Source organism: Diceros bicornis, chromosome 35 (genome assembly GCF_020826845.1).
Source record: "Diceros bicornis minor isolate mBicDic1 chromosome 35, mDicBic1.mat.cur, whole genome shotgun sequence".
Taxonomy (NCBI): Eukaryota; Metazoa; Chordata; class Mammalia; order Perissodactyla; family Rhinocerotidae; genus Diceros; species Diceros bicornis.
In genome coordinates, this window is record NC_080774.1 from 12,245,526 (window position 1) to 12,317,614 (window position 72,089).

Sequence of the window (72,089 nt, forward strand, 5' to 3'; positions counted from 1 at the left end):
AGGAGCAGAGAAATGGTGAGTGCATTGTGAGTTACATTTAATAAGTGCTTATTTCGTGTCTGTCATCCTGAGACAGCAGTGAAAAACAGCTCAGTCGCAGACAGCAAGGTGCCCTCAGTCTGGCTGGGAGGAAATTTTACATCTATGGAAAAAAAAAAAATTAGAGACCAATATAAGGCAAGTGAATGCACCATGTACACTCTACGTGTTATAATGCTGTATAGAACAAAATTAAATGCGAGAAACTTTGAGTCAGGCTGATGTGGATGTATGGCTGTAAGGACAAGTGAGTTTGAATCTCTGCAGCTCAGTTTCCCACTCTCTAAATGGGAGTAATATTAATACCTGCTACTGTAAAAATTAAGTAAGAAAATGTACATTGAATGCTCAAACATGTTAATAGAATACTAATTATGATTATTAATGAATATCTTTGAGCCTGGCCATCCACAGAGCCCAAGTGGAAATGTTCAGTCTTTGCATCAGGTTAGGAGTGTGGGTGCTGAGTTTAGGAAATGGTTTCTCAAGCTGAGAAATAACCAAGATGTCTGAGAAATCATTTCCACATCCTTTGTCAGTTTCTCTCAGTAGATGGCGCCCTTGAGACCTCTGCCCACAGGGATTTTCTTTTTTTTTTTTCTTTTTTTCCTCCCAGGGGAAAAGAACCCGTTTTTGTGCCAAGTACAAGCTTAGAGGACAAGATATCCAATTTAGCCGATTCCTAAAGATCTTAATTTCCAAACACTGTCACTACAGAACGTATTGCTTAAGAAGTGCGGCCATAAATAAATGAACGGGAGGCAGAAAGCCCTGTTCTGCCTTGTCAAATGAGTTGGGCCATTTGGGGGTCTAAGTCAGGAGCTGCTTTCTGTACTCCTTCCCTTTGCAGGATCGTGCAGCCTTGAGGAAGACACACAGGCCCCGGTGCCCGAAGATCTAGCTTTGAATCCTGGCTCTGACGCCAGCTTGCTGTGTGCTGCAAGCTTCCATTTGCCCACCATGTCTATCTCCCGCTCCATATAAAAGAGAGAGAGAACACCAGTGAGGCTCAAACCCTTTGATGGCAAAAATAAAAGCTAATATTTGTTAAGTACTTAGGCTGTTCTCAGCACTTTATCTGTGTTATCACTTTTAATCTTACACAACTCTATGGTATTATTAGTATTATTAGTGCTCCCAGTTCATAGATGAGGAAATGAGGCATGGTGCAATTAAGTTATTTGCCCTGGGGCTACACTTCTAAATAAATGACAGAGCCAGTTTTTGACCCAGGCGGTGTGGCTCTGCAGCCCACGCCCCCGGCTACTGTACTGTCCCACCTCCCCATCTGTGAGACTGGATTGCTCATGACTCTATCCCAAGCCTGGACCTAGGGCCTGGCACATAGTAGGTCAGCAAGAAAAATACATAAACTTGAACATCCATCACTTGAGACTGTGAGAAAATTAGGTTTTCATCTAGATAGCAGGATCTTTTTTTTTTTTTTTTTGTGAGGAAGATCAGCCCTGAGCTAACATCCATGCTAATCCTCCTCTTTTTGCTGAGGAAGACCGGCTCTGAGCTAACATCTATTGCCAATCCTCCCCCTTTTTTTGCCCCCCCAAAGCCCCAGTAGATAGTTGTATGTCATAGTTGCACACCCTTCTAGTTGCCGTATGTGGGACGCGGCCTCAGCATGGCGGGAGAAGCGGTGCATCGGTATGCACCCGGGATCCGGACCCGGGCCGCCAGTAGCGGAGCGCGTACACTTAACCGCTAAGTCATGGGGCCGGCCTTAGATAGCAGGATCTTAAAGAATATTGAGGCTGGTTGAATCTTTAGGAATCAGTTAGTTTATCTAGATCCCTAGTTTTCAAATGAGGAAGTTGACACCTTGCAGGGGTTTTAAAAAATAGCTATAAATTGTTTGATATTTGTCTTATAGAGAAATGAGGTCTATGTTCCCTCCCCCTTGAATCTGGCCTGACTTTAGTGACTTGTTTAAAACCCATAGAATATGGTGGAAGTGAGACTGTGTGTTTTTTTGCGCTGGATCATAAAAGTCGAAGCAGCTCCCACATTGTTTCCTGGAAGATTCTTACTTGGACCCTGAGCCACCATATAAGAAGAACAGCTTCTGTGAGACTGCCCTGCTGCTCAGATCACATGGAGATGCTCTGGTTGCAACCACCTGTCAGCTGACAGTCGTGTGAGTGAGCCATTTTGGATGTCCAACCCAGTTGTACCATCACAGCTTCAATCAACGTCTGACAGCAACCACATGAGACCCCAAGTAAGAAAGAGCCCTTCTAGAATTCACAACCCACAAAAATGAGAGCAAAAGTAAATGGTTGCTTTAAGTCACTAAGTGTCTGGCTACTTCGTTACACACCAGTAGTAACTACAACGTACCCAGAGAGGGGAGGGGACTAGCCCAAGACCCAAGCAGTGGCAAGACCAGGGCTAGAATCCAGCTTTTCTGACCCTTAGCCAGAGTTCTGCCTGCTCGCGTGCCAAGCTGAGCCTGTTTCTCAAGCTCTCTGGACATGCTTCCCCTGGGGAACATTCCAATCAGGAGGGGAGGTGTCAAACTCTCCAACAGACTTATGTGCACAATGCCAAGGAACACAGAAGAAAAGTCACACACCAAGGAGGAGACAAATGGCCATGCAGAAGAGTTCCAAATAACTCATGTAGCTACTCTGCTGTAGAGGCAGTGGAGCATCACTCCCGTCCCACCCCACTACGCCCAGTGTGTGATCAAGTGTGATCTGGGCATGGTGACTTTTTCCCAAAGACTGCAGTGTGGACAGGGGAACAAAGAGTAACCTTATAGTGGAGAAAGTGACCAATAGTATCTCCGCCGGGCGATCTAGGTTGATTATCAACAATGGTAAGTCATGATGTACCTTTGATAGGATGTGATGAGAATGGTATTTCATCTCTGTGGCCTTCCTCCCAAAACCCATAACACCCATCTAGTCATGAGAAAAATATCAGGGAAACCCCAACTGAGGCACGTTCTACAAAATCCCTGACCAGAACTTCTCAAAGCTGTCAAGGTCATCAAAAACAAGGGAAGACGGAGAAGCTGGAACAGGCAAGAGGAGCTTAAGGAGATGTAACTACTGAATGTCGTGTGGTGCCCTGGATGGGAACTTGGGACAGAAAAAGGACATTATGTAAAAGTTAAAGAAATATGAATAAAGTATGGGCTTTAGTTAATAGTAGTGTATCAGTGTAGGTTCACTAGCTGTGGCAAATGTCCCAGAGTTGTGAAAGATGTTAACAACAGCAGAAATAGGGTGTGGGGTATATGGGAACTCTCTGAGCTCTTTGCAAATTTCTATACCTAAAAATGTTCTAAATAAAAAGTTTTTAAAAAGAAGTGCCGCATGTCAGGCTTTCTCCCAGTTGTGAGAGGGAACCTTGTTTACATCTCTAAAGGGTGACCTCCTTGTGTACATCTCTATAGGGTGACCTCCTTGTGTACATCTCTATAGGGTGACCTCCTTGTGTACATCTCTATAGGGTGACCTCCTTGTGTACATCTCTATAGGGTGACCTCCTTGTGTACATCTCTATAGGGTGACCTCCTTGTGTACATCTCTATAGGATGACCTCCTTGTGTACATCTCTATAGGGTGACCTCCTTGTGTACATCTCTATAGGGTGACCACCTGGTTTACATCTCTATAGGGTGACCTCCTTGTGTACATCTCTATAGGCTGATCTCCTTGTTTACATCTCTATAGGGTGACCTCCTTGTGTACATCTCTATAGGGTGACCTCCTTGTGTACATCTCTATAGGGTGACCTCCTTGTGTACATCTCTATAGGCTGATCTCCTTGTTTACATCTCTATAGGGGGACCACCTGGTTTACATCTCTATGGGGTGACCACCATGTTTACATCTCTATAGGGTGACCTCCTTGTGTATATCTCTATAGGGTGACCACCTTGTGTACATCTCTATAGGGTGACCACCTTGTTTACATCTCTATAGGGTGACCTCCTTGTGTACATCTCTATAGGGTGACCTCCTTGTGTACATCTCTATAGGGTGACCACCTTGTTTACATCTCTATAGGGTGACCTCCTTGTGTACGTCTCTATAGGGTGACCACCTTGTGTACATCTCTATAGGGTGACCTCCTTGTGTACATCTCTATAGGGGGCCCACCCGGTTTACATCTCTATAGGGGGCCCACCCGGTTTACATCTCTATAGGGTGACCTCCTTGTGTACATCTCTATAGGTTGACCACCTGGTTTACATCTCTATAGGGTGACCTCCTTGTTTATATCTCTATAGGGTGACCTTCTTGTGTATATCGCTACAGGGTGACCACCTGGTTTATATCTGTATAAGGTGAACACCTTGTTTATATCTATACAGGGGGACACCTTGCTTTTATCCCCGTGGCTTCCCCTTGCCCTCCCAAGCCCTCCACCATAGGGAGTGGCCCTTCTCTGGCAGGCATGGAAAGAGCAGAAGATCCACCACTGGGCATACAGAGGGCACCCTGCTCCTGCCACTTGCTGGCTCCAAGATCTTGAGTAAGTCACCCAGCCTCTCCTGCTCTGTAAAATGCAGAAACTTCTCTCCCACACTCGAGTCATAGGATTAAACAAACCAAAGTGGTAAAGCCCTTTGAAAAGCATGACAGCACTTTGCTTCTGTAATCTCCTTTATATCCAAAGACAAGGATGATTGATATAAAGCATTTTAGATATGTAATTTTCTAATGTGTGAACTTATTCACCTAATTTGGTATGGTGTGATCCTATACATGCTTTGCATGGGCGTGCATATTGTCTTTTCTTTTCCTTTTTTACTTGGAAATCTTTGTCAGAACCAACCTGTGCTCTATCCCATTACTATTGACCTTAAACAAGTTACTTAATCTCTCTGTGCTTATTTTCTCACCTGTGTAATGGAGATCAAAATGTCCACTTGAAAGAATTAATTCCATTCTACCTTGATAATTGCCTCACTGGTTAATAACATGATTAAATGAGGTGATCTATGCAATATGCTAAGCGCAGTGTCTGATGTATGGTAAGCGCTCAGTAAATGGTTCTTGTGGTAATGAAGACAATATTACTGATAATAAAAATAATTACCATGTTTGGGGCAGTTAATATGTATCAGGCATGTTGTAAATGCTTTACCTCTATTAACTCACTTAATCTTGCCAACAACTCTGAGGGATGAGTAGTATCATGACCCCCATTTAACAGGTAAGGAAACAGGTTTAGAGAGGGTAAGACATCTGCTTAAGGTCACACAGCCAAGAAGAGGCAGCAGTGACATAAAGTGCTAGCCCAGTGCCTAGTACCTAGATGCTCAGCCACAACCAGCCTCCTTCCCCTCTGACGGTTCTGTTCAAACTTCCGAAGCCCATGCGTGCCTGCAGGAAGTCTTGGAGTTTGCCTATGAATGTCAACTCCTAGCTGTGTGGCCTTAGGCTAGTTACTCAACCTCTCTATGTCTGGAAAATGGGCAGTATACTAGTAGCTACCTCAGACAGTGTTACCAGGTTTTCAAGAGTCACAGATGGAAATGGAAGTCACTCAGCACGGTGTCTGGCATCTAGTAAGTTCTCAAAAATGTAAATGATAATGACAACGATGATGATGTTTTTATGTCTCTCAGCTTCTAGGCATGTAGATATCCATCTAGTCCAGTCATCAGAGTGTTATAGTAGCTTGTTCCAGAAACTTCCTTCAAGTGAAACGATTCGTTTCAACTTTTGCCCACACAGTCTGAAAATACTACTGATCATCCTTTTCATGTCCTGTTTAGTCTGCTCTGGGAAGCTGGATGACCACTGGAATGGCTGGAATGGCTTAGCTGGGAAGCAAGAGATGGAGATTAGAGCTACGTGTATATAAACACACACATTTGTGTGGGCACACACAAACATGCATGCACACACACACACACACACACAGATGCTGCTGTCACCATTTGTCTAAAGTGTGAGTCTGCTTAAAAGATGTTTTACTTCCTAGCTCAATGGTTTATCCATTTAACATTCCTCATTAAAGGTTTAGATAGACCTCAAAATGGGAGTGTTCTTCTTTTCTTTTAAAAATAGATCCTCATTACGTGTATTTTCTGATTAAAAAATTGACATGTGCTCATTATAAAAAGTTAAAACATACAGAAATACATCATGTAGAGAAAAGCATGAATATCTTAAAATCCCCTATCTTCACCACCACCCCCCCTCAAAATAACCACAGGTGGCAATTTGTGGTATGTTCCAGAGGAGATGTGAAAATGATGGACAGAAGATGAGGGAGATTTACACAAGGTGGACATTGATGAGATAAAATGTTGAGACGGAGTCTCAGTTACTCTTCGGTCCAATCTAACTCACTGAATAAAGCTGGGATAAGAGGAATGTCACTGGGTACCTTGGAGAAAAAAACAAAACAAAACAAAACATGAGAGAAGTCTGTTTGAGGTTAAGTTCAGCAATAGCATATTGTTTACTGGTGCTCCTGTCACCAAACCCTTCAGAAAAAAATTGGTCCCTGCCAAAATGGAGCTTATGTTCTAGTAAGAGAGACAGGCATTAAATAAAGAATTCCGTAAATATATAAAAATAAATATAAAAATAATTATACATGTAATTATACATAATATATAACATACGTATAATACATGTATTATATATAATTGTATGTGTAACATGTACCACTATATATGTATTATATTTGACAATGCGTATACTACATAACCATGAAAATACATATACACACAGTAGGTCTCAATCCAAGGTGAGTTTGCCTCCCAGGGACATTCCACAGTGTCTGGAGACGTTTAGATTGTCGTAGCTGAAGGGAGAGGGAGGTGGTACTGGGATCTAGTGAGTAAAGGCGAAGGATGCTGCTCGACATCTTACAATGCTCAGGGTGGTCCTCACATCAAAGAATTATCCAGCCCAAAATGTCATAGTCCTGGCTGCACAGAGCGGTGGGACCATATCACCAAAAGCTGTGTTTGTTACGAGGACACTTTCAAAAATACGAAGCTACAAATCTCAGTGGCTCTCCTCAACAGAAACTGCTTCTTGCTTGTAGGAATTCCAATAATTAATTCATAAATCAGTTAATCCTCTGATGAATTATTAAGGGCAGATCTCAAAGGAGAGGAATCGGAACCACTTGGCGTCAGCCCCACCCCAAGATTACGCAGTGGTGTAAGCATCCAGTCATTTAGGTTTGAGGCCCTGGAGTGTGAGCAAATGCAGGCGGTTCAGATCACCTTCGCTCATGTCGCCAAACTGACATGGCTCTCCTTAATCAATGACGCACATCAAAGTCACCCAGGAAGCAACTTCATATACACAGATCTGGGTCCCACCCAAGATTCTCTGAGGGTGAAGCCTCTACAAACGCATTGCATTAGTCTGGGTTTCTTGGAAAGCAGAGGCCGAAACGAAGATGGAGCGGACCCCGAAGCAAAGGTAGGTTGGCAGGTTATATCAGCAAGCAAATGAGGGAGTAGGCGACCGACACAGGGAAGGGAGAAAAGTCAACAAAAAGTGTGTCAATATGCTACTTACCCCGGTGGGTACTGTTTGACTCAATCCCTCTGGGAGCCTTGGGGAAATTGCGGAGAATTTTCCTACTGGAGGACAGGAAACATGGGGTGTACGTACCTCCTCCTGTCCTCTGCTGGTTGAGGATTGCCCTCATGGTGTTCACTTCCCTGCAGCTCCTGGCTTCTTGGAGAAAGCAAAGCAGAAAACACAGTGGGGCACGCTTGATATGGGAAACTGACAAGAGCTGTTCCCACAGCCCCGCTGAAATCAGATGACTTAAGGGGACGTGACAGAGCGTCTCAATATCTTATCTTCTTCCCTTGCCTTTCAGAAGGACTATCTCACTGTAGAGTGTGGTGGTTAAGGACCCCTGGATTCAGAGACAATCAGACCTGGATTTGGCCAGGTCTCACACTCTAACTTTCTCACATAGAAGATAAGGACCCACTTTGCAGAGTTATCAGGAGAATCAAATGGGGTACTGCATACAAAGTGCCCAGTACTGTGCCTGGCACAGAGCAGGAACCCAATAAATGGTGGCCATTACCATTAACATTATACTATTTATTACAATTATTATAACAGAGTCCCAGGCCCAATGTTATATTAATGTGGACAAGCCTCCTAAAAGGAGCTGGACTAGTAGTCTCTGATGTCTCCTGATTTAAGCTTAAAGAATTTCAATTTTCAAAATAAAGGGTTGGATTATCATTTTGATACAGTTTTTATTTTGGAATAATTTCAGATGTAGGGAAAAGTTGCAAAGATAGTATAGAGTTCTGGTCTACCCTTCACCCAGCCTCTCCTAATGTTAGTGTCGTACATTACCACGGAATGTTTGGTGAAACTAAGAAGTGAACAGTGGTACAATATTGGTAATTAAAGTACAGACTTTATTCAGATTTCACCAGTTGTCGACCTAACACCCTTTTTCTGTTCCAAGATCCAAACCAGGATATCATGTTGCATTTAAGGATTCCATAAATATTTTGACCTCTCTTGGTAGAGCTTGCAAGTCGCAGTTATACCAAATATTTGACAAACCCTCTAATTCCTACTCCTCCACTGATGGAGAAACCAGAGGGCATTGTTTATAATACTGAAGAACTGGAAACAATATAGTTATTCAACAAGGAACAATTTGATTTATAAATACAGTCCCTCCACATTATGGCATATTATACAGTCATTTAAAATGATGTTGAGAGCATATTCATTGATATGGCAAGAATTAACATATTATTGTATGGATAAAAGAGATTACAAGGCAGTGTTACATCATGATTTCAGGTTTTTTTAAACAAATGTGAATAAAAAAGTGGGCAGGAAATTTAACAAAAATTTAACAGTGTTAAACTCAAGTTGATGGAATTACAAGCAATTTTATTTTTTACTTTTTCTTGACTTTTTTTTTAAATATATATATATATCCATGGTGTAAATATACTGTCTTCTGTTTTAAAACTTTGGAGAGAGAACTGAGATTGCACAGCAAATTGGAGATGGGACGAAGATGATCAAGGTTGCGGCCCAGATCTCTCTGTGTAAGATCAGCTCATTGTTCCTGAGCTGTTACATTACAAGCCACAAAAAGCTTCCATTAAAAGACATCCTTTAAAGAACATATAATAAACTGTTTAAAATGGAAGCAGGCATCTCTAAGCTCTTGACTATTCAGCAATTGCTTTCAAATCTGCTGTCCGGGACACTTGAAGGAAGAAAAAGGGGGACATTAGGGAGAAAGGGGATAGTCTAGACACGGAGCCGAGACAGGCTGAGGAAATCGGGTAGAATCTGAGAGACAGTAAAGGAGAAAATGATGAGCAGAATTCTTGGCTTGGGGAAAAATATCTGTCTCCTCCACAATGTTCCGTCTAAACAATAATTCAAGTCCCAAAGGGCAGTTCTAATGGTTCTAAGAAATGTGTAGGATCGAGGTGTTAAGAAGTGCATAACAGTTACGTTGGCCATTGGGACACCATCCCCTTTTCCTATGTAGTCTCTTAGGTCCCAACATTTGCACAACGAAATGCTGAATTTTCATCCAGAGAGTTTAACAAATGCTCGGGATGGTAACTTAAGAGAAGCCAAGATATAAATGCTTAATGAAGTTTTCTTTTTATTATTTATAACTTGCTCAGTAGTTCTCTCCAGTGATTAACAAGAAGCCCTGGTATTTATCTATGAAAAGAAAATGTCTTTATATTTCTCCATCCAAGTCAACAGCACTCTTTTCCCTCACTGAGAGGGCAAGAAACAGAAGACATTTCTGTCCCTAAAAAGTCAACTTTTCTTTCAGGAACAGGATATGGGAATTGAGGGAAAAGAGAATTGGGCAATAGAAAGAAGAAAAACTAAGGCTAAGTTATCCTTACAGAGACAACCAAAGACGTTTTCTTCATATTTCTAAAAGACCTGGAACTCCTGATTCTTCTCCAGGAATAAATTCTCTCTCTGTCTCTCTGTCTCTGTCTCTGTATCTCTCTGTTATTTCTCTCCAGAAGCAGATAAAATTATGCCTTCAAGGATCAAAGGATTTGCTTCACTATTAAATGGGAACAGCTGTATGAATTTCAATATATGAATTACATTTATCTACGTTCCAACCAGGGTCTTAGAATCTCCCAATCAAATTCTTATATTTTTGAATGGTTGTCAAACTGTTCTTTCAAAGCTGAAGAAATCTTCATTTAAACGAAATTTCTCAAACAACCAGTATGTGTAGTAGTTAAAACAAGAGCTGCTGGAATATTAGTCAGCAATGAAAAAGAACAAACCATCGCTGTACCCAACAACTTGGTTGGAGCTCAAGGTAATTATGCTGAGTGAAAAAAAGCTAATCTCCAAAGGTTACATACTGCATGATTCCGTTTCTGTAACATTCCTGAAATGACAAAATTATAGAGATGGAGAACAGATCAGTGGTTGCTGGGGATTAGGGAGGGAGGGTGGGAGGTGGTTGTAGCCATTAAAGAGTAGCCCGAGGGATCCTGGAGATGAATGTTCTGTCTCTTGACTGTGGTGGTCATATAAATCTGCATGTGATAAAATTGCATAGAACCAAATACACACAGTCATGCAAATGAGTGCACGTAAAGGTGGTGAAATCTGATTAGGGTCAGCGCATTGCATCCAAGTCACTCCCGTGGTTGTGATATTGTACCATAGTTGTGCAAGATGTTACCATTGGGGGAAACTGGGTGAAAGGTATATGGGATCTCTCTGTATTTTCTTGCAACTGCATGTGAATTACAATGACCTTAAAAAGTTTTTATAAGAATGGAACTGCTTTAGAATTTGGATGGAGATCCCTTCCTCACCACTCCGTTTCCTCCTGGAGTGGGCACCGCAGAGCAATGAGAAACCTCAGGTCAACTCCAACGCCTGCATTTGGCAATGGTGGGCTCACGCCCAGAGATGGTACATGACTTGCTCGCGGTCATACAGTGAGTGGGTAGCAGCCTCGTCTCACACCTCCAGATTTTTGGTCTCAGGCTCTTTCTCCTAAATCGCAGTGATTTGGTTCTCACTGAGTATTTGCCATGAAGGTCAACTTAGCTAAATGTACAGAGGCAATTCAAAATAATTGATGCTATTGGCTAATGAAGTCTTGTAAAACCCAGTGGGGACGATAATACCATTACCCCCATTCACTGGGATATGAGGAAACTAGGACACAGACAAGTTAAGTAATTTGCCCATGGGCATAACCGCTAAGCTTCTCTGCTGGGATTGGAAGCCACGTCAACTGGCCCAGGAGGGTTCCCAAGCATTGGCTGAGCCCATGGCATGCTCTCAAGTCTGCGTGCGTACATGTGTGTATGTGTGTATGTGTGTGTCTTTCAGAAGGCAAGCCCACATGTTTGCTAAAGCCATGGAAAAAAATGAGATTTGGGTTTAAAACTCAGCCACTATCTCAATCCTGTGTGTTTCTCCTTCTTCCTCCACTGGAGTAATTTAATTTGCTTAGGAATCTCCCCTTTTGCCACTGGGGAACCACAAAGTGACAGAACCTTGGCAGCTCTAACCGAAATCTCCAGTTACTGTGGCCCAGCTCAGCTTACACGACAAAGGGAGGGGAAGCCCCAAAAATCAGGTAGCTCAGACTTCCAATGCTAGCCTCATGCCGAAGCCACGGTGAGGGGGCTCCCAGCCCTGCCATTTATTCGTCATCCTGCTTATGCCTTTCAGAGATGCTTAATTCCACCTCCATTCAGCTGTCCATCAATGTTTCTGTCACTTTTACTGCCTCTCCTTGTCCTCAGAATTTTTACTTACCTGTCTATTCTGTATACACCCATGCCTCCCCATCAGAATCAATTACTTCATAATTACATAATCCATATTTTCAAAGGACTTCCTGCTGCTTTTAATGTGGTGCCTTTTTGAGGACTATAAGAAGACCCTGAATTTTCTCTTATCTCATGAAGGTCTTCCTCAGGTCAGGATTACAAGAATCAGAGGTCAGGAGAAAATAACATGCCACATACATATTCCCACGTGCAAGTTTTTCTTTTTACAAAAATAAAATCCTGTATTTTTATAGCCTGTACTTTTCACTTAATAAATTGTGGACATTTTTCAACATCATTTTGATGGCTACTGCACTGAGTTGAATGGTGTCGTCCAAAAATTCATGTCCACCTAGAACCTGACTGTGACTTTATTTGGAAATAAAGTCTTTGCAGCTGTAATCAAGTTACGAGGGGGTCTTATTGAATTAGGGTTGAGCCTAAATACAATGCCTGGCGTTCTTATAAGAAGGAACTTTGGACACAGAGACACAGAGATATTGAGGGAAGAAGGGCATATGAAGACAGAGGAAGATCTGAGTAACACACCTCCATAGCTGCCAAAGGGAGAGATTATTGAAAGTCAAGTGTGACTTCAGGTAAGTGAAGGTATTAACCTATTGTGATTGTATATAAGATTAGGCACACACTGTTCCTATACCAAATTTCTTAATGATTCTTGTAGGTTCCTGACCAGCCCAGAAATACATATTAAAAGAGTGATCTTGATGCAAGGATGGAAGTAGAGATTGCCACATCAAGTCATGTCCTTAGACGGGTGATGGGCAGAGGCAAATTCATACAGTCATGACTGCCTTGCAGTTGTCTGAACTGATTCAGACAAGTGTCAAACCGGCCACAGCATCCAATAAGCAAGTGAAAAGATGGTCAGCATCACTGGCCATCAGGGAAACGCAAATCAAAACCACAAAGAGGTATCATCTCACACCTGTTAGAACGGCTATCATCAAAAATATAAGAAACGGCAAGTGTTGGCAAGGATGTGGAGAAAAGGGGGTGACATCTATGTAAGGTAAAGAGGAGGCACAGTATTGGGTGGGAGAAGGCTTCAAAGCTGATCTGTGATGCAGATCTGACAGCTATGAAAGCAAAACTGAGAAGAAGCAAAAGTAAAGGAGAGCCTCAGACCCCAGCAATGCAGATCCAGTGAGGCCTTGGCCAACCCAATGGGGAGCTCCAGAACAAAGAATGCCCATTGCAGAAGTCCTGCATTGGCCAGAAATGACCGGGCCCTAGGAACCCCTGCCATGCTCCTTCATTGACGGGGCACTCTCCAGGAAGAGTGTGTCCTCAGCTCAAAAGCTCGGGCAGACTCCACACGTGCCGCAGGTGGAGAGGGTCAGCTAACTGCACTCCTTGCAGTTGAGCAGCTAGTTCTTTCTGGAAGGTCAAGAACCCCCGTGGTTGCCCCACGTTTGTTGGTTATTTGCCCTGTACCAGACACTGCTCTGAGCACTTTGGATCTCATCTAATTCTCAAGACAATCCTGCAAGGCAGGTTGAGAAACTGAGGCACAGTGAAATGAATTCGTTAATTATCCTGCTCAAGATGGGATAGCCAGGGGCAGAGCCAGAATTCAGGCCCAGCCAGGACATCTGACTCCCGTGTCTGAGCTCTTAATCTCCACATTACACTGTTTTATGGTCTTTGGATTTTTATACATATAGACGATCTGGAGACACAGCCACCAAACTCTGATGGTGGTATAGCTCAGGGTAGAGGTGAGGATCAGTTCCATGTGACAGATTTTATCTAATTTATACATTGTACAACAAGAATTACTAATTTCGTAATAATAAAACAAATGATAAAGTGGTTTTCGAAAAGACTGACAAGTCCCCAGCTTGGAAATCTGCCTGTGTGGGCTGCAGGTGCTGTCGGGTGGAACCGGAAGAGGAAATGTCATTTGTTGGGAGCACTGTGGGTTATTGGGGACCAAGGTTGATGGAAGGTGAACAGGCGAGACAGTTGTCGTCCACTTTCCATCCCATTCCTACCACTAAGTGCTTTGAGCAACATGGGTATATGGGCTGAATTGTGTCCCCGCCAAATTCCTATGTTCAATTCCTAACCCCCAGTAACTCAGAATGTGACTGTATTTGGAGATAAAATCTTTAAAGAGGCAATTAGGTTAAAATGAGGTCACTAGGGTGGGCCCTATCTGAGTGGTATCCTTATAAACAGAAGAGATAAAGACACAAACACACAGAGGGAAGATGCTACGTATGGGAAACACACACTGTTTTCCATTACCCTCACTCTATTACTGCACTCACAACACTTCTGACACCAGATGTGTGGGGTTTTTCCCCACACTAAGCAATTCTCTGAAACACCACCTGGGTGTCTTGCAACTCAACTCAATTCTGACACTAACTAGACTTAGTGCAGACCCCACAGGTTAAGGGCTCAGTCCCACGACACAGCCCCGCCACTTCAGATGCCAACTACAAGTAGTAGGTCCCCAGGTTATTCGCAACTTCTGTCCAACCTGGCTACAAATCAGAGGTTCCCATAAACCCCTGCTTGGATTCCATCATGTGCTAGAACAACTCACAGACTCAGGAAAACATTTACTTATGTATACCAGTTTATTATATAATAAAGGATGTGATAAAGGGTACAGAGGAACAGCCAGATGAAGAGATACACAGGATGAGGTCTGGAAAGGTCCTAAGCACAGAAATTTCTTTCGCTGTGGAGTTGGAGTGTGCCACCCTCACGAAACCTGAGCAGAACCACTCAAATGAGACTCAGTTGAATGATAGATCTACGAGAATAAATGATTGTTGTTTTACCTCTGAGGCGGAGGAGAGTACGCCACCACAGAGTGTTCCCCTTTGGCATATTGATTATTTTGAATTAAAGTTATGTGAGAAACAGCCAGCACAAGAAGGACACTCTGACACTCCTTTGTCCCCCTGAAAGCAGGAAATAAATCTCCCATATGAAAGATGCCCTCCCTGTACCAAGAGGGTAGAAGGCACCCTTAGCACCAGAAATAAAGAATTTAGGGTTGAGAAGTCTGTATAAATAAACCTTGTTACTTCTTCACTAATTTACTACTCCACACCCAAACTTCTTTGTCTTGTCAATTCTTCATAAACTTATTGTTTCTTTGTCTAAAATGTACCAAAGTTGCCTGCTTTGGTCACCTCTGATCTTGTATCTTTGGGGCACGCATACGTACAAAACTAAATATGCTTTTCTCCTGTTAATGTATCTTATGTCAGTTTAATTATTAGATCAGCCAAAGGACCTAGAAGGGAAGAAAGGAAAAGTTTTCCGCCCCCACACTTTTGGTGCCCAGTGTGGGACTCTTCACTGGCTGGACGTTGCTTCCTCCAGGGCTGCTGCAGCTGGGAAATCCTGGGACCTCTGATGGGAGCTGGCAGAAAGTGAGAGTTCTTACTACATCAGTCTCCCAGACCTCTGCCTGCAGGGTCTGGTGGAAACGAGAGTGGTGAAAGTGCTTTTCTTTTCCTTAATTCAGATTAGCAGGAGAAAGTACTCGTGTGAACTAGTCGTTTAGGTATGGTGACTCTAGTCAAGATTTGTTATTAGTACTCTTGTTTTTTGTTGATCCTTTCCTCCCAGAGTGGGTCATTGTTTTCTTTCTTTTTTTTTTTTTTTGCTGAGGAAGACCAGCTCTGAGCTAACTGCCACTGCCAATCCTTCTCCTTTTTCCCCCCAAATCCCCAGTAGATAGTTGTATGTCATAGTTGCACATCCTTCTAGTTGTTGTATGTGGGACGCGGCCTCAGCATGGCCGGAGATGCGGTGCATTGGTGCGTGCCTGGGATCCGAACCCGGGCCGCCAGTAGCGGAGCCTGCACGCTTAACCACTAAGCCATGGGGCCGGCCCATCATTGTTTTCTTTTATCTCTGTCTTTTGCGTCATTTGTCACCAGGAGGAAAACCATAGAGTAGAACTCCGTCATGGGTCCTAGGAGTCTGTTCAAGCCGGCCTCACAGATGGTTCTTACCAGACTGGTGTCTGTTTAGACAAACTTTGCTGCAGGTCCCCTATGTAAAAACTGGATGAGGTTGTCCTTTCATCTTGTTTTACGTCCTGAAAGCTTGGCTTTGTGATCATTAGAATATTCTCTTTGATCTCTACCATCTGGAAGGTACTTGTACCGGGGTGCACCTGGTGGCCAGCGGCACAGACTGGGATTCCAAGACATGGAGTCACAAGTGGCACTCTCATTGTCTGACCATGCCAGCTCTCAGGGGAGTTTGTCATGAGGGGTCCCAGTCCATAAGAGGCCTTTGTCATCTCAATGTTCATTGTCTTGCTAGCGCTGGAAAAGTCCCATTCCACTAGTGCCTGCCCAGTGCCACAGATTAGCGGGTCTGTGACTGGAGGCTTCTCGCATTCTTGTGGGAGACCGGAGACGCCGTTTCCACTACGCCATTCTTACCACCTGTGACAATGAAGGTCTTTGCTTTCTTAGGCTAACTCTGGGAGTGAACTTTCTGGATCTTGTGAAAGCTGCATCTTTTGCACCCTCTTTGGAATGCCTCTTGGATCCTGGGTTAAGCCGTAAAGAGGCTTGTTGGTTTGAGTCGCTATTGAGATTAACATAAGATTCTACGCCAGAGGATAGATCCTTTGCATTGGCTATATTTGGAAAAAAAAAAAAAAAAAAAAAACAACTTTTTTTTTTTGAGAGCTCTCATCCTAAGCAATTGTCTTATTGGTCCCTATGGAAAGACCAAATTAGAAGGGGAAAAAGAAGGTCCAATGGCAACATTTCACCTTCCCTTAACAAGATGAAAGAATAGAAATTAGACTTAAAAACTAAAGTCCACATGTAGCGTAAATTCCCCTTCTCCACCTTCTCATACACCCCTCTATCCCCAACTCCCTGTCTCTGACTCTCCGGAAGATCTTTTGGATCTCTGGACCCTGGGTCTAAATTCCTCTTTTCAAAATCCAGCCCTGACTCCTCAACAAATTCCCTTACCCCCACAAACTCCTCCAACTTTGCCAGAAAAATCCCTTAATCACGTGCCTACCTGTTTTAACTTCCCTTTCCCTACAAGATTTACAGAAAGCACTCAGGCCTGACCTCCCATCCTGGAGTAAACAGGTTACTTGTATAAATGCTGAGTGTCAGGAAGTGAATTTAGTGGAAGCATCTGGGACAGGGGGTAGTGTTCGCTTGGCTGTCCCTTACAGCTCCTGCTTTCCAGGGCTCTGTGATCGGGCCCTGTCAGCTTCAGGCCTTCCTATGCAATGCCCTTTGCAAATATATCCTGGACCCCCACTGCAATGAATTCACGTCCTCTGGACAGCAGCAGGTCTTTCAAATTATAAAGCCCTTCTACTTCCACTTTCAAAGGAGCCTATCAAATTTAAAGAGGAATTAAAAAGATTAATGGCCATTTACTACCCCCACTCACAGGGATCTGAATTGGCTGCTAAGGGGCATTCTTTCTACCTGTGATTATACTATACTTATCAGACAAGCCAGGCAGGCCCTGGAGAAAACCCCCCTCACAGAGGAAACAGACACCCAGAAATTCTCCCAGGTCCTCCTGCGAATGACCAGGAAATGGCTCAGCTGGAGGCCGATGTTCGGGGGCTGACAGGAGACAGAGTAGAGGCTTTCCCTCCTAAGATGAATTGGTCAAATGTTGAACTCTGCACCCAAAAGGAGAGCACCTGAAGGCCTTTGTTGAATGCTTTAAACCCTGAAGCCCTTGAACGTAGAAATCGTTTGATTTCTGCTTTAGTAGGAAATTTTCTCCCTGATACAGAAAGGCAAATTCAAAATAGCGTGGCTGTGTGAGCCCGCCAACCTGTAAGTGTTATCAAAGAAGCAGCTACCCAATTCTTTGACAATCGCTTGCAGGAATGCAGGAAAAAAAGAGCAAAATCCAACAATTCTTGCTCTACAACTTGAATCTTTAGAGAAACAAAAGCAACTCTCAGAGCCCTTCCTATTTGCTTCCAGGCATTTGCAGATGTTATAAAATAAAAACAACAGAAAGACCTCCAAAAAACAGGATATTGGAAGAATAATTGCCCTGTACACAGGAGAAAGGAGAGCTTAAAAAACAGTCCCCCTAGGTCCCAGCACCCCCAGAGGGTCCATTTTTCTCCTCCTGTGAGACAATTCTACATCAATTGATGGGGTCAGGCTATTCCCAGTTATACCCCAATGACCATCATTAAACTTAAAATAGAGGATCGGAAACTAGATTTTTTAATTCACATTGGTGCAACTTTCTCTACCATATATTCAGAGGATTTATCTCTACCTGTCACCTCTGATTCTACTCAAGCCTTCCGAGTCTCTGGGCAGCCCATTTCATGGCCCACATATCAGGCCACCCCAATCCTCAGGCCCTCTTAACACCCATCATGACATTCTAGTTTCCAACTGCTCACCAGCACACCTTTTGGGTAGAGATTTGTTATGTAAATTTAACGCCATCATAAATGTAATGAGAAAGACAATGGTTTTATTTCCCTGCCATCAGACCAAACCCCAAATTTCCTCCTCTCCTTACTGGAAACTCATCTTGACTTAAATTCCTCTGAAGAGGATGAATCTTTAAAAGATGTCCCAATGACTAATTGTTAATGCACTGGGCCACACATGCAAATGAAGTTGGATCATTTCTGAGTGCAGAGCTTGGAGAAAGTAATTTTCCAAGTTTCCATCAGCGGCCCAATCCTCTGTCTCCAGAGACGCAGAGCGAGGAATTGAACCTATAATGGACTCTCTCTTGCGGCAGGATGGACTCGTCTTTACTTCCTTAACACTTCCTGCAATGCTCCCATCTTGCCAGAAAAGAAAGAAGGTAGATTTGACTCAGATGGGAACCAAATCTGCCAATTTGTTCAAGACCTAAGAACCATACACTCTTGCAATTCCTTGCCACCCTGACGTCCCTAATCCACCTACTATTCTTACTTCAGCTTCTGCTGATGCAGCCTGGTTTACAGTAACTGACTCCTACTAAGCTTTCTGTACAATTCCATTGCATCCTGACTTGCAATTTTTTGCATTTATGTTTAGAAGGAGACAGCTAACATGGACTCGCATACCTCATGGATATTATGAGTCTCCCTCAATATTTTCCCAAGTCCTTAAGGCTGACTTAGATTCTGTAGCCTTTACTCAAAGCTTCACACTTGTTCAGTACATTGATGACCTTCTACTCTGTAATCAAACTAAGCAGCGTGTTCTTATAGACTCGCTCATACTCCTAGACGCACTAGCTGCACGAGGCCATAAATCTTCCCTATCTAAACTTCAATGGGTGCAAACAACTGTTACCTACTTAGGACATGAGATGTCTCAGGGCATTCAAAAGTTCACCCCACAGTATCTTGAGTCAATTTGTCCATCCTTCTTCCCAGCCCAGTTGGCACAATTGGAAATCCCGTGGATTCTGGACTTCTGTGGGTACTCCTATTGCTAACGGGTATACAATTGCTGCCCTATTACAAGTCATTCACCTCCCTTCTTAAATTGCCATTGTTCATTGTTCAGCCCATACTAAGGAGACTGATGCTATATCTTTAGGAAACAATAGAGCTGACCAGGCTGCTAAATATGCAACTCACAACAGGTCCCCCCATCCTTTCTCCACCCAATTTTTAAACCTGCCTTATCCCTGACTGATATTAACTATAAGTCAAATGCCCCATGATCTGAAAAAGACAACTAGATACAAAAGGTTCCAAACAATTATCAGATGGATTATACATCAGGCCAAATAGACTTCCTATAGCCCCCTTTTCTTTTGACTTTTTGACTGGCGCTTATCTCCCACCAAATGGGACCCATGTGCAGACAGGAGATAGTTAAGAGACCTTCGGCTGTGCCCTGGCATCCACAAAGTTTCTGACCAAGTTGTTTCCCAGTGCACTACTTGTAAATCTCACCAAATTTCTGGGAGAAATCAGTATATGTTAGGAAGTCCTCCCAGGCCCACCCTGCCATTGGCATTACACCAGATGGACTTTATAGACTTGCCCCCAGCTTCAGGCTACTCTCGCTATTAGGTTATTGTCTTCATGTTTAGTCGATGGACTGAATGCTATCCGACTAGACATGCCGATGCCACAACAGTGGTAAAAAAATTAATAACTGAGATTATTCCACATTTTGGCATTCCTTTATGGATTGAATGAGACCAAGGAACTCATTTTACTGCAGAGAGAAACCACTTGCTTGCAAAGACACTGGGGTACTCATGAAAATTTCATACCCCGTGTCATTCTCAATCATCAGGGCAAGTGGAACGTAAAAATTTAGACATAGGAAGGACTTTAGGAAAGATCTGTCCAGAAACTGGACTTCAGTGGCCAGAAGCATTACCCTGTTTTTATAAAGATCTGGAATATTCCATAGGAGACATGGACTGACCTCTTTTGAAATAGTGTTTGGACACCCAATGCCTACTGGCATCTCTAAACCTTCTGTTTCTGGATTAAATGAACATTGTGGGAACTTAAGTGAACACTTTGATGCTATGACAACTATATACAAGAACTAACTAGAATACTTGAAGCATATGGCCAACAGGTAAAGGGGGCATGGCCCCCACTGACTGACAAGCCTTGCCATCCCTTGCGACCAGGAGACTGGATGTACAGCAAGGTCTTTAGACGAAAACATGAGCTGACCACCTACAGTGATGCTAAAATAAAAGGAAAATCCTCCTGGATTCATGTGATCCACGCCAAAATAGACCCAGATCATCACTCCTTAGAGAACTGGGAGACCATCCCCACAGGTGACCTTAAAGCAAGGATTTCCAGGACCGACTCCCAGGCTCCAGAAGCAGATGGTATTTGAAGTAGACAACTTTTCCCAGATCTCAGATCAAGAAACTTCCTTTCACTTATTCCTCCCCACTTTTAAAACTGCCTCTACACACACACGCACACACCAAAAAAATAAAATAAAATAAACAAAACCTAAAAACCAATCACCTTTTCTTATTAATGAACATTTTCCCGACACATTTATTAATCATTTATTAGAAGATTGACTGGAGAGTGCTTGTTTCAATCTGTCCTATTTCCCCCTCTGAATTTTCACTCTGGGCTCTCTTTCCACCTGTGTCATGATCTTATTAACTCTTACTCTTTCAACAAGTCAGACCCAGACCAAACACCCCCTTATGCCAGTTTACCAAACCCTGGCCACGTTAACTAATCAGTCTGACTGCTGGTTATGTCAACATCTAGAGAGTACAAAAGAGTCTGAACTAGTATTTGTTTCTGACAGTGTGAACACCCGGTGGACTAAGTATGGAAGATGGACGAGCGATAGGGGATGGTGTCCACAACTAGAAAAACATTGCTCCTGGGGCTGGCCCCGTGGCCTAGTAGTTAATTTTGGCGCACTCTGCTTTAGTGGCCCAAGTTTGGTTCCTGGGTGTAGACCTACACCACTCATTGGCCGCCACACTGTGGCGGCGACCCACATACAAAATAGAGGAAGATTGGCACAGATGTTAGCTCAGGGTGAATCTTCTTCAGCAAAAACAAAACAAAACATCATTCTGCTTCTTCTTTTGCTTGAGTTATTTGGGCCCAGGAAATCCTCTGTAGAAGCTCAAGGACTGTCCCTTGCCCAGATAAAGACAATATGTGAGAATTTTTCCCTTTCTCTTGAAAATAGACATGCCACTGGACCCTTCCTGGGTGACATACCAGGACAATATCGTAATCAACCCCTGCGGTTTGATTCCATAGAAGGCTTCTTCAAACTTGTCAAGGAGCTTAAAAATGACTCTAGCACTACTTTCTACAGCACAAATGTTTGCCAAATCACCAAATGTTTTGGATAGTTCATAGGTCACCCTTGTATGACTTGGGATATCTCAGCTGCTGGCCTGATTAGGCTGCCCAATAGCCCAAACTACAGACGGGTGGACAAAAAATCTGGACTATGTGGGCCGGGTGACAAAACCAAGCTTTAGAGCTGCCCAAGCCAGCCAACAGGGCTCCTATATCAGATATTTCACAGCCTGTTCTGCTCTTACAAACTAACAGGAGTGCATGGAAAATGGAGATGTATGGGTACTAACATTACTAGTAGCAAAGGTCTTGGAATGTTCCAGATCTGGGAAATTACAGATGCCACTCTAACCTTATCTTTGAATCACACTGGTCTTTTTATCTTACGTGGCAGCAAGGTATACGAAGGGTCCAACCTAAATGGTCAGGACAATGTAGACTTGGATACATTGTCGCTCTTTCTGTCGTCAGATTCTCCACCTTAAATGCCAACCAAATTACAAACTTGGGGTCCTTCGTTCTTAAAGTTGTGCCACATAAACGTACTGATTGAGAAGTCATAGAAAAATCCACTTGTGTATCACCATTCCAAGTTCTTTTCAGTGTTGAGGACCTCATTCCCAAGCTTTGGAACTTATGAATTGGAAAAGGAAATCTTAAATCTTTCCATGGTAATAGACAGAGTTCCACACCTCTAGGCAAACTCTGGAACTACTCCGGCCAGAAATTAACAGCTCTGTGGTACTTCAAAATCATCATTCCCTAGATAGACTGACTGTGCAGCAAGGAGGAGCTTGTGCAATCATTGCACTGTTTCTGTGTAAATCAAACAGGATAAATCGTGTCTAGCTTACATCCATTAAAAGAGAAGATTAACACTTTCCATCAGGTACATGAAGCACACCGTTCTATTGGGCTGATCTAGCCCCAGGATGGGGAGACTGGTTGAATGGTTTGTGGGGAAATGTGCTTCCACTTGTTCTCTGTTCATTTGTGCTTGTTCTAATCTAAGTTCTTTTCTCCCTTTGCAGAATTCTTACCACTCAGCCACTAACCTGATTCTGCTCTCCACAACCACCAGTCCAGTTTTTAATATGTGAAACTTCCAGGGAAGTTTCAGAGTTGGGAACCGATGAGGTTCAGGGCAGGCTGCCTCCGAAAATACCATTTTGGCATATTGATTATTTTGAATTACAGTTATTCCTGAAACAGCCAGTGCAAGAAGGACACTCTGACACTCCTTTGTCCCCCTGAAAGCAGGAAATAAATCTCGCATGTGAATGGGAGTGTAGAAGGCACCCTTATCACCAGAAATAGAGAATTTGGGGCCCAGAGGCTGTATAAACTAACCTTGTTATTTCTTCACTAATTTACTACCCCAAGCCCAAACTTCTTTGTCTTGTCATTTTCTCACAAATTTATCGTTTCTTTGTCTAAAAACTGGCTGCTTTGGTCTTTGAGCCTTACATCTTTGGGGCTCCTGTACGTACAAAATTAAATATGTTTTTCTCCTGTTAATGTGTCTTATGTCAATTTAATTATTAGACCCAGCCAAAGAACCTAGAAGGGAAGAAGGGAAAGATTTTCTGCCCCTGTACATCACTGAGTTTTTTGCACAGCGTAAATATACAATTAACTGAAATAGGAATGCAAGTGACTGCTATGTACAAACTGAAGATTAGCATCAACAATGAAGAAATTTTAATTAGGATAGCAGTGAAATTTTTCCCACTTATATTAGTAAGGATAAAAAGAATGATAGTACCTGCTGTTGGCAAGGATGTGAGGAATAGCCATTCTCGTACACTGGTGGTATAAACACATCACTGAGTTTTGGCGTGGTTTGTTACACAGCATGATTTTAGCAATAGCTAATCCATATAATATCTGTCACAAGCTGAGCCAGTCATGGTGCCATATCTTCTAGTCCTGCAGCTATGGACACTAGACCCAAGCTTAGCAAACAACTAAAGCCCTATACTAGGATTTTTCAACTAGGAACCAGAAAGAGTGAGTCTTGGTCTCTCTCTGACAATGAGGTTATGGAGTGTGAGCATAGAGGCAGCTGGCAGACAAGTTGTGTGTTGAAATCCGGTCTGAACATACGAAACCAACGGGCAGAGAAAGATAGCAGTTATCAACTATCTGATTTTGATTGTCCCTGCGACTTACCTGCTCCCTGCCACCCCTCCTGCTCAGTTACATGAGCAAATGCCTCTTCTCTTCTTTTGTCTAATCAGCTTCAGAAAAGTCCTGACTCATGCACCCTGCCCACCTACCATGCAAATAGACTTCTTCCCAGGTCAGTCCCAACCAATTTCCAGGCATTGGCCAGCTGTGAACTTCTGGAGAGAACAAACACACTGCGTATAGAATAACAGGACATTAGTGATAATCTCATCTAAATCTCTCATTTTAGAGATGAGTCAATTAAGACCCCAAAAGAGGAAGGACTTTCTTGGGGCAACAAAAAATAAAACAGGCACAAAATCTGGCTCTCTTGAATTTAAAATATACCGCGAGAGTATTTGAGATGAACAGAACATATATATACCATTTGGCCACCTACAAAGTCTTTAGAGAATTCAGAAGTTAGAAACTTGTATTCCAAAAGAGGAACAACAAAGAGATTTAAGATGTTGCTTTTTAGAATGGCAAAGGTTAAGATGCTTTTTCGCAACCTAGTGATATGAAAAGTATGAAGAAATGAGCACATTCAAACATCAATAGTGTGTGTGCCAATTGAGACAAATCTTTCTTAGAAGACAATTGGGCAACCCAGTGATTTATCTTCTAGTAAGTTCTCCCAAGGACATAACTTCAGAAGTTAAGGGAAATTTTATATGCAAAAATGTTCACCATTGCATTCGTTTTGTAACAGAGGAATATTAGAAACAATCTAAAAATCCAACAAAGGGAATCAGTTAAATTAGTGATGACCTGTCTTCTCTTCAGTGAAATACTATGCTGTCTTTCAAATTTGTGTGTGTAGGGGAGAGAGAGACAAAGAAGGACAGAGAGAGGAGAGGGGGAGGGGGGCAGGGGAGAGAACAAAATTCTAGAAGAATATACACCAACATGTCAATAGAGGTTCTCTCTTTGGGGTGGGTTTTCTGTTGTTAAGATTTTTATTCATGTGTTTGGTCTGCCTTTCTCTTTTAGACTTTTTTTTTTTTTACCTCTGCCCCAAATCTGGGCTACAGAAGACTGTTCCAATATGAGCAGACACCTGGTCCTCCCTGCGTTTGCCAAGGATCGTAATCTCAGCTGAGAAGTCATAAATCGCCATCAGGACATATGGTAGTACCCGGCCAGCTTGGCTTTCCTGAGGACTTTGGCTCCAAGAACATCAAGGCCCTTCCCACACATGGGTTCACTCATCCTTACACCTTTTGGCTGAAACCTGGCTTGGCACTACAGAAGCAGCCAGGGCCACACTGTTCCTTGGGAAATTCTTTGTTCCCTTGTTATCCAGTACAATCTCCAATTCTCTGGCTAAGCCAAAATCAATAGTAGTTTTCCAGATATCAGCATCTCTAGACTACAGCAAGACACTGGGTTCTGGTCCTAGGTGTCAAGTCATACCTAGGTTTAAAATAGGGTGACCAACTCTCCCAGTTTGCCAGGGACTCTTCTGCTCTTAGCATTGAAAGTTCAGCATATGGGAAAACTCCGTCTCTTGCAAACCAGGAAGACTGGTCACCCCAGCTTTGAATCGGGTCTCTTCCTTTTGTGAACAAGTGTCACCTATGCAAGCCTGAGTTATCTCCATCTTGAAAAGGATGTACCTTTCCTGGGCCTTGAGGATACAACAGGACATAAACAGACTTGATCTCTTCCCTCCTAGGGTCTTCAGTTGAATCAAAAAACAGACATTAAACTAGTAACTACATAAGCAGGTTCTTGGTGGGGGATAGAATTGGGATTGGGGTGGGCAGAGAAGTCAGGAAAATGATATTTCAGCTGGCATTTGAAAGATACGAGTCACAGTTAATGTTTCCTGGGCACTCAACGTGTACCAATACCACGAGCATTTTATACACATTGTTTCATTTATGTATGACAATAAGCCTTTTCAGAGAGATACTTATTTATCCCCATTTTAAAGATTTAGAAAACTGAGTGTAAGGGAGGATTAAGTAAATTTCTCAAGATAACAGAACTAGAAAGTGACAGATTATAGATTTGAAAGCAGGCAACCTACTCCAGAGCCTGTAATTTTTTTTTAAGTTAGTAAAATAACATATCCATAAGGTTAGAAAACTAGAAACAATGCCATGAGCATCACGATGAAAAAGAGAAAAGAGGCAGCTGCCTCCCCCAGCTCTCCCATCCCTCTTCTGGTTTCCCAGGGCAACAACCTTCAAAACTCTTAGCTGCTCTTTCATTAGATTTCCAAAGTGCTTAGGAAGCACTATCTCAGGCTAAATAGGCAGAAACTTGAAGTACGTTTAGTGAGCCATAATTGTGAGTTTGAAATTTACCTAAATTTGGGTGGATTTGCCTGTTGACTCCATAAGGGGAAGGATATTTGCCTTTTTGTTTATTGCTACATTTTCAGTGTTTTTGTGCCTGACACATAGTAGGCACTCATTAAATATGTATTGCATGAGTGTGTGAAATAAATTTACCAAAAGTATGCATTTTTGAAAGAATAAATCTAACATGAAAGAATACTTTCTTACAGAAGCATCCAACCATTTCTGTAACGTTGGTGTTTAAGCACATATTACATACCAGGCACAATAAATAATATAGTGATAAATAGGCTCAGTCTGGTAAAATTGAGTCTGTGTTTGTTTAATGCTCTATTTTATATGTCAAGCTCATTTAGCTGAACAGCCCAGCTCCACAGGGACAGGATCTCCTGCACTCCGGTCTCTTCCAGATCTTGCCTTATGTCCCTCTTCATCTGGTGTTCGTCTGTAGCCTTTAGAATATCCTTCATAATAAACTAGGAACAGTAGAGTGTTTCCTTGAATTCTATGAGCCTTTATAGCAAATTATCCAACCTGAGGAGGTAGTCCTGGAAACTCCCAATTTGCAGCAAGGTCAGACAAGTGTGGTTAACCAGGGGACCCCCTCCTTGTGATTGATGTCTGAAGTGGGGGCAGTCTGGTGGGACTGAGCCCTTAATCTGTGGGGTCTGTGCTAACTCCAGGTTCTTAGTGTCAGAATTGAATTGAATGTAGGACACTCAGTTGGTGTCATCAGAGATTTGCTTGGTGTGGCAAACCCACACATTTGGTGCCAGAGGTGCTATGAGTAGAGAAACAGTTTTTCCCTTTAGTAAGTAATTTTGTATGGTTCAACCTAATGAGATTATTTAGAAATTGGGAGGAATTGATAGAAGAATCAATAAACAAGGAGGGAAGTCTCTTGAAACCCAGGAAAATCCAGGCGTCTAGATCGGCTGCTATTATTTTGCTAAATGTCCCCTGGGCTGGCCCTTCCCTCCCCCAGAAACCTCCCTCTGCGCAGTTGACAGGTGCCTGACAGTAAAACTTCAGGGAGGTAAACACCAGTAGCTGTAAGAATGTCACAATTTGGTTTTATGTAGCAGTAACTAACCACCGGACAATTGTGGGGTTTGGCTGTCAGCATACTTCATACCTGTTAAAAAAAAATCATACAGAGGGGCCGCCTGGCAGCACAGTGGTTAAGTTCACGCACTCCGCTTCAGTGGCCCAGGGTTCACGGGTTCAGATCCTGGGCGCGTACCGACGCACAGCTTATCAAGCCACGTGTGGTAGCGTCCCACGTACAATAGAGGAAGACGGGCATGGATGTTAGCTCAGGGCCAGTTTTCTTTGGCAAAGAGAGGAGGATTGGCAGTGGATGTTAGCTCAGGGCTGATCTTCCTCAAAAAGAAAATCATATAGAGACTTCTATGTGAGTTCATCGTATAACACTTGTAACTCGTGAGGGCTGTTGGTGACACAGCGAGGAGATTGAGTTTTTAAAAGTAAGTTTTAGTAAGAGATGGGTTTCTAACTGACCTGGTTAGGCTAAAGGGTAGCTGCAGGGGTACCCAGGGCAGAGAATATGAAAAGAAATCAGACACGATTTACTAAAACTTTTAGATGCACGAAGGTCTGTTGTCTCATCTTGGCTTTGCTCTGGCTCACTGTGCGATCTTGAACAAGTTATTCTCTTTGAGCCTTTGTTTTCTCTTCTACACAGTGGAGCTAAAAGTAAAATAGCTATACCACAAAGGGCTACTGTGAGGATTAATTGAGATAATGTGTGTAAATTACGTGGCAAATAAGAAGCGCTCAATCATTGGCAGTTAATATTATCACGTATCCACTAGCTGATGTGTGCCACGCACCGGGCCAGGAACTGTATGTGTATGTGTCAATTAATCCCTTCAGCAACTCTATGAAGTAAACATATTTATATCCACGCTACGTGAAGAAACTACATTCAGAAAGGTTAAGTCACCTGTCTGAAATCGCACCATGGGAAAGCACTGCAGCTAGAATTTGAATCAGAAAGGAGGGTGTGGATAATTTGGAGGGCTATTATCGACTGCTATTCAAATAGCTGTCTCTTTAAACCCTAGTGCCAATTCAGCAACACTTGACAAATATTTCTCATGCCCAAACTCACTACCAGATGTGTAGCTAGGTGAATGCAATATGATTTCATGTTCAGCCGTTAGACCATTGAGAGATTTGTGACTAAAATTTAAAAAAAGAAAAAGAAAGACAGCGTCTAAATGGGAAGAAGTGTGAGGGATGCCCCAACTTATTTCCGTAGCCTGAGCTGCATGAGAAGTCTTCCAGAATGTTCCGGGAAGGGAGAGTCTGGTATTCCCAGCCTCACACCTGCTCTCTATGGACAGACAAGAACAACTCTCCAGGCTGGTGGAGAGACTTGTGGTCTTATTAGTTCACGTTTATAGAGCGTGCTTCAGAGGAGTTTTCTTGACCCAGGTGGGGTTCTCCCCACGTGGGTGGTGGGGAGTGGGCAGTCATTAAGGGAGGCGGCTCTGCCCAGTGCAGGCACTAAACCAGACAGAGACACACAGGCTAATTCTCCTGCCTCACCCCCCACTTCTTGCACCTGCAAAATTATGCCCCAGAAACAACCGACTCTTTAGTTGGAAAGAACCACCCACTGGCTGAAACAGCTTCTCGCGCCTAGAGCTGACCAGGGGCCGCCTGCTGCACCCTCAGCCCCATGCAGAGAAACACACCAGCTGACTCTGAGCTTCCTCTTGGCCATCTGATCCTAAGATACTCTCCTTGTGGATGAGGAAGAAAGACCGTGTCCCTCACCACCCGGAGATATCAACCATTGGCGTGCTGCCACTTCCAGTATTTGGGGTTTTTGTCAATGCATATTTTAGTAAAGTAATTTTTTTTTCAAGATCGGACATTCTGATTTTTGCAGAGCTAGCATCTCCATTTCTGATTACTAGAGCATTACATTCATTCTCATAATGACTATAAAATGTAAATTAAATGATAAGACACTATTTGGGGCTCTCTGATATCAACAACAAGCACATTATTTACATTATAGTGCCAGGCATTGTTCTAAGTGCTCTACACTGAAAAATAGGACTTATTTAATCCGTACAATGCCTCTATGATTTCGGGTCTGATGAGCAATCTGAGGCCGAGGTGATGCATCGAATAAATGACAGGGCTGGGATTTGAACCTAAGAAATCTGCCCCCGGACATCACGCTCTTAACTAGGATTTCGACCACCTCTCAGATGAATGAACCAGTGTTGGGGAGGGTAGAGGGAGAAAGACCCTCATCAATGCTGATGAGAGTGCAAAGTGATATACATTTTTGGAGGGCAATTTGGCAGAATGTATAAAAATTTTAAGGAGTCATTTCTTTGACCTAGCAACTTTGCTTTTAATCTCCCATTTCCTTGACCTAGCAACTTTGCTTTTAATCTCCATCATCTAGAAACCTTCATACACATGCACCAAAAAATACACACACACAACCACACACACATACTGGTTCATCGCGGTATTATTTGTAATGGTGAATCAGTAGGGAAAACTTTTACTAATTAAATTAATAAATATATACCATGAAAAATTTACGACTAAATTCAGACAAATATAAACCAAAATGAAGAATTTGGGAATAGAGAAAAGGACTCACGGTGAGAGCTATATCCATTTGAATACAATTGGATATTGTAAGCTTACAATTTCATTGTAATTGGAATTATATTGATTAAATATAAGATTAAGGAATGTGAGAATTATGGTTACAAAATAGAATATTTGTGTTACAAATGTTGACAAATAAACTATATAACTAAGCAGTCAGGAGGGGAGGAGGAAAGCAGAGAATAGTAAATGAGTGCTCACTTCTTCATCTTTCATTTGAAAGATTCAAAATGTCAAAAATTGAAATTTACTTTAAAAATGACTTCCAGAGCTTAATGTTTTTCATGACCTTTTTGTCATCATGTGGATTTTTTTTAAGGAAAGGCTATCTTTTGTGGCGAAGGAAGTTGTACTAAATTTTTGTGTCTAGTGTAAGACAAGGTTTAATTTCATTCCTTTGCATATGAATATCCGATTTTCCCAACCCCATTTATTGAAGAGCCTGTCCTTTCCTCATTGTGTATTCTTGGCTCCCTTGTTAAAGATCAGTTGACCATCTATGCATTGGTTTAACTCTGGGCTCTCTATTCTGTTCCATCAGTCTATATGTCTGTCTTTATGCCAGTAACATACTGTTTTAATCATCATGGCTTTGCAATATATTTTGAAATCAGGAAGTGTGATGCCTTCAGCCTTGTCCTTTCTCAAGATCACTTTGGCTGTTCTTGATCTTTTGTGGTTCCATGTGTATTTTAGGATTGTTTTTTCTATTTCTGTGAAAAATGCCATTGGGATGTCAATGGGTATACCACTAAATTTATGGATGGCTTTGGGTAATATGGACATTTTAACAATATTAAGTCTTCCAATCCATGAAAGATCCATGATTTTCCATTTATTTGTGTCTTCTTTAATTTCTTTCATAAATATTTTGCAGTTTTCAGTGTACAAGTCTTTCACTCCCTTGGTTAAGTTTATTCCTAAGTATTTCATTATTTTTGATGCTATTGTACATGGGAGTGTTTTCTTGATTTCCTTTTTGGGTAGTTCATTGTTAGTGTATAGAAACACAACTGATTTTTGTATGTTGATTTTATATCCTGTTACTTTACTGAATTCGTTAATTAGTTCTAACTGTTTTTTTTGGTGGAATCTTTAGGGTTTCCTACACATAAGATCATGTCCTCTGCAAACAGAGATAATTTTACTTTTTTTCTCTCTGATTTGAATGCCTTTTATTTCTTTTTCTTGCCTAACTTAAAGCAAATAATTATATAACCCAATCAAAAAATGGGCAGAGGACTTGAACAGACAGTTTTCCAAAGAAGACATACAAAAGGCAAACATTTATATGAAAAAGTGTTCAACATTACTAATCATCATGGAAATGCAAATCAAAATGACAATGAGATACCACCTCACACCTTTTAGGATGGCTATTGTTTTGTTTTTTTTTTTTAAGATAGCACTTGTTGGTGAAGATGTAGAGAAAAAGGAACCCTGGTACATTGTTGGTAGAAATGTAAATTGGCTCAGCCATTATGGAAATTTATCGAAGTTTATCAAAAAATTAAAAATAGAAATACCATATGATCCTGCAATCCCACTTTTGGGTATTTACCCAAAGGAGTTGGAATCAGGATCTCAAAGAGATAATTGTGCTCCCGTGTTCATTACAGTGTTATTCACAATAGCCAAGATATGGAAACAACCTAAATGTCAATCAACAGATGAATGGATAAAATACATACAACGGAATATTATTCAGCCTTAAAAAAGAATGAAATCTCACCACTTGCAGCAACAGGGATGAACCTGGAGGGCATTATGCTAAGTGAAATAAACCAGAAACAGAAAGACAAATACTGTATGATCTCACTTATATGTGGAATCTAAAACAGTCAAACTCTCAGAAGCAGAGAGGAGAGTAGAATGGTGGTTGCCACTGGCTGGGGGGAGGGGCAAATGGGGAGGTGATGGTCAGAGGGTACAAAGTTTCAATTATGCAAGATAAATAAGTTCAGAGATATAATGTACAGCCTGGTGACTATAGCTAACAATACTGTATTGTATACTTAAAATTAGCTAAAAGGGTAGATCTTAATTTAAGTGTTCTTACCTCACATAATGATAATAATAATAATAATAAAGGGGGCAGGAGAATACTTTGGTAAGTGATGCATATGTCATATAGCCTTGATGGTGGTGATGGTTTCATTGGTGTATATTTATCCCCAAACTCATTGAGTTGTTGTCTTGACATGAGTACAGCCATGTTTGGCTGCTCCATTGACCTACAGCCACCAGCACAAAAAGAAATATAAAAGCTGCTTTCTGCGTGGTGGGAACTGGCCCTTCTCCCATGGAGATAGTCGCAATGTGTAAAAATTTCAAGGCCCTTTGGGCGCCGCAGCCTGGGACAGACTGGCCATCTGTGCCAGGCTGGGACGATAAGCAGGGTAAACAATGCACGTACACAACTACTGGGCTGGGACGATAGCCAGGAGGCTCAGTGCACGTACGCCACTGATAACCATTTGTGCGTGGGAACACTAGATGCTTGCTCTGAGAAAACCTCTGTAACTGCTTACTCTGGAAATTACTGATGGTATAAAAACTGCTGGAAACTGAGCCCGAGTGAGAGTTCCGCCTGTGGAAGGGACGCCTTGCCCAGGATGTGTGATCCTTGCCCAGCCATGTTGATTGACAGGACTCTCCCGGCAGTGGGGCGTGGATGATGTGAGTAATTGATTTATTGTGAAGTAATTGATCTGATGTGTTCTCTTTTCGGTCAACCTGGTGTTTCTCTTTCCGGTTGATTTGTGTCATTTCCCTTCAGTCGATCTGGTGTTTCCCTTTCCGATCGATCTGATGTTTTTCCCTCTTATTATATGACCTATTCGGATCTGCTGCTATCTCAGCCGATGTGGATGTTTTCCCTTTCCAGTCGAGCTGGTGTTTCTTCCCTCTTATTATTTGACCTATTCGGATCTGTTTGCGGACTATCGCCTTTACTATCCTCTATGTAATAAAATATACCTTTAGTCCATTTGTTTGGAGTGGAAAGTTTTTTTTACATTTCCGATCGAATCCCCGAACCTCTCATAACAGTTGTATACATTAAATATATACAGCTTTTTACATGTGAATCCTACCTCAATAAAGTAGCTTTAAAAATAAGTAAATAAATAAATGCATGGCATTAAAAAAGTGGAGAGGGAAAACTATTACTGATTGAAAGAGACTTAATTGACATATCAACTATACACCGGGTGTGGTCATTTTGTAGATTCTGATTCAAATAAACAAACTATAAAAAGACATCTTAGAGAAAAATATCGAACATGGTTTGGGTATTAACTGAGAGTAATATGCAGAGCACCTGGAACTCTCGTACATGGCTGATGGAAAGGCAAAATGGCTCAACTACTTTGGAAAACACTTTGGCACTTTCTTATAAAGTTAAACATACTCCCACCATACAAACTAACAATTCTGTTCCTGGGCATTTACCCAAAAGAAATGAAAACCTATACGTGAATGTTTATAGTGGCTTTATTCATAATTGCTGAAATGGAAACTATCCAAATGTTTCTCAACAGATAAATGGATAAATGATCTGTGGTACATTCACACAATGGAATACTACACAGAAATGAAAAGGAACAAATTACTGACATATTCAACACGTGGATGAATCACAAAAGCAGAATGCTACTGGGAAGAAGCCACATTCAAAAGGCTACAGGCAGGGCTGGCCTGGTGGTGCAGCAGTTAAGCTCGTGTGTTCTGCTTCAACGGTCCAGGGTTTGCAGATTCAGATCCTGGGCGAGGACCTATGCACTGCTTATCAAGCCACGCTGTGGTGACATCCCATATAAAGTAGAGGAAGATGGGCACGGATGTTAGCCCAGGGCCAATCTTTCTCAGCAAAGACAGGAGGATTGGCAACAGATGTTAGTTCAGGCCTAATCTTTCTCACCCAAAAAAAAAAAAAAAAAGGCTACAGGCTTTTTGATTCCAGCTATTATATGAAATCCTGGAAAAGATAAGACTATAAGGACAAGAATAGATCAGTGGTTGCCAGGAGCTGGAGGGGAGGGGAGGGGTTGACTACAAAGGGACACGAGGGAATTCCGAGAGGTGGTGGAAATGCTCTAATCTTCACTGTAGTGGAGGCTACATGACTATATGCTATTGTCTAAACTTGCAGAACTGAACACTGAAAAGGATGAGTTTTACTAAATGGAAATTATACTTTAAAAATGGCATTAAGGAATTATCGTTAATTTTGTTAGGATGCTAACAGTACTGCAGTTAGCGATATATACAGAATTATTTATGGGGGAAATGATAAGATGTCTGGATTCACCTTGAAAATATTCCAAAGAAAATAAGAGGGAGAAATAAATAAACTAAGCATGGAAAATATTGGCAACTGTTGAAGATGGGGTTCATGATGCTATTCTTTCTACTTTTGTCTATGTTTAAAATCATCACAATAAAAAGGAAAAAAGAAGGGTTCCCACTCTTGCCACTCTTATTCAACATAGTGTTGGGAGTTCTGGCCAGAGCAATTAGGCAATAAAAAGGAATAAAAGGAATCCAAATAGGCAATGAAGAAGTGAAACTCTTGTTGTTTGCAGACGACATGATTTTATATATAGAAAACCCTAGAGAACCCACCAGAAAACTATTAGAAATAATCAACAACTACAGCAAAGTTGCAGGGTTCAAAATCAACTTACAAAAATCAGTTGCATTTCTATACTCTAATGACGAACTAACAGAAAGAGAACTCAAGAAGACAATCCCATTTACAATCACAACAAAAAGAACAAAATATCTAGGAATAAATTTAACCAAGGAGGGAAAAGACGTATACAATGAAAACTATAAGACATTATTGAAAGAAATTGGCGATGACGTGAAAAAATGGAAAGATATCCCATGCGCATGGATTGGAAGAATAAACATCGTTAAAATGTCCATACTACCTAAAGCAATCTACAGATTCAATTCAATCCCAATCAGAATCCCAATGACATTCTTCACGGAAATAGAACAAAGAATCCTAAAATTCATATGGGGCAACAAAAGACCCCGAATAGCTAAAGCAATCCTGAGAAAAAAGAACAAAGCTGGAGGCATCACAATCCCTGACTTCAAAACATACTACAAAGCGATAGTAATCAAAACAACATGATACTGGTACAAAAACAGACACACAGATCAATGGAACATAATTGAAACCCCAGAAATAAAACCTCACATCTACAGGCAGCTAATCTTCAAAAAAAGAGCAAAGAAAATACAATGGAGAAAGGAAAGTCTCTTCAATAAATGTTGCTGGGAAAACTGGACAGCCACTTGCAAAAGAATGAAAGTAGACCATCTGCTTTTGCCATATGCAAAAATTAACTCAAAATAGATCAAAGACCTGAAGGTAAGACCTGAAACTATAAAACTCCTAGAAGAAAATGTAGGCAGTACACTATTCGTCATTGGCCATAAAGGGAACTTCTTGACTTCCATGTCTACTCGAACAAGGGAAATAAAAGAAAAAATATAAGTGGGGCTTCATCAGACTAAAGAGCTTCTGCAAGGCAAATGAAACCAGGGTCAAAATGAAAAAACAACCCACCAGCTGGGAGAAAATATTTGCAAACCGCATATCTGACAAGGGGTTAATCTCCATAATATATAAAGAACTCACACATCTGAACAACAAAAAAGCAAATAACCTGATCAAAAAATGGGCAGAGGATATGAACAGACATTTTTCCAAGGAAGATATACAGATGGCCAATAAGAAAAGATGTTCAACGTCACTAATCATCGGGGAAATGTAAATCAAAACTATGCTAAGATATCACCTTACACCCGTGAGAATAGCTATAATCACCAAGACAAAAAATAACAAATGTTGGAGAGGATGTGGAGAAAAGGGAACCCTCATTCACTGCTGGTGGGAATGCAAACTGGTGCAACCTCTATGGAAAACAGTATGGAGATTCCTCAAAGAATTAAAAATAGAAATACCCTATGATCCAGCTATCCCACTACTGGGTATTTATCCAAAGAACTTGAAATCAACAATCCAAAGAGGCTTATGCACCCCTATGTTCATTTCAGCATTATTCACTATAGCCAAGACGTGGAAGCAACCCAAGCGTCCCTCGACTGATGATTGGATAAAGATGTGGTATATATATACAATGGAATACTACTTAGCCCTAAAAGAAGACAAAATCATCCCATTCACAACAACATGGATAGACCTGGAGGGTATTATGTTAAGTGAAATAAGCCAGACAGAGAAAGACAAACACTGTATGACCTCTCTCACATGGGGAACATAAACTAACACACGGACAGAGAGAACAGTTTGGGGGTTACCAGAGGAAAGGGAGTTGAAGGGTGGGCACAAGGGGTGAAGGGACGCATTTATATGGTGACTGACAAATAATAATGTACAACTGGAATCTCACAATGTCATAAACTATTATGACAACAATACAAAAAAAAAAAGATAAAAAGAAATTTAAAAGAAATAAAAAATGCGGAGGGCTCTGTAGTCACCCTGCCTGGCTTCACCACTTACCGTGTGCTGATCTTGGACACGTAACTTCTCTCAGTTTCAATTTTCTCATTAAGATATAAGTAACACTATTATTTATCTCCTCGGATTTTACTATGACCAACTGAATTAGCATGGGTGAAGTGTTTAGGCAACAGAGACACTGAAAACCCTCAATAAATAAAAGTCATAATTATGATTCAAAATCTGGTTCAGGTATGAACAGGCATACCTGATAGACTTGGGGTCGGGAAGACAGGCAAGAGAATTCAGATGTACAAGGGGACAAAAAAATTCCTGTGTGTGAGGAAATGTGTGTCTTTGGATGTGTGTCTTCCATGTGGGGAAGGAGAGGTAAGCATGGGTGTAGGCAGCTCCAATTAAATATCCTTAGAGTCAGTGGAGATCTCCTAGCTCCTGGTGTCTGTATAAAATCCCAGGGAATAGATCAGATTGGCCCCACTGGGTCATATGTCCATTCCTGTAGGCAGTGGATGGGTTACCGTGATTAAGTCAGCTTGGGTTCTGGGAACTGCTATGTGTTTGGTCACCATTAGCATCAGAGGGGTGGGGGAGGACCACAGCACGGGGTTATTAGATGGGTGCAAACAAGATAAAAGTGAGTGAGTGGGTTAGGAGGATCAGATCGGGCAGTCACTCCATGCCTCGAGCTCCTCTACAGCATTAAGCGTGCATCAGAGACACGGCTAGGTGGGATAATGTGATATCAGGACAATCGTGTGTGCTCAAGCCAGCAGTGAGGAGCATCAGCAGTGTGACAGAGGAGTTCAGGGGACATGGAAGCACAGAGAGCATCTCTGGACCGTAGTTCAGAGGGATCCAGAACAGAGGGACCTCACAGGGATCAGTCTGATTCTATGCAGGAACACCTCCGTCTCCTTGCAGACTTTTAGAGCGTCTGGAAATAGACCTTAGTGAGTGTAGCAGACACTACCCCTATCCTTCCAAATCTCCCAACCACTCACTGCTACTCGCTGAAGGCTGCTTAGTGAAAACACTTGTGACTCTCTACCCAAAAGCTTTTATTATTATGAACGCTGAAGCGCTCAGCCTGCGCAAAAAGCAAGCCAGAATGTGTGGACAAAGCAGAATAGCCGGTGGATTGATGCGTCTGGAAGCAGCCCTTAGCCAATGACGGTATGGAGTTGGAATAATGTCCCAACATCCTCGCTCCTCACTTGGGATAACCCTGAAGTGCGTGTTCTACGCTGTCTCCCAGAGTCCCCCAGTGGGACTGAGCACCGCTTGCCCACGGGGCAGCTGACATGATTGCACACCATCTATTGACCTCCCTCTCTGTCTTACTTTCCCACCTTCCTACTGGCGTTTCCTAGAATCCCCTCCCAAATACCCTTTTACATTTGAATCCTTGTCTCAGGGTCTGCTTCTGAGGGAATACAAATTATGAAGGTTCACAAACTGGTGGGGCTAAGAGAGATTTGGGGTATTTCTGAGCATTTCTGAGAAAGTTTTCGCAAGTCAAGCTGTTGGAGTTAAGAACACTGGGGTTAAGAAGGATAGGAGGGAGAAAGGAGAAAGAGACAAAGGAAGGAAAGGATAGAGTGAGGGAGGGAAGAAAGGAATACAGGGAGAAAGGGAGAAAGGAAGGGAGGGAGGGAGGGAGGAAGGAAGGAAAGAAGGAAAAAGAAAACTAGATAAACAAATAATGATTCCATTGCTTGATAATAAAAAGCACGCCATATATGTATATTGAATAAATGAATTAATTAATAAATGAATGAATAAATTAAAAGTTCCTTTGTTTTATCTTTGTAGGGGACAAAATCCTGTTCTTTGAACATTTTAATACCAACTAACGATTCAGAAGAGATGTTAAATAAAGTTATACCAATTCTTTATCATAAAAGAGCTTCTTGGAATTTCATTTTTCTCCTCTTCAAAATGATGATAAAATGGCGATCAATAACGACAATAATGCCACCACCTTCCTCAAGAGCACTTGAGAGGATAAAATGATGCTTTGGACTCTTCTAATGGGGATTTTGTTGGTGATGGTTATGAGAACAGAGCTATGTTGCTCTAATGACATAAACAACGTCATCGCACTTTTCCAAACGGACTGTAACAATGAGATGTGCCTGCCCAGCGCCCACCACATAATAGAGGCTCAATTAACGATGGACGAATAAGTGGCTGACATCAACAGGTGGCTCTTATCTCATTCGTGTCTTTTATGGCCCAATAATTTAACCCTCACTCAAGGCATCACGAGACAGTCCTCTTAAAAATGTTGATACCCACCCACGTTTCTCCTAAATTTCTCCTTTCAAGTTTGAAATGTGGTTTGGTTTTAGGATTCATGAGGGTAAATCCCTGCTTTCACACAAATCTGTTATTATGTACTCCACATGCACACACTTTTTTTCTTTGATAGATACTTGGAAGATGTGATTGAAGAATAGTGGTTGCTGAGGGTCATGGAGAAAAATATAAGGTTGCAGGATTTTGGTGGAAGCTTCTGGGCATAGTAGTGGGTAAGCCTCATTCCTAGGCAGTGAACGCAGGCAAACGGATGGCGTAAATGTTTATTTTAAGGGGGGAGTCATTTAGTTTTCAGGCAGAAAGTTTATACAGCTTGAGAGAATTATTTGAAAGGAAATGAAACTCATGGCGTATGATGCTTATGGGCCTCCTGCACCGACCTTCTCTTGGCCCAGCTATGAAAATGAGAAGGTCGACCCCCTTCCTCTCCCGGCCCCTCGCACCCCCGGGTCTCACCATCACTAGCTCGACGACAGACATTTGCACAGGGCGGTTGTTGTTGGAAACGGCTCCATGTTGCTGCCTCAATGGTCCCCAGTGAAGGATAAACTTAAGCAAGTTTTGTGGATGTAATGAAGCTGGTCCTTGAAGGAAGCAATCTGGACATGTGACAGAGAATACAAGAGGTGGGCTTCTAAGACAGAAAACCTAGCCTGGACTGTGTCATTCATCTGTGATGTGATCCTGGGCCTCAGTTTCTCCACTTACTAATAAGTTAGTGGACTCAATGCTCCTCAAGGTCCTTTCCAACTCTAATATGATATTTTAGGAAACATCAGACTGCACATGTGTACTCACAGCCATACCTGGCAAGCCCTTCAAGTGTCTTGCGTCCTTCTCCTAGTCCTTTTTCTCTCTAATTCCTTTTTCTAGCTCTTATTCCTTTATCCATTCGTTCAAAAAATTCACATTGAATGCCAATTTTATAGGCCAGGCAATGCAGTGGGCCCTGGAATATAGCAGACAACAAGACAAAGAACTTTCTCGAGTGGAGTTTCCATTCTAGTGGGGAAGGCAGACAGTATCTAAGTAAGTAAGTAAATGATAAGGTAATATCAGATTAATGTTCATGTTAATCTGAGAGGCAATAGAGCATGGTCATGCTTGGTTTGAATCCTTACTGATAAACTGTGTGACCTTGGGCAAGTTACTTAACCTCTCTGGGCCTCAGTTTCCTCATCTGTAAAATGGGGATGATAACAGTAGTGCTTCACAGTGTTGTTGAGAGAATTAAATGAGTTAACGTGGAAAGTTCTTAGAACAGTGCCTATGGAAATCTTAGCTGCTATCATTATCATCATCATCCTCACTACCATCATCATCATTATTATTGATCTGCCACCTACTTCACCAATTCTTCTCTTTCCCCTGGTTTTTGGAGTCAGGTGGGTCCAGGTTCAACTTCCATCCGTCACCTACTGGTTGTGTGACCTTAAATAAGCCACTTCATTTCTTTGATCTTTAGTTCCTTTCTGTATAAAAGGGAGATGACAATAATAATGATAATCATTCCTTCTTCTACAAAAGGATATTGTGAAGATTATCATCCTAGGTCCTAATGAATATTTGCTTTCTTCTTTCTTTTTCACATATTCTTACTCACAAAGTTTCTTTTAATTTTGATGAATACATTTAAAAAATTATGACATTTAAAAATATTATTGGTTTCCTTTCTATGTGTTTTATGCATTGAAAAACATTATTCTGAATTGGGGTCTGAGCTTCCCAAGACTGCCAAAGGGGTCATAGCCATCATTGGAAATGTCTCAGGCTTGGCCCGTCCAGAACATTCTGATGGCAGCTTCTAACTTGTTACGTCTGCTTGAAATTTCTCCAGCCTTAAAAATCCTTCATTCAAATTGGTGAGAAAAATGTCTTCTTAACATGTCCATTTCTGTGCAGCCTCTATCTCTGCATGCATCTCCCAGATCTCTGACTTTGTGTTTTTATTATGATCTCTTTAGGCTTGTCTACACGGCTCGAAAACATGTACCTCATTGCCCCACGGCTTCCTTTTTTCTTTTCTTTGTTTAATTGTGGTAAAGTATATATCACATAAAACTTGCCATCTTAACAATTGTTAAGTGCACAGTTTGATGGTATTATGTACATTCACATCTTTGTGTTACCATCACCATCATCCATCCACAGAACTCTTTTCATATTATAAAACTCGAACTCTGCGCCCATTAAGCAATAACTCTCCATCCCCCCAGCTCCTGACAACCACCATTCTACTTTCTGTCTCTATGAATTTGACTATTCTGGGTACCTTATATAAGTGGAATCATACAGTATTTGTCCTTTTGTGACTGGCTTATTTTGCTTAGTATAGTGTCCTCAAGGTTCATCCATGTTGTAGCACGTGTCAGAATTTCCTTCTTTTTAATGGCTGAGTAATATTCCATTGTGTGTATATATCACATTTTGTTTATCCATTCATCCTTCGATGGACACTTGGCTTACTTCCATCTTTTGGCTATTGTGAATAGTGCTGCTATGAACATGGGTGTGCAAATATCTCATCAAGTCCTTGCTTTTCAATTCTTTTGAGTATATACTCAGAAGTGGAATTACTGGATCATATCTAACTCTATTTAGCTTTTTGAGGAATTGCCATCCTGTTTTCCACAGAAGCTGCATTATTTTACATTCCCACCAGCAATGCTCAACGGTTCCAATTTCTCTGCACCTTGGCTAACACTGGTTATTTTCTGTGTGTTGATGGTAGCCATCCTAATAGGTGTGAAGTGGTGTTTCATTGTGGTTTTTATTTGCATTTCCCTGATCTTTTCGTGTCCCGTGGCTTCCTTCTTTCCAGTCAATAGCTGTCCCCTTCGCTGGATCATGGGGAGAGTTCCACTGGGGACAAGGAGGCTGGGTTCAACTCTGTCACTTACCAACCCGCGTGTCGTTGGGCAGATAACTGCCTTTCTCTAAGCCTCTGTGTTCCTGCCCATAAAATAGAGCTGAAAATACACCAATAGACAGAGTAAGAGAGACATTTGAGAATGCAGACTCTGAACCAGGCTGTCTTTTGATTCCTGGGAGCACAATTATGGGCTGTGTGACCTTGAGCAAGTCTGTTTAACTCTCTGAGCATTAGTGTCCTCATCTATAAGTGATGGTGACAATGGTAGCACTTACTTCATAGAGTTTGGGGGAGGATTAAATTAATTACTGCAGTAAAGAGTTTAGGGGACCAGTGGACAGAGGATAAGTGCTCAACTCATGTTATTATAATCTCCCATAATTCCTTACTGAGAATTACTTTTAGTCTCTGTATATTGCCAGACATATTAAAGAGCTGAAAGGTTGCTAACTGTTACGAATAATAACCAACTCTTTTCCTATATATGCAGTATAATTTCTCATTAAACCACCATAACTGGAAACCAACTATGTCTTCCACCTCGGCCTTCTTTAAACTTGATATATTTTTAAGAGGTTTTCCTTCTCTGTCCATTTTATTTTATTTTGTGAGGAAGATCAACCCTGAGCTAACATCCATGCTAATCCTCCTCTTTTTGCTGAGGAAGACCGGCTCTGAGCTAACATCTATTGCCAATCCTCCTCCTTCCCCCCCCCCCAAAGCCCCAGTAGATAGTTGTACGTCATAGTTACACATTCTTCCAGTTGCTGTATGTGGGACGCGGCCTCAGCATGGCTGGAGAATTTGTGCATTGGTGCACGCCCGGGATCTGAACCCGGGCCACCAGTAGCGGAGCGCGTGCACTTAACCGCTAAGCCACGGGGCCGGCCCTCTCTGTCCATTTTATATTTGCTTTTATTATTTTAATTGCGAGAAATGCAAGTTTGTTGTAGGAGAAATAGAAAATTCAGATATGCAGTTAGGAAAAACACACCGTGGTAATCCCACATCCAGAGATAAACACTATTAATATTTAGATCTATCGCCTTACAGACATGCAAGCATGCATACAATTTTTTTATAATATTAAATATACCATCTTCTAACCAACTTTTTCACTTAAAATGTTACATTTGTCTTCCCAGGTCCATAATGTAGGTCCACTATGTTGTTTTTAGTGCCAGTATAATATTCCTTACAAATGTACTATGATTTTCAACTCATCCCCTCCTGTTGGACATGTAGGTTATTTCCATCCAGCACGTTTTAAGTCGCCCATGAACGGAATCATTCCTTTACTCAATGGTTTCTTCATACTGTTTTTGAGTGATTCCAGAAGGTCAGACAGCGTTGCAGGGACCCTGCATGGATGTAAACATTGAATGAATTGAGACTTTGGGCTCTGGTCCCATGAGGAGCTCCCTGGTGTCAGTTTGGAAAGGTTTCCCCCACTCTCTGAGCTCATGGCCATTGCAAAAATGGGAGGTCGTAAAGAGGTCATGCGAGGGCATGTGTTGATAATACCTGTAGGGGCCTGTTGACTTCCCAAGAAAAGAGAAGGGATCATTATTGGCCGATAACCTACCATTTCATGGCAATTCCCAGCAGGCTGTAGTACGCCTCTGGTTCAACGCCCCCTGATGTTTAACATAATGAGGAGTCTATGGCACTCTGGTGTTGCATCACACAGGAAGAAGCAAACGTGCAAAACAGCAAGATTTTCTTTTTCTCACAGAATCACTCCCCCATTTTCCTCTTGCTGTCTGCTAGGCACCCGGTGCCACAGAAATCTCCCTCCTCCCTGCCCCAACAAGGGTGGGAAGGATGCAGTGGTGCCTGGGTAGCCCTTTGTCTACCCTGAAACACACTCGGACCCTCTTCCCATGCAGCAGCTTGAGTGGGAAATGCAGCACCAGTCCACACTGGACAACAGGATGAGTGGAGTGACCATCCCTCACATGCTTAATGCCCTAGATGCCTTATGTGTAACATCTTGTTGGACGCGCATGAAAATCTCAAGAGGAAAGTATTCCCATTGCACAAAAAGTGGGACAGAGGCTCAGAGAGTCGCAATACTCCACAGCTAATAAGTGGGGAGCAGGTTTTTAACGCCAAGTCTGTTAGATACGGGGGCTCCAATTACGACATTACGTTGACCCTTTGAACCACGGCTTTGATGTTGAAAGAGGCTGCAATGCCTCGTCACACGTTTTAGAGGCCAATGGGAGAACTTCTAGACTTTTTAAAGAGTGTTAACCTCTCCTTTAATCTCACAGGATTGCTGTGTGTCACGTTGAAAGGACAATTACATAATCACAGATGGACGTGTGCAACATATATATACAAATGTGTCTACACACATACACACATACAAATGTATACATGTATATGTAAACTGTGTTTAGTTTCTGACCTGGTTCTTCCTATATATGTATGTATTATGTATATAAGTATGTGTATATATGCATATGTGTATACATATGCATATATTCTTCATATACGCAGGTATACACATATGTACATGTGTACATATTCTTCAAATATATACTTATACACATACATATATATATGAGGAATCAGGTAAAAAACTAAATACATTATATATGTATATATATGTATATGGATGCACATATATATTTATATACATTATATGTATAGATTATATATGTATGCATATATACACATATATGAATCAGGTCAAAAACTAAATACAGTTATTATTCTCCCTCCTATAGGAGCTCTGTGACATATCCCTGACATTCCAATGAGAATTGTTGGAAATTCTAAGCATTTCATACCCCAAATTTGTTGTAAATTTTTCTCAAAATACTACTACTTAAATAAAAAATTATAAAACCATTATATTTTCAAAAGGATTTGATGTGTCAGATATAGCTTAGGCTTAGTTAAGTGTTCATGGTTCCTGTTCAGCGAAATGTGAACCAGAGTTTGGGGTGATTTAAGGATGGATTCATTTGCAGCCATTATAATAAATATTTCCGTAATGCCAACCCACTGAAGGCAGAATTTGTAAGATATTGTCAGCAAACTCATGGAAATGTACTCCGACTAGAGTTTTGGTGACCTCATCTGGATCAAGGCTGTGGGCAGAGAGGCCACTAGCCTCCAGTACACGTGTAGATAATACCTCTCGCCTCAGGAGATGCCTCAATTCGGAGTGATCAATCAGAAGTTGACAGCCCCACCAGATCACCAGTGATCTGAAGGCAACTCAGTGCAGGACTGGACCACAAGACAGCCGGGCTTTATGTGGGTTATAACAGGAGCTTCTGTGCACGTGGAAAGGCCTGGACTTTTTGCCATATGGCCGCAGAGGAGAGGACTAAGGTCAAGGCTGGGATCCACTGGGAGGCTGATTTCAAGTATGGCACCTCTTCTCTCTTCTTCAGCCTTTAATGATGTAAATCATTCTATTCCCTCTCGACCTCCAGCTTTAACTCCCTTTCAGCGATTATCAAAAACTGAAGCCCAAAACTAGGGAGAAGAAGAAAGCCTGAACAAAAAATTTCCTTAGAGGTTGTGAGTGCAGTGCATTTGTAGTTTTCTCTGTCATAATCTATTGCCCACTAGTTCTAATTTTCATGTCATGTGCCTCTCCTGCCTCCACCATAATATATAACATTAAAAAGACTGTCATTACTAAGAATGGGTGAGGTCTGTGAGCAACTGGGACTCTCACATGTGGCTTCGGGAATGTAAGTGGATACTATCACTTTGAAATGCTGCTTGGTGGTATCTAATAAAGTTGAAATATGTATGTTCCTAGGACCCAGAAATTCCACTCCTCAATCTATACTCTCCCCCAAAATGAGTGCTCATGTACACCAAAAGACATGCACAAGAACATTTACAGCACATTTATTTGCTGTAACCCCCAAATAGAAATAAACCAAACATCCACTAAGAACAGAAAGGATAAATAAACTGCTGTATAATCATGAGATGGAATACTATACAGCCATGAAAAAGAACAAACAGCTAGATGCAACAAACATGGATGAATTCACAGACACAATATGACGGAAAGAAGCAAGACACAAAAGAGAACATACTGTGTGAATCTATTTATACAAAATTCAAAAATAGGCAAAATGACCTATGGTGCTAGAAGTCAGAATAGTGGTTCCCTTTGTGGGGACAGAATTGACTGGCAGGGGGTATATGGGAGCTTACTGGGGTGCTGAGGTTGATGGTAGTTATACAGGTGTGTACATGTGAAAAAGTCATCAACTGCACACCCAATATTTGTGCCCTTTATTGTATATAAGTTATACTTCAACACAAAGAAAATGAAATATGTGTGTGTTTAGTATGTGATGGGGATGCACGTATAAGTGAGTGAAGGACTTACTGAGAGAAAATTAGGGAAGGGACATTTTCCAGCTGGACCCACCAACCCTAGTACAAATGGAGATATTATTCTCCTTCATAAAATTCAGTGATATCCCCCACACTCCAGTTCTGATGACACTAGAAATACTGACCCTTCCACGGCCCCGTGTCCCCTGCCTGCCGCCCCCTTGTCTAAGAGCAGACATTCGTGCACTTCCGCTGGAACTCGACAAACAGTCTCCTCCTGCCACAGGACACTCAGCCAGAGAAGTCTTCCTGGTCACTCTGCGGAAGGTTAATTGCTGGTCCCCTGGCAATAATTACACCCACGGTCGGAACATGAAGGAAAGCAACAAATTTCAACATCGCAGGGTAGAGAGGGCAGGAGGATCAGAAAACCTTCCAAGCTGACGTTCTGGTTCTTGCAATTTATGGCTCATTGACTGTCTCAGTCTGTAGTGAGTTGAAGCCTTAGATGAGAGAGGAGGTCGTGGAGACACCAAAGACCTCGATGGTCGGTCGTTTCTGCTCAACTCAATGTCGTGGATCCCGTGAGATCTAGCTTCTGGGCAGGACTTCCCGTCCCTGGAGATGACTTCAGCTTTCTCACAGGCTTCTGGGAATCTCAGGGATGGTGGTTGAGAACAACTCCAGCTCTCCTGTTCTCTGCCAGCTGCTGGAGAAAACGTCTCCACTGTTATTATTATTAATATTAATAGTAGTATTTAATATCTGTTGAGATTTGCTTCAAAATAATCTGGATGGGAGTTAATCTTGATGGAATTATAGATAATCACAAGAGTGACCATGAGTTAATAATTTATGACTGGTGGGTCTATGGAATTTCATAAAACTATTCTCTCTACTTTTGCATTGGTATGAAATTTTCCACATTAACAAGTTTTTTTTTAACGTTTTTCATTCCCCAGACTTCTAAAATATAATAAATATATAAAATATTATTATTATATAAAATTTAATAAATAGTGTGCTAAACTGGAGAAATAAAATCAAAAGCAAGAATTAAATGAAGACCTTTAAAAGGCGTTTAAGACTTCAAAGGCTGCGGAGGAAAAGGGCAAATTCATAACAGCCAAACCATGAGGCGTCTCTGGGAATTTTCCAGCGGTGGTGGGCAGGAGCCAATGCTGCAGCCATATTTATTCTCACCCATCCTGGGCCCTGGTGGGGAAAAGCAATCATGTGCTCCCTGCCTCACTCCTCAGGATGGAGAGATGGGAAGGAAAGCAGATGCGAAGGCTCGAGTTCAGGTTCTGGGGGCCTGGGAGCCGTGGTCTGGAGACTGCCCTGGTCAGCTCCTTGGTTACGCACACGGGGCCCTAGCAGGGGTATGAGGTCTCCTGGCCTATAGCTAGAGGTACTTTCACTACCTTTACTGTGAAGGGCCTGGGCTTTTAAATCAGACAGACCTTGGTTGGCATGCTAACTCTTCCCTTAGGTGCTGTGTGATCTTGGGCAAGACACTAAGGCTCTCTGGGTCTGTTTCCTCATCTGTCAAAGGAAAACTAGGACAGATTCTAACTCCGAGGATTACTGTGAGGGTTTAATAAACCCACTTTTTTTTTCAAAATACTTTGTGTTACAGTACATTTATATAGTACCTCCAGCATGCACTGTGTCAGGTGTCTTAATGGGCCTTGGATTGTTCAGAAACCTCTTGGAACCATACACAAAACTATACATGTAGGAGGCAGGGGAGAGGGTAAAGTGTCTCTAGGGAGAAGGTCTCTAAATCCTCTAGGTGTTGAATGACCCTCAAAAGGTCAAAAACCATTGCTCTCCATCAATGCTGTCCAATAGGACTTCCTGCAGTGATGGAACATTCTATAGCTGAGCTGCCCGATTCTGTAGCCACTAGCCACATGCGTCAGTTGGGATGGGAGAACTGAATTGCTCATTACATTTAATGTCAAATAAAAGTGCAGCTTTGGGCAACCTCATTTTAACCTCCCAACTGCCCTATAAGAAGGTGAGAACACTGAAGCTCAGAGGAAATGAGCAACATGCCCCAGATCACTCGACTGACGGTGAAAGACCAAGAATTGGAGTCCAGCGCTGCTGATATAGTGTTATATTCGCTCTGCTACGTTCCAGAGGCCTCAACACCCACCTTGTTACTGGATGAGCCAAGGCCGCCACTGGCAGATTGGCACCAGGGATGAGTTAGGATGAAGTACAGGGATGCGGATGAAAAGGTGCATCCATCTCACCTGTGTGCCCGTGGGGAAGCATGATGACTATCCAGGAAGAGCTTTGTCTTGAGTTGAGCTTTTCCAGAGGCAGATTCTGAGACAAGGATGTGACGACAAGTGGTTTATCTGGGAAGTGATCTCAGGAAGCATTTGTAGGGAATAAGGAAGCGAAAGAGGGAAGGAAGGAACCCAGTTTGGGGTGTGTTAAGGAGCAGGTGTTTACTTTGGGTGTTCGAGGTTGAATCCTGGCAGGGACCACTGAGAGATGGTGTGGAACATACATCAGAGCTGGCCACCCACGAGGGGAGGAAGCCGGGGTACTTATGCTCCAACTCTTGTCTGTCATTAGCTGGGGCTGCACTCAGGAAAGTCAGCTCTCCAGCTCTTGAAGTTTGAGCACTGGCTGAGCACGTCAGAGAAAGCCCTCGGTTGGAAAGTCCTTGCAAGTAGGACGTCCCCAGCAAGCACAGATCAGAAAGTGCCACGGGGATATGATGATGCACCAACAGCATCTACTACTAACGTCAGAATCAAAGGGCAGCCAGTGAGAGGATCTGGATGCCCAAACATGCCCAAGAACTTATATAGACAAAGAGTATGTTATTTGAGACATAATTAACTTATTTGAAATTACATGCCCTTTATTTCGAATAATCCATCCTTCAGAAACACTCATACAGGCACACAATGATGCCAGGGGCAGCATTGTTTACAACCAATGAGAAAATGGAAACAATCTTGATGTCCATCTACTGGGGATTTGCAAAATAAACTGTGGCATAGCCATATTATGAAACACTCAGTAGAGGTTTCAATGCACTGTTACAGAAAGATGTCCATGATATATTGTTAAATGAAAAAAAGCAAGTTGCAAGAGAATCGGGTTAGCATCATCTAATGTTTTCTATTTTAAAAATGATACATAAAAGATGAGGAAGACTACTGACAGTGGTTCCCTCTGGGGAGTGAGATAGTAGGGTAGGGATTAGAGAAAACTTTTACTTTCTTCTGTATATATTTTTGCCTTTGCATTTTTACAATAAGCCTGTATTATTTTTATAATAAAACCAAGGCAACATTATATGCGTAATAAAAGCTCAACTTCCCAGCAGGGCGAGGTGGTCGCTGCACAGATACTAGGAAGGGATGGCTTCAAGGGCTAGCTGGATTCGGCCAAGAGGTGACCGAGGGTCCCTCACATCTATTGGCTCAGCCAGTGGCAGGGAGCCATGGCGACGTCCTGCCAAGCATGGGCGACTCCTTCTCCCAAGCAGATGGAACAAATCCTTGTGTTGCCAGACCACCAGACTTTGAAGGGTCCCAAGGGTGGCCAGCTGCTGGCTGCTCCCTGATGTTAGTTTTCCTTTCTCTTCATCTGGCAAGTATTTACTAAGTGTCTGCTGAGTGCCAGGCCCCGATTTAGAAACTAGGGTTATCAGGGGGCACAAGAGCAACACGCCTGCCCTCAGGGAGCTTCCTTCTAAAACAAGAAGGGGACGTCACTGGATATGTTAAGTGCTTTAAGGGAGAAGTGCAGGGAGCCATGAGGATGCATTATAAGGTCACCTATTCTGTGACTCATGGAGAAAATCAACTCTTCCACATGAGCTTTTTGGTTGTTCTTTTGAGAACAAAACAAACTTTGTAAACATAATAATCAGAAAAGTATGAAATAAATTTCAGTGAGCTGCTCTGATAGAGATATACTAGCTAGCTATCCAAAGGAAAACAACCCTTCCTCTATTTCCAACCCCCTCTCTGTGACTCAGCCAAAATCCTGGACTGGAAGGGTGGATTCCTCCCTTTCCTCTTGGTTTTTCCTCGGAATCCACCAAGCACTTGGAATTTTCCTTCCTTGAGGAAAAAATAATCTGAGAAGTTCAGCCTTGGAAGGGGCCTCTCTTCCAATGCAGGCCGCATCTCAATAAAATAATGCAATAACTCTATATTATTCATAATAAGTACTTGAATGCCCCCAGTGACGGGGAGCTCATTACCTTTCAAGGAAGTCCATTTTCAGTTCTTGAGGATCTAATAGTTAGAAAGCTCCCTCTCCTTCTGTTTGCTTAGCTTCAACCTAGTTCTATCCTCCGCTACAAAGAAAACATCTGTATCCCTTCAAAGTAACTCATTTTCTCTCATCCAGCTCTTAATTTTTAGGGCTTTACAGTATGTGAATTTGCAAGAGGGGTGGATGGAAGGTCAGGGTGTCATTTGTGGGCCCTTGTAATCATAGCCGTGGGAGCACAAACATCTAAACCTTCCCCTTCAACCCCCTGGCACAAAGTGCCCATCAAGTCTCCATGTTTAATCACCTTCTCTACATTGGCCTCTGTTTCTTGGCTCTATGGATTTAGTATTTTCCACTGGGTTATACTGTAAACCTTTGTACTGAGAGGGCAATTACTTCCATCACTAAGCGGCAGTGTGGGGTCATGTTTAAAAGCATTCATGCTTGAGCCACACTGCCTGGGTTTGAATCCTGGAAGGCCTACTAACCAGCTGTGTGATGCTTAGGCAAGTTGCTTACCCTCTCTGAGCCACAGTCCCTTCATCTGTAAAAGAGGAATAATAATAAAACCTACATTGTAGGGTCGTAGTAAGGATTAAATGAAACAAAACATAATGAAGTGCTCTGGAGGTAGTGCCTGGTACCTGGCAATGTCTCAATAAATAAGAGCTGCTATTGTAATTACTCATTTATTGAGCAGCGACTACATACCAGGAACTTTTCATATACCTTTTGCAATTTTTTCATCTTCTCCACAACGTGGGTATTATTTATTCCCATCTTGCAGGTTAGAAAATATATATGCAAGGCTCAGACAGAGAGATCTTAAGATCTTAAGATCTTAAGACTTGCTCTTTCTTAAGCACTTATCGGATGAGGCGATTTGTATTTTCCCCAAAAGGCCATAGCAATATTTCTGGCCCCACATTCTCTTCCAGAACCTCGGCGTTCCCCACCAAGGTGTAGAGCCATTTCCCTCCCCTTGAACCTGAGCAGGCTTTCGTGCCTGACTCAATGTGCTGAACTGTGCATAAGAGGCACTGTGTGACTTCTGAGACTGGGTCATAAAAGACGAGATGGCTTCCACTTGGGTTTTCTCTTTCTGGAGACGCTCACCCTTAAAACCTAGCTGCCATGTTGTAAGGAAGCCCAAGCCACACAGAGGGGCCACAGGTAGGAGTTTCAGCCACTGGCCTCAGTGGAGGCACCATCAACCACCAGACACGTAAATGAGTGAATCATCTGATGGTCCCAGCCCCCAGCCTTGGAGCCCCCCCAACTGACACTGAGCGAAGCAGAGACAAGCTGTCTTCACCAAGCCCTGATATGTTGCATATCTGTGGGCAAAATAAATATCGTTGCTGTTTCAAGGTGCTAAGTTTTAAGGTGGTTTGCCCCAAATCTATAAATGCCTGGAACAGGCGGTGTCAAAGCACTTGGCAAAGATATTGTCTAATTTAGTCTAAACAACAGCTATGCCAGGTAAGAATCCCTGTGTTATAGACGTGGAAGTAGGACTTGAAGAGGCAAGATGACTTGACCGCAATCACAGGGCAAGTAAGTGGAGAAGTCAGAATTCCTACCCAGGTCTCTCTGGCTGCAGAACCCACATGCTTTTGATGAAGAACACCTACCCAAGATGACGCAGGGAAGAATCAAAATTATTTAGCAGCCATCAGAGCTACAGCACCAAAAAGAGAGGCCCCAAAACCGAGTAAGCAGACTTAGATGTGTCACTTTATTAAGGCTTATTTTCCCAAATAAGAATCCACCGTGGAGCATCATGCAAAGTGTCCCTTCACAATGGGACTCATTCATGTCCTGCCTCCCACTGCTGTATTCCTTGGAGATGCCCAAGATTGTGGGAATGGGATGTGCTAAGTGTGGGAAGATGTTTGTTTGGAAGCCTAAGGTTTTACGGGAATTCCTTCGTCTCTGGGGAAAAATGGTGGCTTACTCTGAGCTGCCGATATACATGCTGATTAACCTAGATTGAGGTTTATGATGGGAAAATTCAGAATATTTCCTCCAACTCACCCCCCTCCATTGAACCCTGACCACAACCCCCAACACCACCAAGAAACAGCCTCACAAGACAAAGTATTATTGAAGAATTCACTAACAATTACTGAAAACTTAATACACACCACAATTTAATCTGATCACACCAATCTTGTGTAGCCTGTACCATTATACCCAATTTATGAAGGAGAAAACTGAGGCTCAGAAAGGTGAGTGATTTGACTCAGGGCAAAGAGCAAGGAAGCAGAATAGGTGGAATTTGAACCTGCTTCTGTCTGATTTGGAAGCTGCTGTTCTTTGTAACTGCAAGACTGACTCCTTATAGATGGGAAAGAGGGCAAACCAGGTGGAGGAAATCATGTGAGCAAAGTCAGGAAGACACAGTCGAGACACATCTGACTTTACAAATCTATGGAATAAAAAACACAACAACGATGATGATGATGTAAAACGTATTGATTATAAAGTGGCTACCTTCCCCTGGGAGGAATCCAAGAAGGGTCCATGGAGAGGATGATGTTTGGGTCTTGAAGACTGTCTTAGTCAGCTCAGGGTGCTATAACAAAATACCATAGCCTGGGAGGCTTAAACAACACACATGTATTTCTTGCAATCCTGGAGGCTGGGAAATCCAAGATCAAGACGTCGGCAGATTCAGTTCTTAGCGAGGGCTCTCTTCCTGGCTTGGAGGCTGCTGCCTTCTTGCTGTGTCCTCATATGGCCTTTCCTGGGTGCAGGTGCACAGAGAAAGATCTCTCTGTCCTCCTCTTCTTATAAGAGCACAACTCCCATCATGAGGGTCCCACCTTCATGACCTCATCTAAACCTAATTACCTCCAAATACCATCACGTTGGGCATTAGGGCTTCAACACATGAATTTGTTGGGGGTGGGGCACAAACATTCAACCCGTCACAAAGACCGTGTCAAATGCCACCACATAGGAAGACGTAAGGATCAATATTATTATATGTGTGGCCATAACTATTAACATTATTTCGATATGTGTATTGGTGAGGACCCTTATGGTTGTAAATGACAGAATCCCAACAAACTAGCTTAAGAAAAAAAATGGGATTTACTGGTTCACACATTGGGAAGGCAAAAAGTGGACACAGAGAGTCAAACAATATTGGCTGGTCTCAAGTCAACTCTCCTTCACTCTCTTCTCTCTGCATTGGCCTCATCCTCATGCAGTTTAACTGGCTCCTTCCAAGGTACAGCAAGGCCCCAGACAGCTTCAGGCTCCCATCACCCCAGCTTTCCAGAACTTTCCTCCAGCGTTTAGATACACAGTGCCAGGAAAGGCTCTGATTGGTTAGGCTTGGGTTTTATGGCCCTCCCTGAGCCAATCACTGAGGCCAGGATACGGGAAGCTGTGATTGGCCAGATCTGGGTCACACGTCCCACTCCTCACCCATGACACAGGACCAATTAAACCGCCTCCCTCATAAAGTGTGTGAGCAGCAGAATGAGTTGATATTTGTGACTTAGAAGAGTGCTTGGCGAAAATTAAGCACTCAACAAATGTTAGTCATCAGTTTATCTCTTTTTAGTCCATCTCAGGAGATCTCAGCCTCCTTGCCGGCTGAGACCAGACTCATAGACCTCTGTTATGAACAAAACAGCCACTTGCCTAGCACCATATTTGCTGCCTCACAAGAACGCTGCTAAAAGTTGTACATTTTTTGTCTCTATTTTAGAGATGAGGAAACTGTGAGGCTCAGCCTCTGGTTCAAAGCCAAGCGCAGTGGTTTCAAATCAATGAATTGCTTTTGAAAGCATGTCTTTGACAGAGGAGGAAACAGAGTCCCAAAGAACTAAGGGATCTGCACACGTCTTGTCAATATTGGAGCCGGGAGCTGAATCCAGGACCCTGATTCTCGGTCCAGGGGTCTTTGATACGAAGCTCTAATTTATCAACTGTTTCTTACAGGCTGGCCCCTGGGATGGGCCCTTTTTCTTGGATTACTCATTTCATCCTCATTTTCACATAAGCCTCTGAGAGGTCAAGAGAATTCCTGAAGGTCATAGAAGTAGAAAATGGTAGAGGAACGATTAGGATTAAGGATTGTCAGACTCTGAGCCCATTCTCTGAATCTACCATACTGCCTCGGGCTCAGATTAAATTTACCAAAAGGTTTCAAGGATGTTGCTTTGTGCCAAATCGGGAGAAGTATGGACTCACTTGAGCACCAGCAAGAACTGGAATTAAATTTGAGTTCGCCCCTAGTGAGCCCCGTGACCTTGGCAGTAACCTCTCTGAGCCCTAGCTTCCTCTCTAGGGCATGGGGATCATTGACGTGTTGGATTGATAATGTATGTAACTCTCAGTGCAGGGTCCTTGAAAATATTTAGATGATGACTGTTATATTGCTGGTGTTCTTATTGCCTAAAGGCTGTAAATTCAACTACAACTAGCCCCTGCCAAGGAACTGACCATCTAGGCAATAAAAGAGCATTGCCACCAGGGGGCAGCAGAGATCCAGCAGAAGCTGCCAGCCTCACCACCCCCCTTCCCAATTCTGGCCACGCCCCTGTAGGAACCTCAGTTATCTAATGGGCCTTGCATTTACATGGGTTGGTCATAGAAGGAAATTGCAGGTGCATCTTGCTTAAGCAAAGCCAATTGTTTAAGAGCCCCCGACTTCTAGAATTAGATAAAGCTCCCTGTGTGTCTTTGGATAAGTCATTAGCCTTGCTAAGCCTTGGTCTCTGCATCTTTAAAACATGGATGATGACTGTATCTACTCCGTGACACTGTTGTAAAAATTAAATGAAATAAGGTCAAGTCAACCACTTCAGGCAGAGTAAAGATCCAAAAACAACAAATAGTCATTAAAAACATTTAAGCACGGACTATAGCTAATAATACTGTATTGTATATGTGAAAGTTGCTAAGAGTATAGATCTTAAAAATTCTCATCACAAGAAAAAAAATTGTAACAATGTGATGTGATGGATGTTAACTAACCTTATTGTGGTCATCATTTGGCAATATATACATATATCAAATCATTATGCAGTACACCTAACGCTAATACAATGTTATATGTCAATTAGATCTCAATAAAATGTGACAAAAATTATATCAATGAAAACTAAAAAAAAGAAAAACAATTGAGCACACAATGCAGATTTGATTAAAACGTTTTAAAACTTGAGAAAACAGTACTTGTTTATACCAAAGAACTTATTAGGAGGTGGAAGCAAAGGCCTATACATAAAGATGTTCACTGTGGTGTTGTTTATAATAATGGTAAAGTTGGAAAAATTAAAAGTCCAACAATAGGGGAAAACTAACCAAAGGGAATCAGTTAAGTAAATTAAGGAATATTCATATCAAGAGATGCTATGAAACATTTAAGCATGGCGTGGATGGCCTTGACATTGACATGAAGAGAGAGTAACAATATATTATTGAATAAAAAAGAAGTAATTGTGGGCCGGCCCCGTGGCTTAGCCGTTAAGTGTGCGCGCTCCGCCGCTGGCAGCCCGGGTTTGGATCCCAGGTGCGCACCGACGCACCGCTTCTCTGGTCACGCTGAGGCCGCGTCCCACATACGGCAGCTAGAAGGATGTGCAGCTAAGACATACAACTATCTACTGGGGCTTTGGGGGGAAAAATAAATAAATAAAATTAAAAAAAAAAAAGTAATTGTTACAAGCCAGCAAGTGTAATACAATCCCATTCATGCAAAATTACTGTGTGCACATGTATGTGAATTCTTAAAGGGTCGTGTAGGAAGTTCATCAGATATAAACAGTGGTTACTTTTGAAGTGGAAACAGGAGGTCACTTTTTTTTTTTTTTTTTTGGGAGGAAGACCAACCCTGAGCTAACATCCATGCCAATCCTCCTCCTTTTGCTGAGGAAGAGTGGCCCTGGGCTAACCATGCCCATCTTCCTCCACTTTATATGGGACGCTGCCACAGCATGGCTTAACAAGTGGTGCATTGGTGCGTGCCCGGGATCCGAACTGGAGAACCCCGGGCCACCGCAGCAGAGTGCGAGCACTTAACCACTTGCGCCACCGGGCCGGCCCCCGGGAGGTCACTTTTAAGGTTTTATTTTGAGAAAAAAAAAATCCGACAAAATGAAGAGGCAACCTAAAGAATGGGACAAAATATTTGCAAACCATATATATGATAAGGGATTAATATCCAAAATCTATAAAGAATTCATACAACTCGATAGCCCAAAAACCAAATAATCCAATTAAAAAATAGGCAGAGGACCTGAATAGACATTTTTCCAAGGAAGATATATAAATGGCCAACAGGCATATGAAAATGTGCTCATCATCACTAATCATCAGGGGAATGCAAATCACAACCACCATGAGGTATCACTTGACACCTGTCGGAGTAGCTGTTATCAAAAAGACAAGTGGTAACAAGTATTGGCAAGGATGTGGAGGAAAGGGAACCCTTGTGCACTGTGGGTGGGAATGTAAATTGGCACAGCCACTACAGAAAACACTATTGAGCTCCTTCAAAGAATTAAAAACAGAACTACCATATGATCCAGCAATCCCACTCTGGGTGTAAATCTGAAGGAAATGAAATCGCTATCTCGAAGAGATGTCTGACTCCCATGTTCACTGTAGACAAGGTATGGAAACAACTGCAGTGTCCATTAACAGATGAAGGGGTAAAGAAAAGATGGTATTTGCCTGCTACGGAACATTATTCAGCCATAAAAAAGAAGGATAGACCTTGAGGGCATTACGCTAAGTGAAATAAGTCAGACGGAGAAATACAGATACTGTATGATCTCACTTATATGTGGAATCTAAAAACATGGAACTCATAGAAACAGAGAGTAGAATGGTAGTTGCCAGGGCCTGGGGAGGAGGTGCTGGTCAACGGGTACAAACTCCCAGCTGTAAGACGAGTAAGTCCCTGGGGATCTAATGCGCAGCATGATAACTATAGTTAATAATACGGTATTATATACTTGGAAGTTGCTAAGAGAGTAGATCCTAAATGTCACCACACACACACACACACACACACACACACACACACAGATGTAATTGTATGAGTTGGTGGAGGTGTTAACTAACCTTACTGTGGTGATCATTTTGCAATCTACACACGTATCAGATCCTCACGTTGTACGCCTTAAGCTAACGCAACGTTGTATGTCATTTGCATCTCATTAAAGCTGGAAAAAAATCAATTTGAAAGAGAAGGTGCAGGTACAGTACAACGAACTCTCATATTCCCCTTAGCCAGATTCAGCATCGGTAACATTTTGCCACATTTGCTTTATATCTGGAACTATGCCTTATACTTACATCTACATCCACACCTACATCTATCTTTGTACATGTCATGATTGTTACTTTGTGGAACCATTTAAAGTGAGTTGCAGACATCAGGAGGCTTTACAACTTAGTTCTTCAGCGTGTATCTCCTAAGAGGAAGGACATTTCTTACATAATCACAGGACAGTAATTTCTATTATCTAGTATACTATCTACAAGCAAGTTTCACCAATAGCACGTACACGCACAATGCACACAAACACATACATACACACACATACGCATATATATATTTCTAAATGGTGATAATTTTTGTTTTCCTTTTTATACTTTTTAGAATTCTGATATTTTTTTTCCTGAGTTCGTAAAAATCATCTTCACAATCAGAAAGGACCAAAAAGGTATTTCTTTTTGGGGAAAATTGTAAAATACAACTCAGAGACTCGATGAGTCCTCTATTATTGAAAAAAGTGGGAGCCCAAAGGCAATGATCAGGCCTTGCTCCTGCCCCCCACCCCACTGCCCAGGAGAGCCAGTCCTCTCCTTTCTTGAGCTGCAGGGGGGTGGGGGGGGGTAAGTGATCTCAGCTGAGAAGATTCTTCCTGGCTGAGTCACCTGAGAAGCCAAAATGCCGCCCCAGCCCCACTCAGATAGGCATCATAGACAGGGGATCGCTCCATTCCTGCCGTCCTTCCATCTCAGCAGGCCTGCTTCAGCAGGCAGGTCCATGGAAAGGCCCTGGGGCCATTTGAGATTACGAATTAGAAGTCTTCTTTCTCTTGTTTTTTCCTTACAATGTACCTTTTTGGAGAGACTGAGATAGGATATAGGAGAAAACTCCTGGCACTTGTGATTCTTACCCAGGGAACCAAGAGCAGAGGCTGTAGACGACTTCAGTGGATGGCGTGTTAAATATATACGTACCCTACATCCCAGCAGTTGCGCTCCTGGGGCTCTTCCCTAGAGAAACTCAGGTGCACGTGCACCAGGAGACAGCCAGGAGTGTCGTCCACACATCACGTGCATGAAGCTCTGAACTAGAGACAGCCCCGAGGCCCAGCAGCAGTGGAATGGAGAAATGGTGGCGTATCCACCCAATGAGCTACCCAGCGATGGAAACGGATGGCACAGAGCTGCCTGCGGCAGCACGGGCGAATCTCACAGATGGCGTGTTGAGAGCAAGAAGCCGGACCCAAGACGTTCCTGAGCATGATCCCATTTATGTAAAGTTCAAAAGCAAAAGGGGCAATATTAAACTATATTGCTTAGGGATGCTAACATAGGGGTTAAAACTATTTTTAGGGCCCAGCCTGGTGGCGCAAGAAGTTAAGTGCGTGTGCTCTGCTGCGGCGGCCCGGGGGTCGCCAGTTCGGATCCCGGGCGCGCACAGATGCACCGCTTGGCGAGCCATGCTGTGGCGGCGTCCCATAAAAAGTGGAGGAAGATGGGCATGGATGTTAGCCCAGGGCCAGTCTTCCTCAGCAAAAAAAGAGGAGGATTGGCAGATGTTAGCACAGGGCTGATCTTCCTCACAAAAAAAAAAAAAAAGAAAAGAAAACTATTTTAAAAAGCAAGAAAATGATTATCCCAAAAGCCAGGGTAGTGGTTACTTGTAGGACGAGGAAGGGGTACTCAGGGAGATTTGGGGGGCTGTGTTCTGCACGCTGCTCAGACTGATGTTCACTTATAAGTATTGTGTGTATCCTATGCAGTTATGTTTCACAAGACAAACACAGAAACAAAACACATGGTATAAAATAAAAGACCTACAGCGTCCCATGGATGATGGTTCACTGCAGCGTGAGCATTTAACAGGTGGGCCTTCACACCAATTGCCTAGCTGTAAGAGACAGACCTTGGGTTCTTTTAAGTTAATTCAATCAACCATTATGGAGAATGCGCCGTGTTCCAGATCGGGTGCTAAGTTCTGAAGCTCCACGAACGAGGAAGACACAAATTCTGCCCTTGGGGAGCTTAAAATGCAGAGGGGGCCAGGTCAACAGGCAAGCACCACAACGCCACACGATGATACTACCATGGGGCCACCTCAAAGGGCTGAAACGCCTCCTTGAAGAAGATGCACTCGAATGAAAACAAAAGGCCCAGTAAGATTAATCCGGGGATGGAGAAAACCGAGCCTGTTCCAGCCGTGAGGCTAGAACGTACAAAGCCCCAGGGAGCGGGGTGCGTGCCGGGGAGGGCAGGCCCCTTGATGAGGCTGGACTGCGGAGTGTGGGCTGCGGTGGAGGAGCGAGGTGGGAGAGGAGACTGCAGAAGGCAGGGTCCAGACAGTAGGAGCCTACAAGTAATGTTAAGAGGTTAACGCAAAAGAATGGGAGCCATTGAAGGATGTAGACCAAGGGTGTCAGATCGGTTCAGAAGGAGCATATTAAAGGTTGTTAGGGTGAATCAGGTGAGAGAAGCCAGAGGCCTGGTCTAAGGCCATGGAGGCAGGGGACACTGAAAACAGCAGACAAAGCCGGTTCTGAACATCATTCTGATTGAGTAGGGGAGGCAGGTTGAGAAATCACACATTTACCGACTCCCCGGGTGAGGCTCTGCTGCTGGTCCGAGGACCACACTTTGAGAAGCAGCAAGGTTCTCCATGACAGGGGCCAGGCTGTGTCTGATTATCCTGAAGGCATCCTGAGTACATGTAAATTAAGTCCCAACTCAATTCCCACCCTGGCTGCATCATTTACCCTCAATGTCCTCGCCGGTAAAGGGATGAAACAGACAAACCCGTCGGATTGCTCAAAGGTTAGGCGAGGCCATGAGAACTTGACCAACGGGAGCTCTGACTTGTGTTTCCTCTGCTCTGAGCATCCACTCCCTGGCTGCTTCTCCGTGCCCCAGGCGCTCCACCAGGGTTGATGGGAACAACAGATTCCTTATCAGCCGGAGCCAAATAACTTGGGAAACAAAATGTCATGGAATTGGCCTCAAAGACAAGAAATGAACTCATTTGAGATTTTTGACTACTGGCGGCTTCTCTGCAGAGCTGTTGTCTTCCTTGAGTGCAGGTGTATCTATATGAAGTCTCTGGATTTATTAGAGTCGGCTCTGAGCTTGGAGCCTTGCAGGCCTCTCAGCATTCGCCATCGGGCTCTTAGGGGCCTCCCAGGGCACTAGGTGGCCCAGCTATCCTGGCCGTGGAGGGGAGGACGGAGCATGGGGGAAAAGGAAGGAAGGGATGTTCTGAGAACCTTCCCCCGGGATCTTTTAAAAAATAACATTTATTGGCTTTGATCTTCTTTTCATGTTAAAAAGAGAAAGAATACATGTTTGATGAAAGAGATAATGACAATTGCTACCATTTATTGAGCCCCTATTAAAGTGCTTTGTTTTACATTCCTTATCTCTTTAATCATTCCAAATCCTTCTGATGCGGTCCCAACTACTACAAATCGAAGCTCAGAGGACAACCTCACTTGCTCAAAGTCACACAGCTCGTGAGCAATGGAGCCCCAGCATGCTCGGGGTTTCTCCTACTGCAGAGCGAGGGCAGGCACCCCTACTGCATCGCCCGAGAAGCCCTGAGAGCCTCAGAAGAAGCGTGAGCCCCATCCAGGGACAGCGCCGGTGACATTTTGCTGTATTGTTCCCCATCTCTTTGAGTAGGTATTTTTAAAAAATTAATTTGGGAGCATACTGTGTATTCAGCCTTAATGAATATTATTGTGTTTTTTTTTTATGTTATAAAAACAGCTCAATCTTGGTGTTTTGTTTTCAATTGAAAAAATACACAAATATATGCAGGTGAAAGACAAAGCTCACAGATATTGACACTTGTTCTGTGCCGGGCCCTGAGCTTGGCTTTGGATTGAAGGTGTGTAAGGAAGATGACAATCACAGAGCCCCAGCGTGTGAGGCATTCCCTCGGTCTAGCCACAGTGGGGAGGGGTCAGACAAGGCCACAGCATGACCTTAAACCCAGAGAGAAGGAGTAAGTGTGGAAAGAGTACAAATAAAACTAAGGTGCTTTGTCATATTATAGGGAAGTGGGAACCCATCGGGGCATCCAGAGTTTCTGGAGAAGGTCAAAAGGGAGTAAGGCCTTGACAGGAGTGAGAGAGAAACTCACAAACCGGCTCGAGAGTGGATCAATTATTGGCACATCCCGGCCAAGAACATTCGGATCACACACTGCCCCTTGGCAATTCGATGTTAGTCTAAAGCAGCCGTTCTCAGTCGGTGGAGGAGGATTCCCGCCCCCTACCACCACCAGGCAACATTTGGCAATGTATATAGAACATTCTGGTTGTCACAATAGGGGGTGAGGGGATGTTACTACTGGCATCTAGTGGGTGGAGGCCAGGGATGCTGCTAAACCTCCTACAACGCACAGGACTGTCCTTACGACAAAGAGTTACCTGGTCCAGAACTATCAGAATATTTGATATTCAAGATAATTCACCTGGTTTAAAAAAAAATCCCTTAAAACACGCACACAACTGTTACTCCTAGGAAAATGGAATATGGAAGGACTAAAGGTGGCCGGGGTGGGGCGTGGATTTAATTTTTTTTAACAAGGCATTTATTATTTTTGCAGTTAAAGAATGTAATTTGAAAAGTGTCCAATTATGGGGAAAATCTTTCAACGGCAAAACAAAAAAGAAAATAAACATTACACATAAAATACAAAACCAAAATAAAACTAATTACTCTCTAAAGATTATTTACCTATTAAAAAAAGGCTTTTGGCCACAGCTAAAGAAATCAATCCTTGAATAATTCACTGACGCACACAAGCGTTAACTTTAATGGTGGCTTGTAAGTTATTTCTAAGAAAAAATGGAGCTATACTTCTGTGGTTTTTCTCTGCTGGGCACTGGATCTGTGGCTCATTCATTCAAGTTTTGGACATGGTGAAATGGACTCCATCGCTGTTTAAGAAAAAATCTAGAGGTTCTTGTTGTTGGATGTGTACGTGGAGGCGGAGAGGAGACATGTGTGTCCATGTTTCCCAAGTAAACTGCTTCCAGGTGGTTCTGAAGTTGCCATTGTCCAGTGCAAACCAGCCATCAAGGCACAAGAACCACCAGGGATCTTATCCTTCAAACCTTCCCGGTCTCTCCAGATCTCGAGTACGTGCCAATGCCTGGTGAAAACACCCCTGTGCCTGAGTTCCTTGCTACCCACAAACAGCCTGGAACATGTTTACTTCAGAACTAGCAAAAGATGAACAGGTCGTTCCTGAAAGTCCTGATTTCCAGCAGCAGATTTTAAGTACAGGACCATTTTGGGAGGCGGGGGGAGGTGGTTAGTCACACAGAGGGCTAAGGACCAGAAGTTGGAACTCATCAGGCATGTGACAAGTTCTGGGTGTGCATCCCTGCTCCACCACTTAGGTGACCTTGGGTATGTTACTTAACCTCTCTGAACCTCAGTATCTTCCTCTATTGAAAAAGATCCATTGCCTATCAGCCCTGGCAGGCTGTTGTGTAAGTATAGAGAGGCAAAGGGAGCTAGAAAGTTCTGGAAAATGCCCAGTACCTACTCTTATAAGAGGTGATCACTGTTACACCTTCCACCCACTTTGCCTCCTGGGTAGGCCATTTAGGCTTCTCAGATGCTACTCCTTATCAGCCAGAATGCTGGGAATACCCAAAATAGAGCTAGTTGAGGCTTGTCTTCACTAGCACAGCTTAACTGGCATTTGAGGTTTGGGATGGCTACATGATTCTTGGATTCTATCTTGATTTTGTTTTTAAAAGGGTTGGTGAGGGGCAGGATTAGCTATCTGGAGCCCTCTCTTTGCATATGCACACACTGGAAACTGGAAAACAGCCCACACCAGATAGTCTATGTCAGCACCCAGAAAACGTGTGTCCAGGGAGAAATGGAGAGAAACAAAGAAAGCGGACCTGGAACGTTTTCCAAGAGACTCCCAGTCCTGAGAGGCAGAGCCACAGAGAGGCTAAGGGGTCCCAGAATCCTCAGGGAAGGAAAGGGACTGATGAAGAACTGTGCTTCACTCAAGCTGGGCCTCTGGGGAGAACCATCCTTGGGTCTCCTCTAGAACTTGACTTTTCGATGGCCTGCCCAGCTCCATCACAATCTCTCTCCTTCTGCTTCTCAGAAGAGAAAGTTCCTCCCCATCCAGAATGGAATTGGATGTAAATATTGCTGTGTGGATCAGCAGTGTTTTGGAAATCGTCGGAGGAGAGTGAGCGAGTTTCTAGCCTGCAAATCTCTAACTAGATGGACATGTCACCCGCCCTCGCTAACAACAAAAATGATGCACAGTAATAATACATTTATTTTGAGTAATAACTCTGTGCAACACATTGTGCTTTATATGTAAGCCCTTAATCTTCATAAAAACTTCTGCCCCGGAGAGTGTTATTATCTTCAGTAGAGACCAGGAAAAGTGGATTTGCTCCTGGAGATTGTGGGAAGCCATCATGGGATACTAAGGAGAGGAGGGAGGGAAGGAGAAGCACGAATGGAGATTCTGGGAGGTGGGTTGCTGGGGGGATGGAGCGGGAGGGGACAGAGGTCCAGAGCCAGGTAGATTTCATGCTGTTGGTGCCATGCAGCCCCTCTGGGAAGAGAGCACCTGTCTTAGAGATGAAGCAGCTGAGATTCAAGCTAAAAGGGTGAGTGGGTTGCCTGAGGTCATAAAACTGTCAGGGTGAGTGGGAGAGTCTTGACCTGGCGGGGGGGGGGGGGGGGGGGGGGGGGCAATAATCTAACCCAACAAGACAATTAAATAGCTAATCTCTCTAATCTCAAGAGGCCTTTTGGAGTCATGTACTACATAAATAAATGCAGGGACTGTATCCCCTTCTGATCTCCATGCAAACAAATGGGATTAACACATCAAAAGCCAAATTCTTTGTACTGTAAGTAGTCCTGCCCCCAGGTGGGAGGCGGGCCAGATGGGTCCAGGGGTTTAGAAGTTGGTAACTCACTGACTTCAGCTGTGTGACCCAGGACAAGTTACCTAACCTCTCTGTGCCTCAGTGTTCTCATCTGGAAAATGAGAGTAATAATAACACACACCTCATAAACTTGTCGTGAGGACAAAATGAAAATAATATTAACATTTACTGAGCAGTTACTATGTGCCAAACTCTGTTCCAAGCTCATTTCTTATGTGAACTCAATTCTCACAACAAGCTGTGTATTAAATGATTTATCATATAAGGGAGCGGACTATTGCATAACGACTAAAATGATGGATGTGAACTCTCTCTAGCAACATGGGAAACATATTGAGTCATAACGGTAAAAATAATAAGTAAATTTCAAAATACCCTCTAATCTGGGTCAATGACTGTTCAAATTCCCGAACTCAAGGACAGGAAGCAAAAGGGGAAAAGCGAACCCCCAATTTTTGTTGGAATTGTTTGTGGTTCAAGATGTCTTCCATTGCTGTTATGTAATTGTTTTTGCAAGAAATGAAAAAAATATATATATATAAAATATTTATAACATAAATATGTATAAAGGGCAGCTGAATAGGGCTTGCGAATATGCAATAACTAAATATAGCTATTTAGTTACATATATATATATACATATTTGTTTCTCAAACCCTTTTTAGCTGCTCTTATCACTTTGCACTTTGAGCAAAATTTTGCCAGGAGGCAAATTCTGTGGGCAAATGCTGCTGGAAGGGCTTCATCCCACATTTTTGTGAATCATAGAGCCTTTGGAGACCCCTGCAAGGCTTGTTATTCTCCTCCCAGAAAAATGCACAAACCAGAAGACCAGTGACCTCCCATTCCCGGGAATTCATAGATCTCCCCACAACCCATCAGGGGAGCCTCTGGGGTTCACAGGTTAGGAGGCCTTGCTTTCATTTAAGAATCCATTCTTTCCCCCTCAACCCCAGTAAATATTTATTGAGCACCTACTATGTGCCAGACACACAGTGGGCCAAGTGCTGGGAACCTAAGAATGAGACGTGAGCATGTCACCTGCTGGCATTCACGCATTATTATTTCCCTGGTTTACCCCTCTTTGGATCTATTTCTGGCCTTCTCTTATGCAAATAGCCATAGAGATGGAAGAACCACTAACATGTAGGGGAGATGTTGCTGATTATAAATGATTTCTCTGGTCGAAGTCTGCAGCCACCGTGTAAGCAGATATTGCTAGTATCTTTGCTTAACAAAAAGGAACATTAAAACTCAGAGAAAGTGGAATGAGGGACAGGGTCATCTGTAAGTGGAGGAGACAAAATTCTGAACCCAGGGGCTGGGTGTCTGACTGCAGAGATCACGTGAGAACCTATCGGGAGTGGATAAGACCACAGATTGAATTCAGACCCCAGCAGGTGCTGTGTGACCTTAGATCAGTTACTTGAACTCTCTGAGCCTGTATTTCCTTATGAAAATGAATAAGAGGAGTAACATTGCCTTGAGTTAAAAACAGCAAACACATAGAAAGAAGAATAATATCAGCTAGCACTAGGATGTGGTACAATTGTCATCCCCGTGATAAAATGTTAATGACAAGGACTTTAGCACAATCTGGGACACAGGAGGAGTGCTCAACACAGAATAGCCAAAATAAAAGGAGGCGGGGGGAATCTCACTTCTTTGATTTCCTTTTTTATTGGTAGGGAAAGTTTGGGCTAAATCTTTGACAATTCTTCCTCCAGGCGCCCTGGACCTAAAGCCCCATGGTCATAAGAGGTTTTTAATGAGTGGAATTACTCCTTTAATTGACCCAGCTGTCATTTTGCATATCTAAGACAGGGCTAGGCTAACCATTGGGCGCCATGCGCACCTTTCCTAAGAGGGCCCAAGGTGGGGAGGGAGAAAAACTTGCCAAATTAAAAAGAATAAATGCTCCAGTGTCGACAAAATATAACTTTATGGCAACTTGCCGAAAGCTCAACTCGTTTAGCTATACAAAATTGTGTTTATTATGTAACGTAGGTGCATTTTAAAATGTGGGTGTGAGGGGCCCCCCCAAAAGTCAGAATGCTAAAAAGGTCCTTTCCCAAAGTTATGATAATGGTTGAAACTTTGCCAGGCACTGGGGAGTTCATTACATTTGGATATGTCCCAGATTTTTCAAAACATGTATTTTAAAAGGCCCTTTTCCCCTAAATTCCATTTCTTCACAAATTCATCCCTCTAAAAGGCCTTTTGCTTAGTGGAGTTCGAAGTATTTCGTTGAGTCCATTCCTCAGATCACTAGACCTTGAGGTGGTTTGAGATCTCAGGAGACAAGAAGAAGAATGAATAAACAAATGTTTGTTTTCTGCTCTTAAAATTCCTGAAGGCACGAGGCAGTAAATGAATAAATTAGCAGATCTTTGGCTGGGCTGCTGGCTCCAGGGTCTCCTATCTTTGTTTTTCTAAGACTCTGGTGCTGTTGTCCCCAGTCGGGCTAAAAAGCCATCCCACCCTTGTTTTCAAAGAGAGGAGGTTGCATTACAATGTCGACGCAGCGTCTCCCTCCCCAGGCGGGAAGCCCCGACCCAGTGGCGTCTCGTTGTCCTGGAAAAGACAAGAGATCATTAGCCCTAATTAAGTCCTCCCCGGCAGGCAAGTGGGGTGGTGAAGAAAGTCTTCATTCCTTCCCGAGATTCTCCTTCTGGGTTGGAAGGAGTGTGAATTGGTGAAGGTCAGTCTGGTAAAATGTATCAGAAACCTTAAAAATATGCTTATCTCATCCCCTACCCGTCCACCTTTTGGAATTTGTCCCAGGGCAATCTCCAAGATGGGAACGCCAAGGTGACCGTTACAAGGGTTTAAAGAGCAAAAAATTGCAAATTAAATTACAAATGAAGTGTCTATTCGTATGGGTACAATGGCGATATAGCCGTAAAATGCAGCATTCGCCAGACTCTGCAAGTATTAAAATGACGGAAAGGGAGAGGCGTTGTGCGTATGGACTTGAAAAAATGTTCTCAATGTTCTAAAGCAATAAATTCAATTACAAAACAATAGTATTTTTACTCAAAATAAAATATGCCAGGCTTGTACTAAGCACTTTTTGGTGCGTGATTTTATTAAATCTTCCTTTCCTTTTAGATTTTTTTGGAAAAACCAGTGAGCCCTAGTGACATTTGAATGACAACAGCAGCAAAGTTATTGAGAAGGGGTCACAAAGAGTTCTGAGCTTGCTTTGAGCCCTTCCCCTGGCTCGATTTTTGCCCCAGACGTCTAGAGGCCCTTCCTGTGTCTCTCTGTTGAATGGGTCCCTCCCTTGCACTCTCACGTCAATGTGTTTATTGTCTCCGTTGCACGTATCACAATCCATTTTTATCAGGTGCATTTTTGACTTGAGTTTTTACTCTCCCTGCCCCCTCTAGAATGTGAGCACTCACCTTGACTGTCTTGTTCACGGCCGCAAGTCCCAAGCAACCATACGTAATCTGGAAAGTGATGAAGAGTCTATCAAGTACTATAGCATGAATAAATAAGTGAATGAATATATGAATGACTGAGTGTATGAGTGAATGAATGAGTGACTAGTGAAGGAGTGGGTGTGTGAGTAAATGAGTGAGTGATTGAGTTAGTGAATAAGTGAATGAGGAAGTGAATGAATGGAGTGAGCGGGTGAGTGAATGCAAGTTGACCTTAGTGGGAGGGACTTTTCTTCATGCATGACTCAGCTATGTTGGACTCTCCCAAACGTGCTCACCATGTACAGCGATGGCCAGGACATGAGAAACAACTGGGCGTCCCAAGAGTCTGGAGGCCCCACTCCAGACCCCTCCAACCTTTCAGCCGACCCTACTCAAGGATCGAGTGATGTCACAGAAGCAGATCTCTGCTCCCGGGGAAGGACCTCCCCGTGTTAATTTTCTCATAAGTGTTGTACACACACAATTTCTTTTTGCCTTCACAACAACCCTTTGGGATCAGTATTATTACCCCTGTTTTAACTGATGAGGAAACCGAGACCCCGAAGAGGGGAAGTGTTTTAGTTCACAGAACTAACAAATGCACTGCAGGCCTGGCCATGTTCACAACCTTCACCTGGTCTGATTCTCACAACAGGATTTGCACTTTCCAACCCTACTTAGAGCGGAGGAGGAGGAGAGGACAATGAGGCGCCAAGAAAGAAAATCCTCAGAGCAGGAGCCCTAGGAGGAGACCTCAGCAATCACAGTCTATTAAATCCTCAGTACGGGATTGCTTGAATGGAAAATGAATGAATGAATGAATGAATGAATGAAAGGGACATAGTGAAGTGGTTAGAAGCAGGCACTCAGGTATTAGGCTTGGATTCAAACTCCATCTTTCCCACTTCTCTATTGTGTGGTCATAGGCACGTGACTTGAATTTGTCTGAACATCAGTTTCTCCATCTGAAGAATGGGAAGAAAAGAGTGGCCTGGATAATGAAATACTATAATGCCCCTTAGCGCTTAGCATGAGATCTGGCACAATGTAATGTCTGGAGACTTCGAGGTCTGTCTGAAGAGGTCATCAAGAGCCTCATCTGGGGCCCATAGGAGCTCCTGCAGTCAACAAAAGTGAATTATTCTTATTTTTCTTATTCTATCTAATTTGGAGGCTGTCTCTGGAAGACAACAGAGAACTTTGGAATCAGGGGACTCGGGATTCAAATGTCACTGGCTGGGTGACCACGGGGATGTCACATAACTTCTCCAAGCCCCTTTCTCATCTGCAAAGTGGGGATTACGCCTGACGGCAAGCAGCGATGTTTACACGGGGAAAATTTCCAAAGGCCTCAGCACATAGTTGGCCCCAGTAAAACAGAGGCTTCTGTTAGATCCTCATTACAGCTCAGAGTGGCCCAAGAGCTTTGCCAGAATACGGATTGCACATGTGGCGTAATTCCTAAGGATCACGATGAGGATAGCAAAGGACTGATAACAGACAGAACTCTATGTTCCCGGGACGGCCTTCCCAGTACCTAATTTTTAATAGGTGTGAAGGAAGGCAATAGATCACAAGGGTAGGGGGCAGGCACTGGGTTCCCCATCTCTGAGTCCTGGGGCTCCACACACCTGATACTAAAACCTGAATTAATCAGTAGCCTAATGAGATTGCATCTCTTAGTTGAGCTCTTGGGGTGACCATGTAGGATTCAAGGTTAGTGGATCTAGCCAGTATAATCCTTCACGCAAATTCTGGAAGACAGAAAGTGACACAGCTGAAGCTATGCATCCTAATAATAAAAATAACAGCGCGCCACCCAATGCTGGCTAGATCCCAGCTGCTGTTCAAGTCACTTTAGATGTGTTAAAACTTCAAATCCATGGATACAGTTGTAGCATAGTCTCCACTTTACGTGTGAAAACACTGAGCTCAGAGAGGTTAAGTAACTGGCTCAAAGATGCACAGCTAGAATGCTACAAAACTGGGTTTTTGAATGCAGATTCTCCGACGGAATCTATATACTCTAGGGCAGTGTTTCTCAAACTCTTCATTATTGCACCCCTTAAGGAGTCTTTTTGGACATTTTTTTCCTCATGGCCCACCTCATGAAATTTTTATATCACAGATATTGTGATATTAAACACTGCATGTCTGTTTGTGTACTGTATGTATATCTGTGCTTTATTCATAAATAGAGCAAGATTTGTGCCCTCCACCCCACCCCAAATTAATCTTCACCCCCATTGAGAATGTATGTCCTAACCGGCCCCCCTTAGCCAGGGGCTCACTGCCTTCACTCATGTTGTTGGACTGGCTTGAGGGGAGTGGGGGGGATATTGTGGTTGCCATGTCCCCCCAAAAATACAGACCATGGTTATCTAAAGGCCCCATCTTGCATACTAAACCATTTCTGTTCAGAAAATTGAATTTGTCCCCAATACTAGCCATTTATCATTTCTGAGTCTGTTCCTTGGCCAAAGTGCCTCTTGTCTTCAGATTGCAAAGCAGAGGAGGGGAAGCTTCCCAAAACAAAGTGGACACTTTTTAAAAAGAGTGAACAGTGTGGACGCTTCTGGATTCTCAGTCAAAACCTTGTGCCCTAATCCCTCAGGAGCCCCGGGGTTCAGGGGGGCAGTGTGCGAGCTCCCACCCTACTCCCCCCCGGCCTTTCCTTAATCCCTGAAGACTCAGGAGTCTGTCTGAAGTGGTCCTCAAGAGCCTCCTGGGGGGGGTCCCAGGGGGCCCCCTTGGGCCTCCCCAGCTGGGACAATGGCACTGCATTCTCACCCCATTTCCGCCCAGCCAGTGGTCTCTTCTGACGCTCAGACAAGGGACCCGAAACAAGGCCCTTATTGCAGGCTCTGACATTGTAATGCCAGCTTTTGTGGCCTTCCCCGTGTCAGCAGGATCTGCCCCCACCCCTGCTCCCGGGCACTTCCGCCCCACTCCCATGAACTGATGGCAGCCCCAGAAAGGGGGGATTGTTCTCCGGGGCCAGCCTGGCGGCAGAGCGCGAGGTCCCAGCCTGGGAGAGCGAGGATGTGGAGTAAAGAAAGCACCCACCACCCCGAAGATGGAAAACTCATTAAACCTCCTGCCAAAGACATCCCCATCTGCGGGCGCCAATCCCGGCATTCGACAACAAAGCCGATCCTGGCATTCCTGATGAGGGAGGGGACGTCTGTATCCCTTCTGAGCTCGTAAAACGAACGCTGCCACGGAAAGGAAATGGAACGGGGTGTTTTTGAAGTTGAGAGGAAAGAGCAGACGATGGTTATGGGGTTCCTTGGCTATAAATATGTGCCTTCCTTCTCTTCTCAGAAGTCCCATGGCCTTCAGCCAAATAAACATGGTAGCTCCATTGATGAGACAAGAATTTGGCACTAAACATGAGGAATCTTCTAGAAGAAGAAACTAACTGAAGTGGGCAAGACATTTGGCCTTGAATCTTACTATGATACTGTTGCCAAGGGCCTTGGGAATTCCGCTGGTCCAATGTGGCCATTTCACAGGGATGCAAATGGAGGATCCAAAGAAAGGAAGGGACTTACCTGCAGCTCCCTCCCACCGCTCATCACCTGGGAGACTGTGGACTCCTAACACACAGCATCTGCTTCTGCAACAGGTTTCTTCCACTCAAAGCTTTCCATTGCATGTCACATTGTCTACAAAGAACAAATAGGGAATTCTGCTCCACGGTGACACACGGGGATGCAGAGCAGAGTAATGGCTCTGAAATTTTAATCCACTTCTTAACTGTGTGAGTTTGGACAATCAGTCCAACTCTCCAAATTTTTTGCCTTCCCACTTAGAAAAGAGAACTGATAAACCTCCCTCACCGGGTCGTTGGGAAGATTAAGAATGACTTTCTAGGGCCGGCCCTGTGGCTTAGCAGTTAAGTGCGCACGCTCTGCTGCTGGCAGCCCGGGTTCAGGTCCCGGGCGCACACCGACCCACCGCTTCTCCGGCCATGCTGAGGCCGCGTCCCACATATGGCAACTAGAGGGATGTGCAGCTATGACATACAACTATCTACTGGGGCTTTGGGGGGAAAAATAAATAAATAAAATCTTTAAAAAAAAAAAAAAAAAGAATGACTTTCTATGACAAGTGCACCCAAGACCTAGTGTATTCGTTTGCTAGGGTGCTGTAACACAGTGCCACAGACTAGGTGGTTTCAACAACACAAATTTATTGTCTCATAGCCTTGGAGGCTGGAAGTCCAAGATCAAGGTGTTGGCAGGGTTCCTTTCTTCTGAGGCCTCTCTCCTTGACTTGTAGATGGCCGTCTTCCCCCTGTGTCTTCCCATGGTCTTCTCTCTGTGTGTGTCTGTGTCCTAATCTCCTCTTCTTATAAGGACACCAGTCAATTGGAGTAGGGCCCACCCTAATGACTTTATTTTAACTTAATCACATCTTTAAAGACTATCTCTAAATA